Source organism: Centroberyx gerrardi, chromosome 20 (genome assembly GCF_048128805.1).
Source record: "Centroberyx gerrardi isolate f3 chromosome 20, fCenGer3.hap1.cur.20231027, whole genome shotgun sequence".
NCBI lineage: Eukaryota > Metazoa > Chordata > Actinopteri > Beryciformes > Berycidae > Centroberyx > Centroberyx gerrardi.
Genome location: NC_136016.1, coordinates 2,198,741 through 2,270,829, shown reverse-complemented (window position 1 = coordinate 2,270,829; position 72,089 = coordinate 2,198,741). Strand labels below are relative to the sequence as shown.

Genomic DNA, 72,089 nt, shown 5'->3' with positions numbered 1-72,089 from the left:
TGGCGACATGCAGGAGGTGGCCAAATCCAACCATTTAGGTTTACATTATGTGCAGGTTCAACGTCAAGACATGGTAAAAATTCATATTAAAACAGCTTTGGAAACTGTTTTGAACTGATATCAGAAAGATATAAAAACGATAAACGTAGCAGCTATGGACAACTATGGACGTTGGTGTTATACATACACAGATTTTCAAGTCGGTGGTTTGTTGGGATGTTTTGAGGCTCTTGTCATGTCATGTCCATGTAAGACCAATTGTTTTGGAGCTACTGCATTTCTAGCAGTGAAAGTTGACATGATCTCCTCTGTTTGTTTCATGACCCTAGAGTGCCCATGAGAGCCATTCAACACCCGTCGTGTAATTTGAAAAATACATGGACGTCCATCTTAAAATAGGACTTGATCCAACAGCGCTGTTACGCTCCGAGTCTCCTCGGCTGGCTCTTAGCGGCTCCTAAGCACAGAGAGGAAAGCAGGGAGATAATCTGATTAGTTTAATGTTACACTGACTTCAAACACTGGGTCATGTGCCACAGATTACTCTGTGGCTGTAAAAAACACTGCAGGTGACAACAACAACAGGATACCAGACAGGTTTAGACAGGTAGGAAAGTGTCCCAGGACAGTAGATGGGTTTAGGGAGGAGGAAAAAAACAGAAGATGCAGACGATGTGGCGGTGTGGAACTTGTTCTTATATAATACTTAATAATGTTATGGGTTTGTCTCTGACTGATGACCTTCACATGTCATCCCTTCCTCTCGCTATCCTACTGTTCCTGTTCCTATTTCCTGATTTAATAAAAATAATCGTAGGAAAAGTATTTACCACCCAGCAAACTGCAAGTCTGTGAAAAGATAATCTCTGAACAAACAAATTCCATGGTAATAGCAGTGACATCAGCTGTACTGTGCAAGTGATGCATTTGATGTAAATGATGTATGTGACAAACTGAAGTTCCGCAAGGAATTGATGCACTTTGGAGGGAACTGATGGCATCTTCAGTTTGCTCTGATCTGTATTTGCTGAGTGCGGCTAATCCTCTCTCTCATTCGCTATCGTAACTCCATCGTATCAGTCATGTGACCCAGATTAGACCATGCTGAGCTAACATGACAAAACAGCATGGCACTACAACATAATGCATGACTGTTTAGTTCCCCTTGCAGGACTTTATTGCAAAAATCAAGAGTTCCCGTGAAAAAATTGCAAGAACTTGAAAGTGAAGACAAATCATTACACTACTACAGAACAAAAGCACTACAGTCACACTCTGGAGACACACAGTATGACACACACAGACACACACACACACACACACACTACATTCTGTACACAGTTGCACACGCGTGATGTGTAGGGTTGTTGTTGATGTACACAGTTGTACATACAGTGTGCTGGTTTGTTGCTGTGTTTTCATAGCATTATAGCATTATCCTAGTCTCCAGATGGGACACTGCACTGCTGGAATGTGTGTGGGAGGGGTTAAAAAACCTGGCGGATGGATGGATGGATGGATGGATGGATGGAAGGATGGATAGATACTTGGATAGTTGGATGGATGGATGGATGGATAGGCTTTTGCGAGCGTGCTTGCCAACACGGCATCCTTACGTAACTGTGGTTATCTGGGCAGAGTGTGTGTGTTTGTGTGTGTGTGTGTGTGTGTGTAGCGGTACATCGTACCATAGGATTGGTAGGCCTTAACCATCTGTTCACATCTTAGAGGAGATACACAGCAGCCGGGTTTGGTTTCTTGGTTTCTAACACTTTCCAACATGGAACATGGTGTTAGTTCAGGCAGAACACTGCATCAGCTGATCAGTATCAGCTGACTCTTACAATCAGCAATCACATTCAATTGGGATCCCCTCAGAATCTCTCCCATGGTTCATTTGGGGAGAATTCTCAAGAGCAGAGCTTTTTCCGTCAAATACAACTGTTTAACCATTTGCTGCTATAAATGGTCCAATCTCCTTTGATGTAAGTGCTTCTGACTCAAATGATTTTATGGTGGTAGTCTGCTATGTTTGGTGTACAGTCCTAATGAAAAATGTTGAACACAAGTCTATTCTGTTCACACTAACTCCATGAATCTAAACTGTCCAAGTTATGATTTAATCAAGAGTATTTGGTTTGGTTTTGGTTTTGTGATCTCCGTATTTATTTACAAAGTCCCTCAGCACATCCAGAGTAATAAAGCGGTTAGAAATGACATATTATAAACACAGATTGAGGAGGAACACTATTGACTACAACAAAGTATCCTCTAAGTATCCGCGCTGTGGATAGTATGGGGTACCGGGGCCACTGTAGTGAGTGAGAGCTGTGTTCACATTCTTGGCATTAAGTCAAGCATGTTGAAGGTGGGCTGCACCTTGTCCCCTCGCCTATTTGTGATGTGATATTCATGGAGAGTGTCCAGTTTGGCCGTCTCTGCTGTTTATGCATGATGGCATCCCCTTAGCTTCATTGGGCTGTGATCTCTGATGTGCATTGGCGCAGTTTGGGATAAGGGTCAGCACCTCCAAGTCTGAGACCATGGTTCTCTCAGTTGGTGGCCTAACCCATTCAGGTAGGGGGAGCAGCTGCCCCAAGTCGAGGAGTTCAGGTATCTTGGAGTCTTATTCACAAGTGAGGGTAAAAGGGATTGGGAGATTGACCTCTGGTTAGGTTTATCAGCTGCAGAAATGTAATGGACCGTGGTGGTGAAGAGAGAGCTGAGCCTCAAAGCAAAGCTCTTGATTTACCGATTGATCTTTGTTCCAACCCTCACCTACGGTCATGAGCTGCGGGTAGTGACTGAAAGAATGAGATCGTGGATGCAAGTGGCTGAAATGAGGCTTCTCCGCTGGGTGGCAGGGTGAGGAGATCAGCAGTCTGGGAGAAACTCGGAGCTAAGCCACTCCTCCTCCACACTGAGAGGAGTCAGTTTAGGAGGTGTACCGGGTACGGCCGAGGCAGACCCAGGTCATGCTGGCGGAACTATATCTCCCAGCATACCTGGGAGAAGGAGGTGGAGGAAGCTGCTGGGGAAAATAACATCTGGCCTGCTTTGCTTGCCTTGTTGCTACTGTGACCCTGACCAAGATAAGATGCATGAAAATGGATGGATGGATAAATCACCAAATTTTGAAGCTAGCATTCTGCTACAGCCATTCGCCTTGATGCTAGGTGCTCTTCTTCTATGCATTTGACCTTATATGAGGACACAGCTAAAAAATGTCCATCTTAATATGTCATTTAATGTCATGTAATCACTCTAAAAGTCTTTTTCTTAAAACAAGTCCCAGACTGTTTTTTTTTTCCTCTTATTTTCCTAGGTTTTACCATCATGATGATTGATTGTGTCCAAAATGTTGTCACTTACTTCACCATAGAGCTTTATATACCTTCAGGGCCAATGCAATCTCCAATAGTCAAACAAAAACATAATTAAAATACATCCTTTCAACACAATAACACACACACTGCAGTTACATGAAGTAGCTGTGATTAAACAATTAGCGTACGATATTTCAGTTAAAATAGTCCATTTGATACATTTTAGTGTTGCTCACTTCCTTGTTTACTCTGCTGGCTACTGGTCTGATATCATATCGGAAGAAGGGGAAGAACGGGATTTCATTACTTTGCGTTTTATTTGTTGGAACACCCACATTCAAAATAATTTGTATTTATGAATTTAAAATCAACCATAAACAAACTGCAGCGGGTATTCCTTCTTTTTTTTTGTGTGGATGTTTTCGCGTAAATCTTACAATATAGTACAGTCCTTACATGGTATAAACCATCCACCATCATACAGATTTACATTACTTTTCTTAAAGAAAAACGACATAAAAACAAACCAATAAAAAACATTCATACAGCGGGTATTTCTCATTTTCTGTAAGTACGGTTGATTGTATTAGTGTGAATATAAGTGATAATTTAGATTTTTAATATCTTGGACTGTTGACATCAATGGATTCCCTGCTATATTTAACATTTGTGCGACACACTTCAGCAATTCGTGATGCCAGGTGGGAGATATTGGAACCCGTAAAAAATCCCACATACAACTACTTATAATTAACACTGGGAGGTTGACATGTACGGTTCCCAGTTGGCAGTTCGTAGTTATGGAAAATCCAATATGACGTGAATGCATTATCAGTACTTTTTATGTTTCCAATGCAGTTTGACCTGTTTCAAGAATTTTCTTGTGTGACAATAACTTGAACAAGATGCAGATCACTTACTTGTTTCAGGATATTTTTTCCTTGATTGATGAAACTTCTTAAAATTGGTTGTATTTGAATAAAGTGAAATGATCTCACCCCTTTGACAGATTTTTTTCACTTTTCGCTAAAAATACAATTTTAGATATAATACAAAGTTGAATTACTTGTTTTGATGGACAGTTTTTACAGTGCATTATCTCACTCGGATGACAGTGTCGTTTTGTCAGGTCTTATTGAATGATGTTGCCTTTGGATTGTGCTGTACTGTATATTACAGCACTAAGGCCAGATATAGTTTAAATCAATTCCACTATTGATTATTGGTCTTTCTTGAGTTACAGTAAGTGATGAAGCTATTATATCTTGTGGTGGAATCTGTCTTATAATAGATTGGTTTGAACTGTATAGTATTGAATTTATATTGATTGTTACCTGGATGTATGAGCTCATTTCTCGCTTCATGTTTTCTCAAGTAAATTTGTTGACATGATCTTCATTCTCTGTCTCATCCTAATGTAACAGAGTCTGCTTAGCCTCACGCTTTATTTGCTCTTAAAGGGATCATTTGAGTTTTATACTTTGTCTTAATTTAGATGTCAAAACATTGCCCAAAAGTGTATAGTGTTTCACACTAACTGTAGCAGACTTGTTTGGGAGACAACAGAGTGTACTGTATATAAATGGAATATATAAAATCCATTCAGAATTACCGTTTTTCATTACTGTAGGCCTTTATATATCTTAAAATAAGACTATACATGGTCAACAGACCTTACCACTAGGGTTTGATTGATATGGGTTTTTGAAAATGTATTTTTGGATTTAAAATGCCAATAGCTGGTATTTTGTGCAGATATTCAGTAACTTTAAATCTGACCATTTTAATGTCAAGAAACTCCAACAAATTACAAGTACTTCCCTCAGAAAAGTGTGGAAAAGCCTCTGAAAGCACATTTACACCATGGGAAACTAAAACTCATTGAAATACAGGATGATAATCAACATATTGATGCATACTTGTGTGGAATCTGATCAAAATGTCTCAGTAGAATCAATCTAGGTTAAAGGCGTCCCATAGACAACCAGTGGGTTATTAGAGTAACCTGTCTGGGAGCAAGATCTCTGCCATGTTGAACTGGATCTGTGTAATGGGAAGAGGATCAGATAACTAGGTATAGGTTACTATACCTGGCTAGAGGCTTGTGCACTGCGTGACTGTGCTAAGGCATCATTAGCCTTGAAAACATTGACGACAGGAGGAGAGGAGGGAGGGAGAAAAATGGAGGATGAGAGGCAGGCAAGGAGGGAGAGAATGAGGGAGAGATAGAGCAGGAAAGGAGGGCAGAAAAGAAAGAGAGCCAGAGAAAAGGAGGGTTTTCAGGAGTGAAGTAGAAGGAAAGAAGGAAGGAGAAGAAATAGGCGTGGGAGGGAAAGAAGGAGGGGAGATGACTGGGAGAGGGCGAGAGGAGGTGAAGAAGGGTAGTGGGGAAGGAGGGAAGGAGTGAGAGAGAAAAATGGAGGGTGAAAGGGAGGTAAGGAGAGGAAAAAGGTGAATGGGAGGGAAAGGAGGAGGAGAGAAGGAGGCAGTGTGGGCAAGAAAGAAGGGAGAGGGGCAGGGGGGAAGAAAGGAGGGAAGGGAGAGAGAAAAGGAGGTTGGATGGGAGAAAGGAGGGAAGGAAAGAGGCAGGCAGGAGGGAGGGAAGGAAAAAGATGGAGGCAGAGAGAAGGGAGGAAGAGAGGAAATAACCTGTTAAGGTCAGGCAGTGTCAGACAGATGACAACAGGAATTGCTGCACTCAAGTCAAATCTAGTTATAAACCATTTAGAACAAACAGATTCATCACAAACTGCTTCACAGAGCAAACAAGGACATTAAAAATCACTTTCATAACTTGTGATGGGTTAAGCCTTCAGCCTCCTTTCAGGAAATGAGTAAACAGATAGTGAGACCTCACTGTCTGGTTGTCCACAAGATAAAAACAAGAAAAATAGATATTTAGATATGCGGTGAAAAGTTAAAATATGGGTGATGATGTGATAAGTGATTTTTACCCGACAGCAGCGATAACAGCACCTATATATTGTTATTGTCTCTTACTGTCTGTAACTCCATTTTTGGTGAATTTCATGTTTTACTTCAATTGAAGGATTACATGGTCCTCTGTGGGTTGAGGAAATTCTACAATTATTGGATTTATGAAACACTTTCGTCACCTGTTGGATAAACCAAAAAATGCATTGTGGTCATGCTAAAAATAAGGGTGTTTTTCCTGAAAAATTGACATTTGGTACACTATGTTCATATTGTTAGAAACTTAGTTCATAGTTGAGCAATATGCCCCAGAGAAAGACATAGTTCTGTCATGTAGCTGCATACACCTATTGTGTTTATATAAAAGTGAGAGTAGGTGGGTTGTGTGTGTCTCTGTGTGTCTGTTTCTATGTGTTTGTGTGGCACAACTACAGCAACTACGTCCAAACTATTTAACTGTCATAGTAACTATCTCCAGTGAAAACCAAGTATATAAAATATAACTAAACCGTGTTTGTTTGGATCATTCTTCTGGTCCCAGGTAAAGAAACAAATCACGGTTCTATGAGTTTTGGAGGACCGCCAGAGGTGTTGCTTTAGCACTGGATCTTCTCCATTTCACGCATGTGCAGATCGAGTCATTATACCAACACAGTCACCTGTGACCCTAGGATGACGTAGGGCAGTCATTCCCAAAGACTGGGTCGCGAGGTCAGGAGATTTTATTTGGGTCGCCAAATAAATTTGCAGAATTTCTTCCATAGTCTTTTATTTAAGATTTATATCTGCAGTACACCTTTGAGCCACATGAGGGAGCTCGTTGGTATTTCTACCACACTCACGGTTTCCGCCAGATTCTGCAGCCAGCCACAAGAAATGGATGCTTGGCTAATAAAAAAGAAAGGCCCAGCTAAAGACCAGACTACAGCTAATGTTAGCCAAACTACCGCCCGTGAGGGAAGCCAGCATGAGGATGGACGTGAACCGACCCCTGCTACCGGTCACATTCAACCCACTGATGACAGAAATAGACTGAACGCTGCACCCGATATGCGCGTTGCACTCTCTTGTACACCGGACTGGAATGCAATACTAAAAAGCAAGCAGGCCCAGTTATCACATTAGCAAGGTAAATAGCACATAATGGGCCTAATGAGATTTGACGTGGAATAGACCTGATGTGGTTAACGAATTGATTGTTGACTGTTTGATAACAAGAGCTGCACTTAAACACAAGCCTACTTGTTCTGATAATAGGCATGAGCATTTCAAAAAACTTTCAACAAGAAGCATGTTTTTGATAGTACTGAATGTTTGTATTGTTCTGATAATTGTACTTATAACATTGAATCTAATATGAAAGGCTAGCGTACATTCTGTTTGTTTTACTGATGAGGAAAAAAACTAGAGCCTGTTAACTCCGCCTAAATGCACTTAATTTGTCTCATTTATAAAGTTAAAATGTGTATATTGTTTTACTGATGAGAGGAAAAAAAACGAGAGCCTGTTAACTCCACCTAAATGCACTTAATTTGTCTCATTTATAAAGTATTTAAAATGTGTATATTGTTTTACTGATGAGAGGAAAAAAAACGAGAGCCTGTTAACTCCGCCTAAATGCACTTATTTTGTCTCATTTATAAAGTTAAAATGTGTATATTGTTTTACTGATGAGAGGAAATAAAAACAATGAGATAGCCTGTTAACTCTGCCTAAATGCATTTATTTGATCTCATTTATGAAGTATTTAATGTGTATATGTTTTCAATAACACGTGCATAAAACAAAGTTGTGATTTATCAAACGTATATCTCTTCGAAATGGCTGGTTTACCTATTCAAGATAATATAAGGTGATGGCAGTAAAAATGGTCAGGAACGTTCATTTATGCACAAATTCGCTCTTCTCACAATTTATAGATAAGGCCTATTGTGAATTGGGTCGCGATGGTTTGTCATTTTTAAAAAGTGGGTCCCCAGAAAAAAAGTTTGGGAAACACTGACGTAGGGTACATGCCCCCACTATAAAACCGCTCGTCATCCCCTAATCTGTTCCAACAGAATCTTCTCGCCAAGATTCTGAGTGACAGAGAACTCAAGATGCAGTGTTGCAAATGAGAAATATACCCGTGTTTATAATATGTGTATGCATTGATTACCAGATGAAATGTTCTATGTCTTTCTTATGTTGTCTTCACTCTCTGGCCCAGGGACCATAGATGAAAACTCAGCTGTCACTACAGTAGCAAGCAGATTTTGCCTTAAAGGAATAGTTCACACAAAAATGAAAATTCAGTCATTAGCTACTCACCCCCATGCCAGTAGAAAATCGGGTAAAGTTTGATAGTCCATATGGAGATCCCTGAAAGAAGTACATTGCAGCTTTCTCCAAAACAACTGAAGTTGCTGGAGACCTGTCTTCAGAGTAAAAAAAAATAACGGACAATAATCAAAATTACTTTTCAAGTCACTTTGGGATCTGCTGGCTTCAAGAGACTTGGAGTATGCTGTAAGAGCTGCATGGAGCCATTTTATGGTTATTTTCCGTTATTTTTTGAAGTCTGAAGACTCGGTCTAGGTCTCCTGCAACTTCAGTTGTTTTGGAGAAAGCTGCAATGTACTTCTTTCGGGGATCTCCGGGACTGTTGTATGGACTAACAAACTTTACCCGATTTTCTACTGGGGATGAGTAGATAATGACAGAATTTTCATTAAACTATTCCTTTAAAATACTGTTGGGAATATTGTAATTATGGGTAGAGCACACCTGAACGTGGTAAATACAAATGGGTAAGTCGAATTTTACACAATACCCAAGATGCCGAGATGTGTCTCTTCTCACTCTTTGTTTAACTTAGTGCATAATAACTTTTAGCCAATAAACGTATTAAAATATCAATTACAAAAATATGCGAATAGTAACTCTGTAACACTTCTAAAATGTCACCAAAAAGCTATGTTTACCAAACCAACAAAAAACATTTTGGGCATAGTTCTGTACATCAAAATACTAATTAGGGAATTCTTTCTGGCCGGTATCATTTAAGGGAATAGAAAAAACTCCTTCTGCCATTGAAGTCAACATTGGTATTGTCATATTTAACTGAAATTGACTGATATCTGGTTTGCCATCTACTGTCCCGAACTAAGTGCAATATAACTCCACATGCTGTTCTTGTCCCTTGTGTTTCTCTCGGGTTTCCAGATTGAAGGACAATGAAAACTGCCCAGTCAGCACTCTGCATCCTGGTGAGGCTAACCTTGATCCTCTCGCTATTACATCTCACATCCTGGTAACACTTCACTTGAAATGCAGTGAAATGCATTACAAGCAGATTGTAAGAAAGGTAGAAGCAAAGATAACTTTTTCTGACAATCATCATATGACATTCAATTTCAGATAGCATTTTGCTTGAAATGGTGCGCATAAGACATTATAAAGCATCATAGGTGCATTACAAGCACATTGTGAGTGCATGATTATAATCAGAGCATGATATAATAAACACAATGTGCAAAAAATGCATACTTTGTGAGGCACCTATAGTTAATGACCATATATTAAAATGAATCATTTTCTGATATTTGATATTTCTCCTATGATTAAGCCTAATTGTAAGAAAAGCTTATCTATGCTTCTAATTAGCTTATAATCTGTTTGTAATGCATTACAGTGCACTTCATGTTAACTGTAAAAAAATTTTTTTGTTCTGGCCCACATTCAAACAGTTCTTGCAGGATTACATGCTGGTTTCTACATGCTGCTCTCCTACAAAAACAGAACCACACCTACTCATTTGTTCAATGAAAAACCAAAGGATGGTGTACCATAACCATAACCACAGATTAGATTACATTACATGAAACTTGAATGTTCCTGTAGGGACATTTAGTGGTTGCAACAGAGAATAGGATACTGATAAGAATAAGACAAATATTGAGTAAGTATAAGTAAGAACAAGTTCAAGAACCAAAGATATTGAAAAGAATACAGCGCATAAATAGGGATAAAGATACAGCATCTTTATAGACAGATTTACAGCTCTAAGTGGATGTGTTCGTACCCTCCAGTGCAATGAAAAAACCTTATTAGCAACTGCACTGGAGCACAACTTAGGAGCCACAAGAGTGGCTGTCCTGTAGGCAAAAAATGTATTCTGTTGTAGTGACATATTCACTCATCATACTGTTATGTGCACATGATGTATAAAGCATGCGATCGAGTTGCATAAAATCATGCAAATAAAACATGCAAAGCAAATAAATGAATATACAGAGACATATTCTGAACCATGATGTTGATTGATACAAATCCTTTATAAAGTCTATTACATCCCTCCAGTCTGCTCCGTAATGTATGCATGACTCTGCTATGATCAGTGAAACTTGGCCTCATTATAGAATCTAAGGTTTAACCAATACCTTTAGAATTGACCATTTTCATTCCAAAAAGTGGAATGACAAGGATTCAGTGTTTGCCCCACAATTTTATTCTTGTCAGGGTGGAAATGCCTCTGAAATGGAATACAGAGAAATTTTAAAATTTGGAATTGAAAAGACTTTTGGACCCACAGTGCAATCGTTTGGCTTCAGAACATTTGGATTATGCTGTTTGGAGTAATTTTATTGTAATTTTTTGCCCTTTTGGAACTCTAAATAACCAATTCCTGGCCACGTCAGTTGTTTTGGAGAATGCTGACATGAAGCTGCACTCTGTATGTTATGTGGACATACAAACTTCACCAGTGTTTTGACTGACGTGAGGGTGAGTAAATAATGACAATTCATTTTTGGGTGAACTATTTCTTTCAATAAAAGAAGAGAAAGAAGAGAAAATCTGTAACATTAATCTGACATAGTCAGCCTATTGTTTGCTAATTAGCATTAATGCTCTGAAATTGTACTAACCATCTTTTATCCACTAGCGGTAGTTGATAGCATAAAGATGAGTGGGAATGGTGATATTTATTTAGGCCCTCCCAAAATGAAAAGTTACAGAATGTGGCCTCAAAAGGCCAATATTGGCAAATCAATATATTGGTCTGACCCTAATAGAATCTCTTCCTGGACATTTTGACAACAGAAAAATAACAGGCTAAAGTTCAAAATGTTAAGCTAAAATAAAATGAAATTGAAATGAAATTATCCTCTGGCTTAGTCCAGGGAACATTCATATTAAGTATTCATATTAAATATTGCACACAGTATCAGCTGATGGATGTTCACAACAGGCAGATTGCTCTAAAGCAGTGGATTGTACTGCAGAGTCATTTAGCCTGAGATTTAAATCTGCTTTTGGATTGTTTTCTGATCTGATTGCATGTTCTTATGGTAGGCATCTATCATCAGGATAATCCTCTGTGTGTGTGTGTGTGTGTGTGTGCGTGCGTGCTTTTCAATAGCCACATTACACACGGTATCACGGATGTGCTTCTTCGCATATCCCTCTGAGACAAACACACACACACACACACACAAATATGCACTCACACATATAAACACATGTATTCACAGACATACATGCACACACACACACACACACACACACACATACACACTCATGGGCACTTAAAGATGAACAATGTTTTCCATGTAAACAACATGGATTTGTTCACATTCATAATTTCACTCGTACAGACAGAGTATGTTGTTAGACCCCAATGACCATGTTGAATACATTTATTATCATCAAAGACGTTCAGAAAGTCTTCATTCACAAGGCTACAATCTGGATCTCAGCGCAGTGGCTTGGACAGGAAGCTCCCGCCCATTCATTTGATTGACGGCCTAAATTGCAGGCGTTTCAGGTAACTATACCAGCTACTTCACTCATGTCATTTACTAGAATTTCCAGCTCAATATAGGCTTGTAACCAAGCGGCCAAAAGCACGGGTGAATTTTGAAGCCAATCAGGAAGTGTTGGAAGGCAACAATTCCTCTAACGTCCGCTAGAGGCCGTCTCCAGAAAGACTCCAAACCCGACCCAACTCCATGCAAGTCAATGGGACTACAACCCAACTTCTCACTCAAAATATAAAGTCAATACATTTTTTTGACATGAGGTTATGGTCTCAATAGCTAATTTCCCTTCCTCTAATGTGTGTCCATATGGCGATTTTCAAAATCATTGTGTCATTAATGGGATGTAATGGTTATAAAGCAGGCTCACTTTGGCTGCGCTGGCTCCAAAAAATGTCAACATTTTATTATTTTATTATTGTCAACAACTTTTTTTTACAGTATATGATTATAACACAGGTAACATAGCTAGACTAGCTAGCACGCTAACTTACCTGTTGAGTAAGAAGAATGCTATGTCCGCATCAGTACAAAATGCTTTCTCTAACTTCACTTTTCTCCACCGATCAAAAGCTTCTCCAGTATTAATACAGTCTCAAAGCGCACTTTCTATCTGGTGGCATAGACCCGTGGCAGGAGGAACTGCGACTGAATCTGAAGGCCCTGAAGCCTTGCCTGAGGCAGTGGCAGCTCCTGAATAAGTGTCTTTCGGTGTTCAAAAAACACAAAGTCTCCATTCTGTATCATGCCAACTGCACTCACGAAGGTCAGGACCTTCAGCTCAGCCACGGTGTCATCCTGGGTGGCAGCCTCTGTAGGATAGTCTCCAGCCAGGGCATCCCAAAGTCCCTGTACCACTGCAGGTTCCGGGAGTAGGAGAGGGAACACCGCACATATGTCCCCCGTGCTGCAACCCTAGCATGCTTGGATGGAGCTTGGCCTTTGGGAATCAGCTCAAAGAAGTCCTTGAACCCCCAAGTGAGCTTCTTCGTCTGCCAGATGTCACGGAACATCACTGCAGGGAAGAACGGAGCTTGTGAGCCTGGAACCCCACCACAAGACAATCTGCGACATCCTTCCCTGTCCGACTCACCAAAGCTCGAGCTCATCCAAACATGCAAGGCACTTGAAAGGGGTTCTGGGTGGCCAAGGATTGAGCAAAGCTCTCCTGGGTGATGGCGGACTTGAGCTGTCCTGGAGGGGCTGAACCTTGCAGCTCACTCCATGGCAGCCGATCATTCCTCTTATGTATGTCCCCTAGGAGCACCCGGATCAGCAGTTCACCTACAACTGCTGGGGCTGCTCCCAGGGACTCGAGGGAGGGAAGATCCTGCAGATCCTGAGCTCCTGGAGGGGATCACGGGTCCAGTGGCTTAGTGGTGGAGGACAGACACCAGCACTGGCAGAGTTGTAGGGTGCCAGACCCAGGAACCCACGCCTGTGAGTCAGACTGCGCTCTGACACCGAGCTAGTACCAAGACTGACACTAAGCTGGTGGTCTGACTGAGCCAGTGGATGACCATAAAACACTTCCTCCAGGGCCAGTTCAAGCTAGAAGGCTTGCCAGCTAGGCTCATAGCCACCAACACCCATGTGGCTGTTGAAGAGGGTCCTCAGTGTCCCCGTCAGGTAGCTGAGGACCTGATGCAGTGTGGAGAGCAGTCCCTCCCCTGTTACCACGTCCCGGAAGGGCAGGAGCACCGGGTGCCGGGACAAGAAGTCATGCAGGGCCGGGACATTGAAAAACTGCTCTGCACGGAGGACTGCAGGGATCCTGCGGTCCCTGTCAAAGACGGCCACAACCTCAGTCCTGCAGACGAACCGAACCACCAGCTTGTCCATAAGGTCGTCCATATGGTCCAGGTATGAAAGACCTCTGGACCAGAGGACCAGCAGTGGCCTCTGTAATGCAGGAGTCCAACAAACCAAGGATGAGAGCTTGGTCCTGCTTGAGGACATTGATCTTGGTCAGGTCCACAATGCTCATTTTCTGCAGTGTGGGCCTGGCCTTGTCCTCTGGCTGTAGGGCCTTCACCTTCAGCCTGAACAGCTCGACAGCATGGTCCTTTGCAAAGCCGACAGTGCAGAGCCTGGGGCCAGGCTTATCGAGCTGCTTGGAGAGGACCGACAGGTTCAGGAAATATCCCTCATCCACATTGGCTATGTAGTAGCCATGGGCATGTTTGAGGGCCTCCAGACCTTGACGGCCCACTTTGATGAGGTCCACGTGTTGTATGTTTGATGAACATATAGTACAGCTTAGCATTTTACACCACCCATTATTTCCATACGTAGAGCGGTGTCTGATTTCCCAGATTTAATCGAGTGTTTTAACGTTTTCATTCGATTCATGAAGACCTATACCTGCTGGTTGATTCCAAGGGGCCTTCTTCTGTGTCTGGTTTCACTACATTCACATTCTCTGTCTGCCTGTGTGCCTCCATTAATATAGATTGTATTTAGAAACTATGCTGATCATAAACCGATATTACTTAACTATTACTTAATTAACGATATTACTATCATTATTAGATATCTATATACTAAATAATACATATATATATATATATATATATATATAGGTTTATATCTATATTTAGATACATCATATTTCACCCATTTTCTGCCTGTTTCCTTTTTTTAAAGGCAAGGATCCATGAGGTGCAGGAGTCGAATCTACCTGATCCGTAAAAACACACTCCTTATACCAACATTCAAAATCTTCCCATGTTTCTGCACTAACCCCCCCCCCCCCCCCCCCACCACCACCACCTGCCCTTTCCTCCTCCCCCTCCTTCTGCTTTTATTTTATTTTCTACTATTTATCTCCTTATTTCTATCTCCCTCCCATCAGTTTGGTTTTTAGTTCACAGAAAGAAGGTGCCTATACATGACCCCGAGGTTTTTAAACTTAAATGCGTGTAGCCAGAGCACATTTCCTGTGTCCCTTGGGTCGCAGGAAGTCCTTGTCCCTCAAAACCTAACCGCACCCTATTAATTATCTAACTAGCCCCAACCCACCCTATTAATTATCTAACTAGCCCCAACCCGGGCTTAAGCCCTAAGCCTAACTAACTTCAAATTATTATCTAAATGACCCCTACCCAGGGCTAAATCCTAACCTTAACCAAACCCTAATTATTATCTAACCAAACCCAACCCGAGTCCATACCCTAACCTTAACCGACTCCCTACTTTTACAACTAGCCCCAACTAGCCGAAGACCTACTTTTAACATACTGTATAAATAATTATTTAACTAAACCTAACCGGAGACTAAACATAATTAAACACAAAACACTATCTTTGGGTCTCAAAGCGTCTCAGAAACTACACCTGAAAGAGGCTGGAGCCGGATAGAGGTGAAAATGAAACTTTGCTGTAGGACAAAATTGAAGACATATTTGGAAAGGCTGGAGATTAATTATGTCAATATGAAGAACACGGGTGGTTCCTGCACTGCAATATTGCCCTTTGAACTCTGACCCTGGGCCACATTTGAAGGCTTATTATGCAGCAACAGAACAGGCTAGAGACATGGAGTCAGCTTTTCTAGAAAGCTATTGAGCTGCACTTTCTAAGGAGTGGGGTTACTGATGGCAGGTGGCACTGAGTTGGGTTGAAATGCAATATTTTCTGAAATTCTCCTGCTTCCCGTTAAGATGGCTCAAATCTGACAAAAGATTTTTTTTTTTTCCACCCTCAAATACCCCAGTAACAACGTCAATTCCACGTTTACAATGTCCACTATGGGAGAAACAGCAACAAAACTACAAACCCCACACAACAGTGCATTTATTGTGAAGTGCTAAACAGTGCAAACTGTAGTTTTTCCGGGTACAAGGTTACGGTTGTGAAAAGGCAAACTGCTCAATATTACAAAGATGCAATACAATCTGAACCAAAAGATTGATGTTATAAGAGGATATAATCAAAGGCAGACAGAGGTATGTTCAATGAGGAAACGGATTATGTAACGTTTAGAAACAGAACTCCCGGCTGTGTTGCTCTATTTAAGTTATGCTTATTGTAAAGTAGAGGTAACAATACAGTCGTTATAAAGTGCTATCTTTTATGCAGTTTATTGAGATGCCACTGAAATAACTTGTTATATAGGTTATGAGCCAAATTAAAGCCAAATTATTTATTTAGGTGACATCAAATACTAAAATGCAAGTGATTTTTCCATTTGGCCTCGAAATTTTTCTACAACCATACTAACCAATTTAAAAAAAAATCAATATTAGCACCAAAGAGCAAAGAAATTCAGCAAACCAGAAAAATGTAGGCTAGACTATGTGTTCCGTGGTCTAGGAGAAAAAGTTGTAGGCGTCCAATACTGCCGTGAGAGGTTTTACCATGGAGTCTATGGAACACCCAGTGTGTCCTATACAGACGCGAAAGGGTACCTTTTGCATCGTTATTGTGACGCCAAGGGATTAGCCTGCATTGGCTACCTGCCAAGTAGGTAGCCGGTCATAGCTCATAGCTGCCGGGGTGCGGGCGGCCCCTTCCGTATGCAGACTACCGGCCGCTTACTGTGCATCCATGGACGCTGGGAGAAGCGTTACGGTGGGAACGAACAGAGCAGAGTCCAGGGCCGGCGCGGGTCAAGGAGTTGCTGACCAGGGGACGGTGGCTGCGGAAGTGGCTGGGAGCTGGACTGTTGCTACTGCTAAAAGACTGGCTATTGGAGTGAGTTCTTCTTTTATCTTGGACTTGGACAGATCATTATTGACCAGTCAAACAGAATGCTGCTGAAAAACGTTCTGTAATACCTAAAAGGTTTGGTTTTTGAGATTTTGATTCATTTAATTCAGTTAAATTATAGCTATAAATATTGTCCGCATTTATTGGTGTATATTTAATATTCATTCTTGTTAATATCCATGATGGCTTTGCACAACACAAGTAGACTGGTCATGATAGTAAAGACTTTCTGATTAGGAATGTGAGAGGGATGAATGTGTGTATACTATATGCATAGTGTATGCATGTGCAGGTTCACATGTACACACATACACATTTTTTTATTCTATTTAAGACTATTAATTATTTACATTTGTGTGTATTGCAATAATTAATAATTATATGTACAGTAATATAAAAATACCTATAAAATGTTGATATCATTATTATTCACCAATATTCAATGTAAAAAAAAAAGACTGATCTGTTGTATAATTAATGCTATCATCTTGTCTTACATTTGTTGTTTTGTTGTTATATGCTTTGGCAATATGTACACATATGTCATCCCAATAAAAGGTCATTGAATTGAATTGACAGAGAACGAGAGAGAGAGAGTCATTCACTCGCTCACCCTCCATCGTCCTCATCTGATCAGCCTCCTCTTTTTACTGCATCCATCTTCCTTTTATCATGAAACAAACAAAAAGACTTGTGTGTGTATGTGTGTGTGTGTGCGCACATGTGCATGCCTGTGTATTTGCATGCGTTTGTCATGCATGCTCATGCGTGTGTTTATCTGCGAATGCGACTGCGTGTGTGTCTACTGCGTCATAAATAAAACCCCATCACATGTATGATTCATGGGAGTTGGTATCTGTGAATGAGCTGTAACTCAGTCTCAAAGCGTTATCGTGTGTGTGTGTGTGTGTGTGTGTGTGTGTGTGTGTGTGTGTGTGTGTGTGTGTGAGACAGAGCGAGACAGCGAGAGAGAGGAAGAGGCCTTGAAGATCGTCCCAGGGGTTGTCTGCATCTCCGGCTTCCTTTCATTCATAATTCCAACCATGCCACTCTATTCACACACACACACTAACAAACGCAGACACATTCACACGCGTAGACGAACACATATGAGGACGTGCAGATACATAAATAGACACACTCACAAATGCAGACACACCCATTTGTCTTTCTATACTTGTGAGAACCTTCATCAACTACATTCACTGATTGCTCCAACACTACATTGATTCAACCTATATCCAGTCATGAAAGCATATAAATTTGCTGTTCTAAACACCTGCATTGGAATGATTCACTCATTCACTCACTTGTCACTTGTCATATAGTGAACTATATGGCCAACGACTAAACAAAGTTTTGGACACTACATTAAACATCATTGCTTCAAAAAAATGCACCGGATATTCGTCTGACGCACCTGGACGGGCCCAGCATCTCATAAACAAACCAGGGACTCGTGACAGCTGTATCGATTTTGCGAAGTTTTGAACATTACAAATAAATTGTTGAAATTCTAATCATGTGCAAGTGTGGTTTTGTCAACTAAGGTGCTGTCTCCTTATGGTAGCAAGCTGTTTTGTTTTTGGCAAACAATAAGCTTGTCAGCTAACGTTAGCTAGCTCACAAGCTAGCGACTAGCACGACTCTTCATCTTGGGTGAGACGCGATCGCATTGTATTGTGGTATACAGGAGAAATTGTAGGGTATATTGTATGTTCACTACAATTTGCAGTGCAGTGTGGGTATTTTATAGTGAACTATATAGTGAATCAAATTAACCGAATTCGGACACTAGTACAAACTGGCGGACACACTATATAGTGCACTATTTCTGTAATAGGGAATGGTTTCGAACTCTGGTGCTCTGGTGTCTGGTGTAGCTCTTTCCTGGGACATATCCTCTGCTGCACAGCATGTGATGCGTTTTACATTCCTGGTTTGGTTGGAACAAATAGAAGAAGAACTGGGTAGTTAGCATGAGCAGTGATAGCCACCATGGCTGAACAGACAAAGAAAAGAGCGCCACCAGAAACTCAAAATGCATCAACACAAACTCCAAGGAGAAAGACGTCACAGTGCTGGTTTGATTGACAGGTGATCTGTGGGAAATGCAGTGCAAAAACATCACAGCAATGAGCGCTCAGCACCAAAGATGGAGACAGAATTTTTTTTTAAAAAGCGGATTACCACTTTAACCTTAACCCTATAGCCCCTTGAAGAAGTGAGGATTAGCCAAAATGGCATCACTTTCCAAAAATGTCCTAAGTCCGAAGGTCTAAAACTAAGTGGTTCCCACAAGGATATAAGTGCAGGAACACACACGCACACACACACCCACACACACACATACACACCCTGACCATGTCCTCCAGCCCAGCTGTCAGTGGTTCTGAGCTTGCCGTCTCTCCCTCCTCATGCTGGCTGTCTTTGTTCTGCTGACATGCTGCTACTGACCCTGGCAGGGCTTTAAACTAACACTAGCTTGGCTGGTGTAGCATGTACATTGATAAATTCAAAGTATTATCAACTACTGAAAAACTATATGAAACATTTGAACATTTTTTTCATGTGGCCCCACCCCATGTAAATATGCGGATCCATATGGATATATAGAAATATACACATATGTGTATATCCAGTCTACACATATACAAACATCATAGTGTATGTTTATTATATACTGTGCACATTCATACACATATACATTTTTTTCTTTCTTCTCTCTCCCTGTCTTTGTCTTTCTTTCTCTCGATGCCCCCCTCTCCTTCGCTCTCTCTCTTCTTCCCCTGTGCGCCTCTACGTCTCTCTCTCCACCTTGTTTTCCTGAATGAAACCGTACGCCGCGCTATAAATAGAACGGGGTCGCTGACGTCACAATGGCCGCTGCGTTGCATCCGACGTCGTTCGCTCAGCTTGACTCTCCCTCTCTCTCTCTATGTCTCTCTACCTTGCTCTCACCCCATCTCTGTGAGTCTACGTCTCTTGACCGCACTCTCTCTCTCTCTTTCTCTCTCTCTCTCCCTGTCTGTGTCTATGTCTCTCTCTCCTGGATGGGGAAGGGCAGTCTCTCGATGCGAACAGCCAAACTACAAGCCGGCTACAGCGTTCATTACATTGTAGCAAAGGGAGAAAACGGATTAACTTTTCACAAGCCGGACACTTGGTTTATAATACCCTGATTACGAAATGATTTTGCAGCTTCTGCCCAGCTAGCGCCACGGTTCTGTTTTTTATTGTATTTTTTTGTACAGTAGCCTACTAGAAGCGGTTACTGTATCCAGGCTGCCTTTACAATTATCATCCCAGTCACTCTGAAGTGTTGGCTGCAGTTTTATTGGGGGTTAGGCGGACCTGCCCTGCTGAACGGTAGGCGCATTGTATTTCTCTGTTTATTCCAACTAGAGCACCTGAGGGGAACAAAGACACGGGCTGGGGTGGTGTCCGGTACACATGAAATTACATTAAAGCTACATAGTCTGATCATGCTGTTTTACTGAAGTTCACCCACAGTTTGCTGATTGTGTCTGAAGAGCGATTGCACATTTAATGGAAATAAATCAATTTAGGCTATTTAGCGTATATAAAGTAGGCTATATTGCAGCGGCTATTTGGTGGGTGTGATGCAGTTTGTTAAGGTACTATGGGATGTAGTGAAGGGTAAACTCACCGAAACTCAGTTTACCACCCGTTTCGGCTGACATAGTATACTGTAAGTAAACTGATGTAAGTTATACAAGGATAGGGTCTCTAGAATAAATTAGTGCTTTTCTGAAAATATAATTGATCTTCGATTCTGTTGGTGGTTGTTTGGCTTATGATGACTGGCGGTCATAGTTCACCTTTTTTATTTGCTACTACGTCCCTACATGGGTGCAATCAAAGCAAGAATTAGAGGGTGAAAGAAAAATCCAATGCAAGTCAACGCAGTGCCCTTCGTTCACATTCACATGATCCCAGATCGGGGGGGGGGTAAAAGTTTTGACTGAAGGATTATTTTACATAACTTCACTGTGGTTGCTGAAAGGTCATTTGCGGTCACAGCTTAACCAGCAGGGGAAATATTTGACATCAGTACGCATGATGAGACAACATTACATCACTATTGCATAATAATAGCTGACATTATTAAGACAGAACACAGATTTTTGGCTGTGTTATGTCATAAGGGAGGACTGGGAAGCTGGTTTCTTGTTATTCAGTGTCCAGGATATTTCTAATGCTGTTAAGGCGCATTCACATCTAGAATGATAACTATAGCGAGAACTATAACTATAAAAATATTTAAATCGTTATAAATAAATAGAATGTCTGTACAACTATAACTATAAAAACATCCAAAACGATAACTATAACTATAGTTTCATCTCAGAGCGATTTTTTGGATGTAGACAGCGATAGTCTTACATTCTGTTTCAGGATGTAATGTAAACCTGCAGCCTTCCAGTAGGTCAGTACTGGTAGGTAGGTCAATTGAATCCTTAAAGATATGCTGACTCCTTTAGAACAACTTCTCAGAGAACCACCAATTATGTATCAGCTGTTAAAAGTGCTGAAAACATTATCATTTGTCATGAAGAGAACATTAACTAACATTGTGATGCCTGCACAGACATCGCTGAACCAAATGATGCTTTGAGTAAAGGAGTGTGTGTGTGTGTGTGTGTGTGAGTTTACCTGCTTTGACGTCATCATAGCACACACTGCAAAAAATATCAAGTCCCTTATAGTCTGGAGTCTTTAAGTCTCATTTTGCTTAAAACAAGAGAAAAAAGAATCTACCAAAGAGATGAGATCATTCCTTTTGTTTACAAAGCAAATCAGCTTGTTTCAGGATTTTTCTAGAATCAAGTTGTCATTTGCCTTATTTCAAGATTTTCCCACTTGCATCAAGTAAAAATCAAAAAAGGTGACTGCATTGGAAACGTGTGGAATGATCTTGCTACATTGGGGAGGTTTTTTCACTTGTTTTAACAGCAATCAGACTAATATAGCATATGATATTATATTAGGATATTATATACAATGAAAAAGGAATATACTGACAACTACACCTACTATACTTACTTATGCTTGCTCACTGTCCCATGCCCATAACTTGAATTTTCCTTTTTCTATTAGCATGTTTTGTACTGAAGTATATGGGTTAGTGTTTTAAAACGTATTCAATTCTCAACTCAACTAATGAGTCGCTAACATACCTAAATAAATTAATTACCTCCACCAAGTTGGATGGGGTTATGGGTTTATGTTTGTCTGTCTGTCTGTTTGTCTGTTAGCAGGATAATTCCAAAAGTTATGAACGGATTTGCATGAAACTTTGTGGAACGTTTGGGGCTAATCAGTGGTAGAAGGGCAGCACTAATGGAAACTGAACAGATATAGAGCTGATTGGCCATGTGGTGTTGTGATTGGCTAAAATGCTTAAAAGTGGCTCGAATTTGAACAGGCAGATCTCATGTCCCATTTCAGGTCCAGTCATGAAAATGTGTGCACTGTTGACACTTTTAAATCTCGCCTCAAAACCCATCTCTACTCTTTAGCCTTTGATTCTATTTGAAACTTGTTGTAGGTGTTTTGATTATGTAACTTCTTATTAGGGCCCGAGCACCGACCGGTGCGAAGCCCTATTGTATTTCAAGGAATTATTATTATTCTCTCCAGTGAATCACATTTTTGAGGGGCTAAAGGTGCTCGAAAACTCACCAAACTTTGCACATGCCTCACAAGTGCTGAAAAATTTAATATTTTATGGGTCTTGCACATGGGTGTGGCAAAATGGCTCAATAGCGCCCCCTACAAAATTTCAACTAAATACCCCTCGCCGTACGTTTCACCTACATGTACCAAATATTGTAGGCACATGTATCGTGTCCAGACTTTAAAAAAAAAGTCAATGGGTGCCATGACCTAAACCCAACAGGAAGTCAGCCATTTTGCATTTATTGTGGCAATTTTGGCCATTTACAGGGGTCATACTTTAACGAACTCCTCCTAGGAGGTTAATCGGATCCACCTCAAACTTGGTCAGCGTATATAACAGACCTTGACGATTAAAAGTTAGTATAAGCTTGAGTTTTCGTCCAACGGCGTGGGCGTGGCGCGGCGTCGAATTTCCATGTTTCGCCACGAAACAGGAAGTGCTATGTAACTCGACTGTACATGGTCAAATCTGCCCCAAACTTCACATGTTTGATAAGTGTCATGGCCTCAAGACATCGACATGGCAATATTCAGTTATAGTCATAGCGCTACCTTCTGCCAACACAGGAAGTGGTTTGTAACTCGGCTGTACGTGGTCAAATCTGCCCCAAACTTCACATGTTTGACAAGTGTCCCGGCCTGAGCACATCTACAGGCCAATATTCCATTACAGTCATAGCGCCACCTACTGGCAACACAGGAAGTGGTTTGGAAATTGGCTGTACATTGTCACATCTGCCCCAAACTTCACATGTTTGATAAGTGTCCCGGCCTGAGCACATCTACAGGCCAATATTCCGTTACAGTCATAGCACCACCTACTGGCAACACAGGAAGTGGTTTGGAACTCGGCTGTACATGGTCAAATCTGCCCCAAACTTCACACGTTTGATCAGAGTCCTGGCCTGAAGACATCTACAGGCCAATTTTGAATCATAGACGTAGCGCCACCTACTGCCAAAAGCAAATGACATGTTTTATCCTGAAAATTCATAGCCGCATCGACCGGTCGGTGTCCAGTAACGCCGCGGCGGCTGCGGCACACCCTGACGTGCGCAAAGTGCGAGGGCCCGATCATCGCTGCTTGCAGCTTTAATTTTATTTTTATTTGTGTACCTGTGCTATGTTGATGTTTGTTTTTGCTGGTTTTGTTGCTCCTTTGATCTGCTGTCAAGATTTGTGCAGCACCTTGGTCAACAAGTGTTGTTTTTAAGTGTGCTATCTAAATAAATTGAACTTGAACTTGTTTCAAGAACTGTCCTGAGTCAAGTCATCTTAAGCTAAGTGAGATGCCTTACTGGGATGGCAGGGTGCTTTAGTGGCTAGAGAGGCCGTCCCATAATCAAACAACCACAGGTTTGATTCCTTGGACAGCCATGTGTCCTGCCAAAGTGCCCTTGAGCAAGACACTGAACCTTACCTGCTCTCTCTGTCATTCAGGATAAGACCGTCCACCAAATGCCTAAATTGTAAAAGACATTGTCACTTGTTTAAAGAAGATTTTCCAATGGCAGATTTGGTCACTTATATAAATTCAAAAATTAGACTTGAAGACTAAAGATTAAAAAACAAATTAAAGGGACATTCAGCAATCTATAAACGTTATCAACCTCTACTGGTGATCAGTAGGAATTGCAACACCATTGATAGAACTCATCCTCTCCTAACAGGTCTCTGGCACAGTGCCACCCGCCCCCCCAACACACACTCACACACATACACACACACACACACACACGCACACACACACACACACACACACACACACACACACACACACACACACACACACACCTGTCCATCCAGTTAAATTACATTGGCCTGTAATTGACACAATAAAGTCACATTTTGACAATGTAGAGGAATAAGCTTGGTAATTAGAGCAGATATCTTACAGATATATTATCGTCATTTTGTGCTATAGGGCAATAAAAACTTACTTATTAGTTAAATAAGTTAAATAATTATTGTCCCTTTAAATGGACATTTTAAGATGGATATTTTTTTACAGTGTGGTTGCATTGCTAAACACGTCAGTGTTACCTCATCAGAGACCGAACATACAAAAAGCAAGTGGGCTCCAGAGATTCTGCCACATTGACACAGGCTGCTTACTTTCTAATGTGTATTTTATGGTTTATATTACTGTTGGAAAATGGTTAAGTCAGTTACTCACTCAACTTAGTAAAGAATCACAGGAAATAATTAATTGTTGTAAAATTAAATTGTAAAATTAATTGTAAAAAAAGAAGATATATATAATATATTTTAACTCTCTTTAATATTTTAATAATTGACAGTATTACAATCACATGATGCTTTGGAGTGGAAGTGGAGTGTGGAACTACCTGCCTTAACATTATAATAGATTTGACAGAAACATCTAAGAAACATCTAGTGAAGGGGAAACTCTATCAACCCCAACAGATATAGGCTATTATGGCAATTTTGTGCTATGGGGCAGTAAAAATCGCACATATATCCCCTTGCATGCTTGTTAGAGATGAGTTAAATCTGTTAGAGATCATTATGTTAGTTCTGTTTATATTGCTAGATTGCTCACAGTGCTGCAGAGGCCAGCAGGAAGCATCTGCCCTCCTTATTTTCCAGCAGATTTGACAGAGTGGCGGATATTAGCCATGATAATCTGATATCTGTCCATGTAATCGGACACATGTAATAACAGAAAAGATAATAAGTTTCCATTAATAGCTTCCTGGGAAGAGGCCATTTGAGGGAAGCAGATAAATCAATAAGCAGAACAAACAGAAAAAAATTGCTTGTCATTATGTTTCAATCAGTTAAAATACACATGATGCACAAACCGGTGAGGTGATGTTATACCGCTGAAACGGTTGGTAATTATGAGAGAGTATAGGGGAAGGGAGAACACCAATCACAGAATAAGAAGAATTATTTCACATTGCTTTAACAAATCCTAGTTACATTTGTAGGGATGGGACCATATGATTATCTCACGATACGATTCTATATGCGATATGGGATTCACGATTCAATACAAACATGATGCGATGTAATAAATAAAAGTTCAATGACAACCAAGTATGACAGAATTATGTTTATATCTGAGCCACAAATCTTTCTAGCGATGGCATTGGCTTGCAAGAATTTAAACAACAATTTAAAAATGTCATTACAAAAACTTAAATTAAACTTATTATTATAAAGTTATTAAACTTATTATTAGAAAGTTATTATTATTACAAATGGAGCTAATATCGCGATTCATTTTTCTGCCCCACGATACGTATCATCACATTTTGTATTGTGATATATCGATTTTCAATATATTGTCCCCTCCTTACAGCTAGCAATTACCTTGCTAGCTGTTCAAATTATATTTCCCAATCAGTATTCAGCTGTGACAGCCATGTGGAGTAATACAAAGTACAATTGTAAATGGACTAACAAAAGTAAAACTTAAATGTAAAAAAGTCATTTTGCAAATAAATTTGTAATTTCAGTAATTTATGAAATGAAACCTCTCAATTTGAAGTGATTCAATATAGGGTAAGACAAATATATTGGCTTGCCGATAATGGTTGTCTATGGACAGCCCTTAAACGAATTTTATTTTATGAATTATTATGATTATTATTAGGGTTAGATTGTTAGTAGTAGTAGTAGTAGAAGCGGTATCCTGGGTTTCAGCTGAGTTTTAGTGTCCCATGGTCTAAGTGCTGTTTCAGAGGCTTTTCCACCCTGACAAGAATGCAATTCTGGGGGAAACACTGAATACTTGTCAATTTTTTACATTTTTGGCATGAAAATGGTAAAATTTAAAGATATTGAACATTAATATCAACTTCAATCAAACAAAATATATATCAGAATCAGTATTGGCTTTCAAAACCCACATCAGTGAAACTCTAATTCGGTACTCTGTTGTTGCTGTAAATGATGCCGTGGTGTTATTGATGTACTGAACTGCGTTGGGGAGGTCTACATTCTCATGGGAGGTAGAGTTTCATGGGACACTGGCCTACAGGATATTGTACTGACCTGTTATTGGACACCAATGAAACACAATCATTAACCTATTCAGGGAAACCATTCGGAATACATTCATCATCAATCACCAATCAATCACTCACTGAGTTTATTGCCACTAGCCAGCATGAGCCTTTTAGTTCTACAGAAGTATTACACCATTCTTAGATGATATCCTCAATACAAATGTCCATAAACTAGAAGGAAACATGAGTTCTTATTACAAGAGTCTAACACTTTAAAGCCTTTCACTACCTTTCTATACGTTTTGATTCTTTGAAATTGATATTGATACTAAAAATCAGTGCCATACCAATATGTAGTGTTTCAGTACATAACATAATGTATCTCCTCAGTGATTTAATGAGTGATTTAATGAATTAAGAAACCCAGCTTTCTTTTTTAGCATGACCACCATGCAGTTTTCAGTTTATTCAACATGGGTTTCATAAGACCAAGGGTGGTCAAATTGGTCTGTAACAGTAGTGGTTATTGTCTTGCTGTTGTGATTGACCCACAATTAATTACATTACAAAACATTAATTCTAAGCATTTGGATTCTGCAGCATGGACTACGAACGGCCCAACGTGGAAACCATTAAGTGTGTGGTGGTGGGGGACAATGCAGTGGGGAAGACCAGGCTCATCTGTGCCAGGGCCTGCAACACCACCCTCACCCAGTACCAGCTACTGGCCACACATGTTCCTACTGTCTGGGCAATAGACCAGTACAGAGTCTGCCAGGAGGTAACAGCTGATTACATATGGACAGTTTGTTATCTACCTTAATGTTCATCTCAATCAGTTCAAAAAGCTTCATGAATTGTCTCATTGTTGCTAAGTCTCACTGAACACTTCAAAAAAGCTCATTGCTATGCATGTGTGTGTGTGTGTGTGTGTGTGTACACAGGTACTGGAGCGGTCCAGAGATGTTGTCGATGAAGTGAGTGTTTCTCTGCGGCTATGGGATACGTTTGGAGACCACCATAAAGACAGACGCTTCGCCTACGGCAGGTAGGCTGCATGGTGCTGTGTGTGTGTGTGTGTGTGTGTGTGTGTTTGTGTGTGTGTATGGGTGTGTGTGTTTGGCGTTATGCAGCCAGAAGTTCATTGTTTCCAGTAGGAGAGTGATGGTAAATGGAAAGTGCGCTTACATACAATTTTCCTTTTTGCATTTTCCTGACTTTTGCCTTCTACTGCAACAGTGAAAACATTTTTTTTAAATGAAATAACATGTTGAAAATGAACAGTCACACAATGCAATGTAACAGATCTTTTTTTTTTTACTGTGTCAGTGTGCATGAATGGTCAAACCTCTTGTGGATCAAAATCACCATGGCAAAGAGTGGTTGACTGACATCTGGCAGTGCTGACTGGTACGACTTTTTATAGGCCACACTGTGAACACAGCAGGAGGCTCAGAGGTCAAAGCCTGAGCTGCAGCCAGCTTCAAGGCCCTGCTGCTCAGTGGAATATGTTTATTTAATCTTTATTTATCCACTGGAGGTTCACAAGCGCAAAGGCTCAGCTGTAATTTCACAGCTGTTGTACAGCAACAGTTTTCTACTGTCGGCCACTAAGCAGCTCAACTAGAGGAATTCGGGGTTAGGTGCCTTGCTCAGGGGAATCTCGAGAGTAGTTGTGGCGGTATTTCATTTTCCCCGACCAGATCTTCCTAGCCAGTGCAGGATTTGAACTGGTTCCAGTCACAAGCCTGCTTTTGTTACTTCTTGGCTACCAGAGGACCTTTGGAAGTGTTTTATCCTGGCGACAGAACTCTTTTGTTGCACCTTCAGACCAGTCCCTCTGCTTTGTTTGCTGAGTGGTTTCATATCACACACTCAAATACAACCTCCAGTAATGTCTCCTATGTCTGTACAGCAGGTTTGTTTGTGCTCAGCCCTCAATCCTGCCTTGTTCTGTCTCTTGTTAAGTGGCTAGTTGGCCCTGTGTTCTGTCCAACTCCGCCGCTCTCCAGCCTTTTAACGCTACCTTAGGGAATACCTGCTCCACCCAACCCTGTCAGACAGAGAGACAGGACGCACCTCGTATCAAATACTCCCAGACATGGGAAGTGGCTGAATTAATGATGAGTCCAAGGATAGCGGTGGTCTTTGTCCTTTAAGATAAAAACAGTGACGTAGGTTCAGTATGCCTATAAATTAAGAATGAACCATGGCCTTTTGGAAATCTATCAAAAACTTTGAAGTATTTCTGTCAAAAAGTTCTCAGAAGAAGTTCTAAAGCTAACTAATGGCCCTAAAGTGCTATAACATTATACAACATTAATGATTTTTTAAGCATTTTATTGCCAAAAAGGTGGGGTGGGGTGAGTATCGTCCCCTCTGGGCCAGTTCATATCAGCTGGATGCAAGAGCAGATACACAATTGAGCCACTTTGTAGTGGGGGACAGATTTTCATAGACATCCATGCAGTCACAGTACATGGAATGGTTTCCTTGGCAATTTTACCAGTCCAGTCAATAATACTTTCCTCCAAATATGTGACCTTTCAGTTATGTGACATTTCTCTAACCTCTAGTCTACCCAAAGCAGATTTAATTTGATGTGGTCGCCTGACCTGAGAATCTGTTTTGGAAACAGCACATATGGGTCGGCATGTGGGGGTTTGCATGCAAGTTTTGATTACAGCCCTTTATACGCATTGGAGTGTGTGTGTTTGTGTGTGTGTGTGTACACCTCTCATGGTTATAAGAGTCATGTTTGCGTGCACATGTGTGTGCCATGTATGCACGTTTTGAATACATCACCTAGTATCAGGTGTCTTGGTACGTGCATTTGTGTGCATGTATGTAATTGTGCATGCATTTTTTTAATACAGAGAAAAAACTGACCATTAGCCCTCTGAACTCAAGTCCAAGTTAAGGGATCAGTGACAGTAACTAATGTAATTGACTGTACTATATACGTTTGTGAGTTCCGCTAAGGTCACTCATCGCTTGACCGTGATCCAAACCCACAATCCCCTTCTCAGGCCTCCAGTACATCTTGCCTTCCAGTATCAGTGTTACATAATGCGTCTCCTAGAGTCTCTAATGCGTTTTGGCAGAGGCTAGCTCGACCGAGCCTACTCAGCTGTTTTTTTTCCCCCCACTTCCCCAAAATGTTTTGATGACCAGGGTTACGGGGGATAATTTCAAAATGTAATGTGTTACAGATTACTGTACAGTCAGGCTCAATAGTTTTGTTGCGTGACATCCAATCTTTTCTTTCCGATTGCTCAACTGCATGGTGTCAGTATCAATATCAGCATTTAAGATTTAAGTTTTTTATGTCTTTACCTAGCATTTCTCTACTTTATCTGAATATTCTAGGAACACAGGAATATTTTACCTTGTTTTGTATGGGTGTTGTTTTAGCCTTGCACTCCTTACTGGCCACTATTAATCATGTCAATCTAAGACTTAAAGCTCATCATACTGTTACAGTCACTGTAAAGCACTCTGGATGAGAGCATTAACTGAATAAATGTAAATAAAACATAGACGTAGATATTTTGCATGTGCTGGGAACAAGATGACTCACGCTTACTGGTCTGAAGAAAGAGGTTTTAACACACAAAATCCAGGCATAAAAGACTGCTTGAATCAATTAAGCATATTTCACATTTTACGCATTTAGCTGATTTTGAGCTTTGAACAACCAAACCTTGTATGTTTCTCTGCTTTGGTATTGACTTTCATAACATAGCATTAATAGAAAATAAATAGAAAACACACAAATTATTTCAGAGCTTACCATGGACCTCAACGATGGATGCAACCATTCTCCAAGCATTGTTTTTGAGATATTATGAGACATCTGAAAGACTATAGTCGCTAGGGAAACAAGGAAGAGTGGAATTCTGATTGGCTGTTGATGGCCAATGACTGTGAAAAGCTTCTCGGCCAATGAGCTTGTTGACTGTCCACACATCAGCTGAGTTTCCCTGGTCACTTGGCTCTATAGGAAATGAATGGGCTTCTGGTGACTTGTTGATTGTGTTGCTCATAGTGTGAACGCATACAGTAGTAGAATAAGCTTCATCAGTTCCTAAAATGACAACATTACAAGTAACTAATGGGAAGGAGTGCCATGGTCAAAGCCCATAATGCCTACAGAATAGATTTAAACATAAGAGATAATTGAATGTCCCTAGAACAATCTATGATAAAGAGTAAAGTTGATTTCCATACCATACCCACCTTCTTTGTGTGAGGTGGTCAAGGCCAAATGTCTTCACACAAGCTTATTACAATCCCAAGTCCATAATAAATGGACAACTTTGATATGCAATGAAGATGAGAAACAATGCCAGCAAAAGAAAATGAATAAACCCTTTCATTGTGTAAACAAATTTGACATTGAAAAAATTTGTCAATGACCGAGAATTGACAAAAAAATTGATTTATCAATGTTGTGCTGATTAACATTCAATCCAACAGCTAGACTGGGTGTTTATACAGTATCTATCTGATCTTTACAGTACAATATTACCAACAGAGCTTCAAGAAACAAAAGCATCATGGAAAAATACTGCTGGTCAACTGTTGTCAAAATGTCCCTTATACATCTCATCAGAGGGCTGCCTGTGTATTATGGTCTACAGAGCCACACTACTGTACTCCACCCTTGTGTAACATTGCATAATGGATTTTGTCAGTCCTAACTGATGCTGATGCCAACCACGTATATACAAAAACTATTTTCTTATTCATACCTTCATACAGCTTTGAAAGGCCCAGGTCGGTCATGAGACTCGCTCAGTGCATAAATGGCATTAAGTGCATTAACTTTCAGTTCAAATAAGAAAAAGAAAAAACAACAAAACTGCAGTTGCGTGTTTTGTTTCCGCGACAGCAGTGTAATGCCTTCTGACAGGCTGGAGGATGGTGCTGACTCAGCTGCTTTTGACTTACTGTAAACACTGTCTCACGCCGGATCTCCGGCTGTACCACGGGACAGGACCTTTGAATACTGGGAGTTCCAGCCAAACAGTCTGATCTGATCAAATGGGTGTGACAACTGATTAATATTTCTGGTATAACAAATCCAATAATTCAAATTATTAAAATACAAACAGCTTCTAAAGCAAATCAGTTAAATGCTATGTTTTGCAATTGCTTTTATCATAGACATGCTAGAGTGAAATTAACCAGCATAGTAAACTTCACTTGCCATATCAGTTTGGTAAAAAAGCAGTACAATTATACAACTTGAAAATCAAACCACTAATAAGATAAGTGTTTCAATAAATGTGGTCAAACTACAAACTCATAGTACAAACTTTTTGAGGATACATGGCAACCTACAAGGCAAGTGCGAGAGATGTGTGATTCAAATGTTTCTCATTTACTACCATATTTCAGAGTTAAAGGATAATTCTTGTTATTTTCATGTTATGTTCAGTTGTTTCTTACACCTGAGAATAACAATTCACGCAGATAACCCAGTGCTGTGTAGATGTAGTTTTTAACCCTGCATGTTTAAACTGTGAGTCTCTCTCTTCATTTCCAGGTCAGATGTGGTGGTGCTGTGTTTCTCCATCGCCAACCCCAACTCTCTGCACCATGTCAAGACCATGTGGTACCTAGAGATTAAGCACTTCTGTCCGCGAACCCCTGTCATCTTGGTCGGCTGCCAACTGGACCTGAGATATGCCGACCTGGAGGCTGTAAACAGGGCTAGAAGACCGCTGGCTAGGTGGGTTCGACATGCAGGCAACTGCAAAAATAAAAATCAATATCATTGTGTGTTGGTGAAATATAAATATACATAATAGGGCATTGGGCCACCTCCCTAATGTAGTTAGATTTCTTGCCATTTTTCAATTCAAAGTCTTATTGGCATTAGCTGAATACTATCAAACTACATCAGTCCCCTATAGCTGAACACTATCAAACTACATCACTACTCTATAGCTGAACACTATCAAACTACATCACTACTCTATAGCTGAACACTATCAAACTGCATCACTCCTCTATAGCTGAACACTGTCAAACTGCATCACTCCTCTATAGCTGAACACTATCAAACTGCATCACTCCTCTATAGCTGAACACTATCAAACTGCATCACTCTATAGCTGAACACTATCAAACTGCATCACTCCTCTATAGCTGAACACTATCAAACTACATCACTCCTCTATAGCTGAACACTGTCAAACTGCATCACTCCTCTATAGCTGAACACTATCAAACTACATCAGTCCTCTATAGCTGAACACTATCAAACTGCATCACTCCTCTATAGCTGAACACTATCAAACTACATCACTCCTCTATAGCTGAACACTATCAAGCTCTATATATATATATAGATAGATAGATAGATAGATAGAGAGAGAGCTGAGATCACATTCTAATAAAGTGATCATTAATTAGATCTATATTTCATTGCCACGAAGGCACCATGGGACTGTACAGAATCTGTGCATTGTCTCTCTCACTCGTTCTCCATCCCTGTGTATTTCTATAGGCCGATAAAACCAGGAGACATCTTGCCACCTGAGAGTGGCAGAGAGGTGGCAAAGGAGCTGGGCATCCCTTACTATGAGACCAGCGTCTTTGACCAGTTTGGCATCAAAGACATCTTTGACAATGCGATTCGCGCTGCGCTCATCTCACGACGACACCTTCAATTCTGGAAGTCTCATCTCCGCAAGGTAGATAAAACATTTACTACAGTTAACAGTGATGAAGCCACAACACATTGGTACAGTTTTAAGCTTGTAAGATGCAATAGCCAAGTAAATGAAGGTTTTTTAAAGCTGCTCTATAGGCGAGAGTTTTATGTAAAAAAAATACACCTGTCTTTTAAGCCTAAATCAGGAATTGGGGCTGCAACAGAGAAGAGCATCCCATCCCCCATAATTGAGATACTATAGATTGACTGTATTAACCCAAATTATTATTATTATTGTGATAATATGAAACATGATTGATTTTGTCGTAACGGTGAAGACGAGACTGCGACTTTGAAACTTTGTCTAAAACTCTGAAATTGCTTCAAATATCGTCTAGTGTAAGGTCGGCATTAGAAGACATTTAGTTTATTGATGTCACCACACAGGATTTCTGGGTATTGAAGTCCTCAAAATTCAAACAATTACCTCTCACTACCATATGGGGCCGCCAACGTACGTGATAGCAAAAAAAAAGTGCAGATTCTCGTTTTGCTACAAAGCTGCCCTATTTTTCTAAAGCCCACCTCTCATTTCTACATTGTCTTAGCTAAAGCAGCGTGGATTTTCTGGCTGTCTGTTGCTCTTTCTCTTTCTCTTTCTCTCTATGTCTATTCAAATCAAAGTGTGTTTTTGGCATCACATTTTTCAGACAGCAATATACCCAACAACAACAAAACATAAATCTCTGTCTCTCTATATGTGTCTTTTTCTTTCTCTTTTTCACTATCTAGCTGTTTATATGTTTGTGATTTCAGGTTCAGAAGCCCCTCCTCCAGGCACCATTCCTTCCTCCCAAAGCCCCGCCTCCTCTCATTAAGATCCCCGAGGTCATCTCAGGCAACCGCTCTAAGGGAGCCCGCCTCCTATTGGACAGCCCGCTCTGCGCTGACGTCCTATTTGTCCTCCAAGACCACACCCACGTTTTCGCCCACAAGATTTACCTGTCCACATCATCGTCCAAGTTTTATGATCTCTTTCAGGTGAGTGTTGGTCTACCAGTTGTGTTTGTGTGTTTTTGCGTTTTTGTGTGTGTAAAATAAAGGTAGAAACACTTTCATTATGGAGTAACTGAATCATAATTACACAGACAGATACAAAGGCCAGTCATATTAAGTTAAATGCCAATTAGCAGTGTGTGTCAGCTCTGACAATCAACACTTTTGTATGTGAGTTTTCAAAGCAACGTGAGGCAACTAACGGAGATCCAAAGAGACCAAACAGTCAGTATCACTGTGGCAAGGAGAACAGTCTGGAACCAAACACAGACAAACTTTATCAGCAAAGAGGAACATTGGTTGCAAATAGAAGCTCACCGAAAGGGACAGATGGACACTTAACAGGATAGTTGCTAGACACCACAAAATTACGGACTCAACAAAAACTGAGCAGAGCTTCACAAAGCTGGCATTTATGTCAGGGCTGCCATTTGGAAACTGCTTATATTCAAGACCAACACATAAAGATGCATAACCTGGTGTAAGCAGCACAAAACCTGGAGCCCTGAGCAATGGGCACGGGTACAGTACGGGTTCAGTTGATACATCATGGACATCCACCAGCCAAACCTAACAAATTTGGTTGGTGGCTAGAGTAAATTTCCCACCCTGGTGTCCATTCACTAAGTAATGAATGCCTTAAGAGAACGTCATCTGTTCTATTCTCTACTATTTCAGATGGATTTCTCAGATGAGTCCCAGTGTCTGGTGGTGACAGAGCGACATGCCAGGGACCATCTGATGAGGACTCTGAGTTTAGACACTGAAGAGGAAGTCGCTGTGCTGCCTAACCTGTCTCCATGTTCACTTAGAGCATCAAAGGTAATGTCAGGGTGGAAAACTGCCTTTATTGGCCACAAGTTACAGGCCACAATGGGTACACACATCTCCAAATTCACCAGCCACTTTCACTACTTTTTCAACCAACTAGATATATATGGAATAGAATAGGACCTTCACAATAAAATTATATTTGATATTCACGACCTATTGCTTAAGAAACTAGGTCTTTGGAGTGTTTTGCCAAACTGTAATTCATTCACAATTCTTAAGTTATGTAATTTTTTTCCTAATGATCAATGAACAATGTTCATTTCTTTCCCTGAACTCGACCAGCAATCAAAAAGCAACATTTTGTATAAATTCCCACAACATGGCCCTCCAAGTTTGTTGTGGAATTGAACTAAAAACTACTTAAAGAGTAACTAAACCCCAAACCCAGGTGATGTCACCACCTGTTGCACTCTATAGAAGGTAACATCACAGGGCACAAAGACCAGCCAAGAGCAGATGGCCAGTTCAGTACCCTACTTTTCACCATTAGGTGTCAGGCTTCACCACAGATTTGGGTGGGGTTTAGTTATTCTTTAAGCTACAAATACTCTTGGAAACCTTGCCAAACTTAAAGGAAATATCCACCTTGAAAGAGAATTACCATACTGTATGATATTCCAATAATCTGTTCAATTAATGTTAGCGTGAAAAACAGTTTCTGAAAGTTAGCAAACAAACAACCAAACCTCTAATTTGTGTCTAGACCTGCTCCAATGAATAGGACACTGACCTTATAGAGCATGACCAAGGCATCTGTTGAGGACTCTCAGTTTAGACACTAGGAAGGTATGTCTCTACATTGTGAGAGCATTTGAAATAAGATATATAATGATACTTCAGTGATGATACTTTGTGCCTTTGAGCAAAGCATCTGGCGAGGACTCCGAGTTGAGACAGTGAGGAGGCTAAGCTACCAAAGCCTAATCTCTCTCTCTCTCTCGTTCTCATTCTCTCTCTGTGTCTCTCTCCCCCTCTCTCAGAGTGACGGTACGCTGCGGATGATGAGTTTCAGTGGGAAACACCGTCGCACCAAGCTGTCTCTGGCCTCATGGAGCAAAGCCTTCTACAGCATCCACAAGGAGAGCGTACCAAACCCTGTCACTGGCCACCCGGCACCCATGACAGTGGTCAAGATGGACTATTCCATCCAGCTTGGTCCCTTCAGTGCTGTGCTCAGGTCTGTTGATTGGTTGATCAGCGTAATCGACAGGTTGTGTGGTTAAGTGATTGATATCATTAGTAAGATTCAACTGATATAGGATTTAGAAAGCCAATACAGATGCTGATATTGATGCAGATTTTTGGATTGTTAACCCTAAACCTAAATTGCTGAAATATTAATATCAAATATTTTTGTGTATTGTGTATCTTTAAATTTCCCCATTTCCAAAAACGTCCAAAAAATTACAAAAAAGGATTAAGGATTGACAAGGATTACCATAGGAAAACCATATCAGTCGAACCCTAACTACTTTGATGAGAGACCTGATGAAGATCTTTCACATCTAAAGTAAATGGCACAAACCCTTGAAAAGCCTCTGTATTCTGTATTTGACATTCTATGTTCGTATTCTATGTTTTCTTCTCTAGGTTCCTGTACACGGGAGAGCTGGATGAGAGGGAGAAAGACCTGATGAAGATCGCCCAGATCGCCGAGATCCTGGAGGTGTTTGACCTGAGGATGATGGTGGAGAACATCATGAACAAAGAGGGCTTCATGAACCAGGAGATCACCAAGGCCTTCCACGTCCGCAAGGCCAACCGCATCAAGGAGTGTCTGGCCAAAAACACATTCACAGGTAGTCAATTAGGTTACAGCAACTTTTTACAGTTGCAGTAAGTAAGGTTTTTCCTGCCCCATAGCACAAAATGACCATAATATATCTGTGGGGGTTGATAGGGGTGTTGATCAATACCAATGACTCAGCGATTACTTCACCAGGTGTTGAGATTTCTGGCTTTCAAAACTCACTTTGTGGCCCATTTTGGAACGAAAACTCCTCATGCATTGATGGCAAAGTTATGTCACTCTCAGCTGATGAGTTTTTTAGAGAAGATTAGAAAGAAGGCTTCATAAACTGTATCAAAGACCTTAATTCATCCAGGAAAAAATTGACCGAGCTTCACACCCAAGCATATGCTCCTCAAACCTCTAGGCCAGTGGTTCTCTACGTGGGGTCTGGTTAACACAATTAGAGAATGTTGAAGAATGAGTTTCACTGTTATCTCTCTATCTACTATACAGATAGTCATGGAATTTTGGACAAAATCATAACCAACAATAAAAACATTCTCAGATTTGGGTCAAATGGGGGGTCCATGGCTCTAATGTGTACTAAATTAGGGGTCCTTATATGAAAAAGGTTGAGAATCAGGGGCATCTTGGTACTTTACCAACAAAGACAATTAGATGTTATTTCTTAACAATTATAGTATGATATTAAATAAGAGTGTGGTGCAATGACATGAGGTGAACTATTCATGTTTCATCAAATACTCACTAAGTCTGAGGTAAGAAATGTGATTCTACCATAGGCTCTTCAATTGTAGTTTCTTTATCCAATGCCCCCTCCAGATGTTACGTTTCGATTGGATGATGGCACCATCAATGCCCACAAGCCTCTGCTGATCTCCAGCTGTGATTGGATGGCTGCTCTGTTTGGAGGATCCTTCATGGAGAGCGCCAACAATGAGGTGAGAAAATACTAAAATAAAATTAAAAAAACAAATATATATATTTTTTTTTATTGTCCTTCATTCATCCTTTCATTGTCCTTTTTTACATAAGAGATGAGAAAGGATTTTTTCCCCCCTTTTTTCCTTTTATTTCTCTTTTATCCTTTTTTGTTCAGCATAGATAGGAAAATACTCTTTTGTCATTTTTTTCCCTTCTTTGCTTACTAGAGGTGAAAAAATACTTTTTTTTTTCAGAAGAGCAAATAAAGTTCTTTTTTTCTATTTTTTAAGAGGTGAGAAAATATTCCTTCCTTCATTCGGTAATCCTGTCTTTTGAATATTTCCACACATTTCTAACACAAGGAAAAGCAGAAGCATGTGGTCGAGTGCAAAGTAATGCTTCGTAAGGCAGACCGCTTTAATACTGTAGTTGCAAGGTGAACGTGGTCTCTTTGTGATGAATGTGTTTGAGTGTGTGTGTGTGTGTGTGTGTGTGTGTGTGTGTGTGTGTTTTTGTGTGTCAGTGTGTGTCTGTTTTATCACCTCTCTGACGTATTAAATGTTGGCCTGGCAGCTCATGGCCTGCTGCCAGGCCATGAGCAGATGGCCCTAAGTCGACACACACTTGCACACACACACATACACACACACAGACACATACACACGCAATTGCAGGCATGGATATGGACACAAAAGGACAGAATGCACACACATACACACAAGTGCACTAATACATGCAAACAATACAGAGATGAAAGGCGTCACACACATGCCTTACTTTCTCTTCTTTTAAATGATGTCATATCAGCCTCGGAAGCAGGAAACGAGTGAATGAATGAATGAATGAATGAATGATGAACAAGCCAATGGATGAAGAATGAATAGGGCTGTGTGAATTGCTGTTTATGCAAAGGAGGATGTTTTTTGTGTGTACGTGCCAGCATCTGTGTGTGTGTGTGTGTGTGTGTGTGTTAGCATGTATAACTGTTTGATATGGAGGCCCAGGTAGCCATGGTGCCAAGGCAGCATGACAGCTCTATCACACTAATGAGACAGAATAGACGTCACCCGCTCTGTTTGTGTGTGTGTGTGTGTGTGTGAGTGTGAGTGAATGCGAGTGTAATAGAGAAAGAATAGTCATCATAGCCACCTATAAATAGACCAGTAAAGGGGGACAACACAGTGAAAACTCTGCGCAATACTTTGTCAGTGACTGAATAGAGCTTAAAGGGTAAATCCACCCAAAAGCAGATTCTGAAATCACCCCTAACCGCTTTGGGTGATAACAGTAACTTTATTACTTATTACTTATTATACCCATGAATAAATAGTGTAACAAATTACCGTAAATTGTTGTCATCACCCTGTCTAAATCCAGATTGATGTTGAATTATCCAAAAACTAGATCCAACCACTCTCGCCTGATTTGTTTTTCCTCATAATTTCTCCTCTCAGATGAGAAATGGTAGAAAAGTTGACTTTCTCTGGGTGGAAGTATTCACCTTTTGCGTCCCACGACCTCCTCATTCTTCTCCCAAAGTTAGATCATGTACAGCTCAGCAAAGGCATAACCTTGTAGGGTTCAACCAATATGGGTTTGTGAAGGCCTACATTTCTCTGATAATGTTAGTATTACTGTATATATTCCTTATCTTTAAAGTTCGCCATTTTCCTGGCAAAAAAAATCCCCAAAGATTACAGTTACTCAGTGTTTCCTCCAGAATTCTATTCCTGTCAGCTTGGAAAAGCCTCTGAAACAGCAGTTAGACCATCGTGGGACACTCTCCATTGAAACACAGGATCGTGACGTTCTTTTAGGTGGGTTACCTTCTTAATGCAGGGTGACCCACCCCACTTATTCAATGGTAGAAAGTTCAGTGGAGAGTTTTAGTGTCCCATGATGCTCTAAATGCTGTTTCAGAGGCTTTTCCACCCTGACAAGAATACAATTCTGGGGAAATACCTAATTTACAAAGGACAGTATATGAACAATTTAATTCCAAAATGAGATATTATCAACCATTGACCCTTACCCCTTCAAAATCACTTAAAATTAAAACAGTTACTAAGATAACTTAAGGTTGACAAGATGACAATACTTCTACAAACTGGATCCCCAGTGTTTTAGAGCTGTTGAGTGAACTTGTGAGTGATTTCTTTTCCCAAAATGGAGATGCAGTCTTCTGGAATAAAAGTCTTGATATTCTCAGTAAGAGAGTCTGAACTGAACCATCACATGTCAGACACAACTGGGTCAGATTTATTTTAATGCCCTGGCTAGTCTGTCCTAGTTTTCGAATAGAAATACACACATGCACACACACACACACACACACACACACACGGATGCACACTTGTATATAGAGAGACAAGTCTAGATACACATGTATCCATCAGTGCACATGCATACACCTGCAAGCGCACATACAGAATGCACACACACATGCACACACACACACACACACACACACACACACACACACACACACCTTCCCACGTCTATGAAACGCAATGTGTTCTTGCGCTTGAAGTCTATGTTATGGAATGGCAGTGATCTGTCTGACTGGGGTGCTGTGTGTGTGTGTGTGTGTGTGTGTGTGTGTGTGTCTTTGTGTGACAGGACTGGAATGTGCTTAGTAATGTCAAAGAGAGGTGAGGTTTTAATCAATTACCACCCAGTGAATATGTGTGTGGGGGAGGGGGGGTGGGGAGTAACAGAAAGAAAGAAAGAAAGAAAGAACTAAACAAAGAACAAAAAAAGAAAGATTTTAATTGGGCAGTTAAACTCCTTTTTGTGGGAGTCTCTGCGTTCAAATTAATTTCCTGTGTGTGTGTGTGTGTGTGTGTACATGCACACATGCATGCGTCAGGTTCAGTTCAGTTTCAATTCAGTGAATTTTCTGAAAATCATTTTAACATAAAATTATCCCACTCAACCTGTTAAGAAATAATGAATGATCTGTCATTAGTGTAGCACACTTTCTATTGATGCTTCAAATGGATTGAATTGAAAGTTAATTGACTCTATATTGACTCCTGGTGAAATTAGGGTCAGACTGATATGGGTTTTTGAAGGCTGATACTGGTATTGATATTTTGGGATTGAAGCTGCTGATATTCTATGCCGATGTGCAATAGCATTTAGACCACAGGTGATATTGGGCCATAATTATTATCATCATTGGTTTTAGTGTCCCATGGCCTAAATGCGGTTTTAGAGGCTTCTATATACAGACAAGAATAAACTACTGGGGGAAAACTGAATGCTTGTAATAACTAACCTTGGCATGAAAATGAACAAATTTAAAGGCATTGAATATCAGCAGAAATCAGATATCAGTATCTTCAGTCCAAAAAATATAGGTATCAGCATTGGCCCAATGAATCGGCAAACCCATATATCGGTCTAAACCATGGCTGAAACATTGGGCCTCATGCAAGAACCACTCGTACGCACAGATTCGTTCGTAAATCACTCGTACGAGCGATTTACGAGAACTTGCCGCATTCACCAATTTTCTTGTGTTTAGAATTTTCTCTTAGGTATGAACAAAATTTACGAGTGGTCCAGACCTGTCGTACGAGTCACGTACAATCAACCTGCCGTTCTCCAAAGCAAAAAAACCCCCTTTGTTGTTGACTAATAGATTGTATCTCTGTCACTTTGAAGAAATGTTGAGTTTGAATATATAAATGACACTGTAAAGTAATGTATAATCATGTTGAGATTAACCAGTACAGTGGTTATAGTCATAGGAAAAATAGCAAGGGAGCACTGTTGGCTTTTTCAAAAGAAGGTAGTGCGTAATTTATTTTACCAGAGCCGCATAAAATCTCATAAGTAGGCTATCCATCTGGGTTACATAGTAGCCTATAAGTGCGCTCAATACAAAGACAAAACAAAAAACACTAATTTGCCAGGTTATTTGACAAACATTCAGATGAGACAAAGGCAAGGTTAGATTGTATTGGGGGAAATACATTATAGAGGGAGATAAATCTGATTTCTAGGCTATTTTACTCCAGTTGATAACGTTAATGTGGGTGCAAGTGAATCTAAACTTTAAAAAGAGAAATGGCTTTAGGTCTTACCAGCTTGAGGTGCAAGTCGCTGTCCAGGGCGACATCGCTGAACACCTGACAGCTATATCGCCAATTATGGCAGCTATAGGCCTATTCTTTCATCTGTCTGTGTAACGGAGAATTCCTCCTGGCCCTCCTGTTATAGTCATGGATCGCCTTGCTTTTTGCATCTAATTTCATGTCAAGCCATTTCTTTTTTTTTATTTATTTCTGTGACTGTGCCCTAACGACAAATCACTATAGTCCTATAATATTCCTATAATACTCCGATATGGACTTAGAGTATCTGTGGTACTCAATAGTGAGTTTATACTGACCTTATTATGGTATTTTTGTCTTCTGTAGTATCACTATAATATTCCTATAGGGAATTAGCTTTGTTGGGATATTTATTTAGTATTCATCTAAAATGTATAGGAATACTATAGTTGATTTTCGTAAGGGAACGCACAACAGACAACACTGCATTAACAGCACAAGTTATTTTCTCCCATTCCTTGGCTTTAGCAGGACCTTTGATTCCACTATTGAATTATATTAAATATTATATGCTTTGGTTGACTTATTTCTGATAGTAGGACTTCAGTCTCAGAGCTGGTAGACTTCTCCTTAGTCTTCCGTGTCATTTTTATGAATGAAGCTTCCCGACATATGGGCCGGACGCCTAACCTTATATAGTATTATAGGGGCGTCAATTATGCTAATTGACTATTCTCGTGAACGCGCGTTCATTTAGAACAGGTGGAATTCATCATGTTTACGCAGGTCATTTACGACTGTTTTCTGAAGATACGAGCGTTTGGTGAATCTGACGTGGCACACTCGTACGAGTCCACCTCACGAAAAAAGTACGAGAAATTTACGATAAAAATACGAAAATGTTCTTGCATGAGGCCCATTGATTGTACCATGACATGGACATCTTTATCCAAAGTTAACCAGTGCTAGTGCCATACTCTACCCATTGGTTTACACAGTATGTGTGTGTGTGTGTGTGTAGGTGGCGTTCCCCAACACCAGCCGGGTGTGTATGCAGGCTGTACTGGAGTACCTGTACACCAACACACTGTCGCCAACAGCAGAGCTGGACCCCATGGAGCTGACCGCCCTGGCCAACAGATTGTGCCTTCCCCGCCTCACAGCCCTGACAGGTAGGAGGAGGAGGGATAGAGGGAGGAATGAGGGAGAATGAGAGACAGGGAGGGAGGGGGGGAGAAAGTAAACATGATGTCCTCGTTTCGAATCCCATTATTTCCTATCTCTAAAAAACTATCACTATAAAGGCAAAAAGTCCAGAAAATATTATAAAAAAAAATGGCAAAAATGGGATTCTCCACATATGGGAAAATCTTTAACCACTTGGCCACCATGCCACTACTCCAATTAATCAATCAATATCATAACATGCAGAGAAATAATTATGCTACTGATTTAAGTTAGGTATTACAAAGCAGTTGATTGCAATGATTAGTGATTAAAGCTGCACATTGGCAGCCCCTAATGGCAGCAAGAGATACTTAAAAACAGCTTGAACTTAAATATCCGTAAATCCTGTAAGGTGATGTCAGTAAACTGCACGCTCATGCTTACCATCCCAGCTGGTCTGTGATGTCTTATACCAAAGGACACCAAAGGGACAAGAGAGGCAAACGATCTAACGTTGGTGAGTCCAGAGAGAAGATTTCACACCAGTGACCATAATGCCAGACTAGAATTTAATTTGGGCAAATACACTGAATCTGCGGCATTTCAATTAGTGCGGATGGGACACTCTTCTTTGCGACAGCCTGACTTTGTGAATTAACCTTTGTGAATTAAAATCTTGAGTGCAGCTTTAAAAAAAAAAAGGATATTTGAAGATCAACTTCTTGACACTGTTCCTTAGACTATGGCATGGTGATACTGTACATACTGAGCAAAAAGGCCAGCACTTTTATTCTTGTCAAGGTGGAAAAGCCTCTGAAACAGAAGCCTCTGAAACTCCTTAGAATCAGTTCAGTTAAATGTCTTCCCATAAACACAGTGTAGTATTTATCAATTCTACAATAAATAAGTAATCAATCATTGGACGACACTGACTAGACCAGATCCCATTTTTAATAAAAGGACCCAAAATTCAGTCTAACCCCAGAAAAGACCCAGTCTTTCTATCACCGCCACCCTTATTGGCTTACTAACTGTCATCACTGTATGATTGGGTAACAGGCTTGAGCCTGGTCCCAGACCTGACTGAAAAATGTGCATGTCTGTGTGTGTGTGTATGTAGACGGGTGTGTGTGCGCGACACACACACACCTGTGCCCTCTCAGGTTATGAAACACTTGATTTATGTATGAGGGAAACCAACGTCATCTCTCTCTCCTGGTCCCTCCCACTCATACACCGCACTCTGTCTCTCTCCCTCTCTCTCTCTCCTTTCTCTCTTTGTCTCTGTCTCTTTCTCTCTTTTCTCAAGTTCAAGCTCAAAACTGCTTTATTGGCATGACAGGACAGAAATCTATGTTTCTAAAGCGATATAGGGTGTCGATTCAGGTAATATTATAGACATTAACAGATTAATAGTTATAAACAAAAACAATGAATATCAGTGTTATCAGCAATAATATAACAGATATAACTTCAATAATTCAATTCAAATCAATTAAACTGTTCCGTTCAGTTGATTATAATAGGATGAATTGGGGGCCAATATAATGTAGACTATATACTATATACTATATACTATATATACACAGTACTATATATGTTAAGGTTTATGTGGAAAAACGGTCAGTGTACACATGTACCGGTCAAATTGTACATTTACCGACAGTGTGGTACATGTACACATAGACTGCTCAGTTTGTACATTTACTGACAATGTGGTAAATGTACAAATAGCTCACCAAAAATTCCCACATATCCCAGTTTATCTGCACATGTCCTGGTTCATATGAAAACTACTACATTTACCGGTTTGTTTGTAGAGTTCTCTTTGCGCTTGTTGTTCAGCGATCTCTCGCAGCTTCACTCCAATGTAAAAAAGAAATAACCTAACCTAACCCTTGACATCATACACAGCCCAGTCTTAAAAGATTAAAGGGGCAGTCATAATGTTGTAAATTAAGTTTTAAAAATCTGATTATTGAGTTTTCTGCATCGATGCAGAATCGTTCAAGAATAAATTGTGATGCATTTAAGAACTGATTATCCCCCCAACCCCTAGAGAGGAGTAGAGGAAATACAGCTTGATTGCATTGATTGTTGGTTTTGCATTATTTATGCAGTAGTGTTAAATATTATTTACTTATCTGGTCAGCACATTTTAACTGGCCATCTGCTATTGGCTGATCTTTGGTGCCAGGTGATGTCACTACCTGTTGTACTCTATAGAAGGTGACATCACCTGGCACCAAAGACCAGCCAATAACAGATTGCCAGTTCAGTACCCTACTTTTCACCATTAGATGTCAGGCTTCACCACATATTTGGGTTTGGGGTTTAGTTACTCTTTAAATTAAATGGAGGGGGAATGTACAAATTGACCGGTATACAGTATGTGTACATTGACCGTTTTTCCACATAAACCATAACGCATGCATTCTTTCTCTGTTAGTAGCTGGTATTTTGGAATAAATCTAGTAATGCTGGAGAGGTCCAACTCTCCGGTTTCCTTGTAGTTTTTACGAGTACGAGGTGATTCTCTGTTTCTACCTTTCCTGATTGGTAGTGGGAGCACAGTCTTTCTTGTAGAAAGCAGAATGTCCTTGTAGAAATCAAGATGCAGCAGTTCCGGTGGGGTTTTATTAACTTTTGTACTTGCACTTTACTGTAACAAGGGTCTCCAGAATTCACTGCTTGATCAAAGACTGAAATATTTTCTGCCAAATTGCTATGAAGGGATAGAATTTGGAGATATTTTTTTCTAATTGTATAATAGGCCCAGTGTGCTTTTTCTGCCCGTGATGTGATTGCCATGTTAAACTTCCTTGATTAACTTATTGTCAGTCTCAAATAGGTGTAGGTGCTGTGAGATATGGGGTTTCCTCCTAAGGTGAATTGATACTTGTTTCTCTGTGATCGTCTTTTGGAAAATCATAATTTTTGTTCTTTCCATATTTACTATTTAGACCCTCCTTGCATTTGAGCTTTAGTCGCCAACTTGTTTAGGCATATATTAAAAAATGTTGGACTCAAATTGCATCCTTGCATCCTCCCCTCATTTGGTTAAAATATTCTGTTCTTTTGTTTTTTTTCTCTTTTTTTTTTTTTTTTTTACCAATTTTCTTTTTACCAATTTTCTTGTGACTAGAGATGATAAATGATTTTCTCTCTCTTGTCTCTCTGTCCCCACAGAGCAGTATGCAGTCAATGAGCTGATCAAAGCCTCTAAAGAGGGACAGGACATCGATGGAGAGGTGCTCACCTATCTAGAGCTGGCTCAGGTGAGGTTGTTCGCAAATACACAGAAACTGATGTACCTGCCCTTATTGGGGTTAGATCGATATATCAGGCTGATGTTAGTCTTTTATTAAAAATTAGATGTGGTCCAGTCAGTGTGATCCAACTCTGATATGAGAGAGGTTCCTCCCTGACCACAGCTAGTCAATATGTTTTTATTATTATCATTATATCAGATGTCTGACCAGAGAAATCATTCCAGTGTGGTGTGGAGGATTTTACTCAACAGTCTGTAAAATCTGCAGTGAAACCTGCCTCACCCTGCCTTAAGGAGCTGCTAACCCACCTAAAAGAATTTCATTAGTGTGGCTTTCAAGAGTTTTACTGTCCCATGATGCTCTAAATGCTGTTTCAGAGGCTTTTCCACCCTGACAACAATAAAGTTCTGGGGGAAACATTGAATACTTGTGTTTTTGACCGTTCGAATGGTCAGAGATATTATGCCATAAAATGCCATAAAATATGGCAGTTATGGCAGCTTCAATCCAAAAATATTTGTATTGGTATCAGCCTTCAAAAATCCATATTTGTCAAACCCTAGTTTCAACAGGGGTATGGTCAATGGTCAATTCACTTTCATTTCAATCCACCAATAGAAGTGGTACTATACTAAAGTGTGCTATACTAATGACAGGTTAACAGGTTGACTACAACAACTTCATGTTAAAAAGGTTTCTGGTATTTGAATTGTCAAGACAATTCACTTCCTGGATTGATTGAAACTGCACTGTGCCCGGCCTTGACACATGCATGTGTGTGCAAGTACATTCTCACACACACACACACACACACACACACACACACACACACACACACGCACACACACACACACACACACACACACACACACACACACACACACACACACACAAACACAATCATATGCTTTGAACAACAATGGAGCTTTGCTGTTGTCAGGGGAAAACCATATAACTGCAAAGAGTATGTTTTTAGTAATTAAGAAAATAATCTCACAGACCTATGTATTTCTGGAAACTTTCAAAGTCATGTTTTCCCACAAAAGCAGTGGTTCATTCACATGCACTAGTCCCCTGGATAACACATGGTATGCATAGCCAGAACGAAGAGCATGCTTCAACCATTTTTCTTTTGACTCTTTTCAAGTCAAGCGGTGCTCTTGTCCTGTGATATTTTCTGAAGATGTTTTTTTTCACTTTCTCTCTCTCTCCTCTCCAGTTCCACAATGCTAACCAGCTAGCGGCCTGGTGCTTACATCACATCTGTACTCATTACAACAGCGTGTGTGCCAATTACCGCAAAGAGATCAAGTCCAAGTCACCAGGTAAGCTGCCTACCCATCTTGGCTCTGGCACCACAGTATATTCATTTATTCAGATCCTCATTAGTTGCTACCAGAATAGCAGAGGCTTTTCTCCCCCGTTAAAAGTCACTTGAGCATGGTCTGATTCTTCTCAGAAGAACGCATGGCTAAAGAATTTTAAATGTTTAACAGAAAATAATTCACTATATTTCAAAATGAAATGTGCTTTCCTTTAACAAAGACAGGTATCGAAAAGGTTTTTTCTTAGAACCAATATGCTGAGCTGGTACCGCTATCAAAAAATTTCTAACAATACCCAAACCTTGCAAATGTCCAGTGTTGGGCTCATGACTCAAAAAAGTAATATATTACTAATTGCTCATTTAAAAAGTAATATTATTATTTTACTCACTACTCACTAGGGAGAATAATTCATAGCATTTCCCGAACCTTATAAAATCAGGATAACTCTGTTCTGTGACTGATCAGGAAACCAAACAGTGCTAATGTCCAATGTTCTTGTTTATGAATTTTTCCTGGATAAAATCAAAGTAGTGTGAATACTTCTACCCAGAGAAAGTCAAGTTTCAAATCTTCCTTACTGCTGAGGCAAAACATTCAATCAGTCAGATGGTGGCGCTATAACGTGTAATTTAACGTTTTGGCCAATAACTCCTAAACCGTAAGGCCTAGAATCAAATTGGTTTTCCTCAGATTCCTCGGCTTAACACAAATCCATTGCACATGTTGGTTTTCATTTCAGACTTGACAGTTTTCCACCATTTTGATTTTTTTGCAATTTTTTTTTTGGGCTATTTCTCTTGTAATTGATCAAATCTCAAAGATATTTTGCACACAGCATATGTGGATGTCCCATATTATGGCTACTACACAGAATTATGATACTCCTAACTATTTGGCTGTGGAACACAAATTAATTTTGATGGAGTAACCAAATTTCACATACATGTTTGGGATGGGCACCAAAGTGTGTCAGTCCACATTTGGTTATGCTGAATAGCGCCACCATCAGGACTTATTTTTCAGTGGCAATATATCAGGCAACATTTCATTTGCAGTTGCAGGACTTTCACCGAAGTGTTCAATCTTTGAGATGGAGAACCTTTCCAGAATGATGAATCAAGTTTATATTCTCACTGTCAAATCATTTGCCCCTTAGGCTTATTTTTATACTGAAATAGTACTTGTTACTAAAATAGTAATCAGAGGTGTGACCAAGTCAACTTTGCTCAAGTCCGAAGTCAGTCTCAAGTCTTGAGGCACAAGTCTCAAATCAAGTCCCAAGTCTAAATGTAGAACAGCAAGTCAAGTCAGAACAAATCAAGAGTCCAGTATCAATTTAATATCTTAAAGAAATCTAAATATCTAGGACTTTTCAATGCAATATGGTTTTAATAGGATAAAAACTTGGTAAGAGCATCATGAGTTTGATTTCTATAATCAGTTTCAACTTCAATAAATTCAATCATTCCATACAAACTCAGAAAATAGAATTTAAATTCAGTCATCTGCTGGAACAAATCTCATCACTTTCAATCTAAGTCATTTACACAAACACAAGATCTCAAGTCAAGACTTTAGAAACCTTTTCAAGTCATCAAAGTACAAGTCAGAGTCAAGTCCCAAGTCACCAGAACCAGAAGAAGTCAAGTCTCAAGTCTTCTCTTCATGCATCAAGCAATTAAAACTGTGACTCGAATCTGACTCGAGTCCAAGTCATGTGACTCAAGTCCCCACCTCTGATAGTAATTCATAACAGTAGTTGTTACTGGCAAAAGGAGTAACATTGACTAGCGGCTGATGTCCATGTGTTTCTGTATGATAGAGAACCAGGAGTACTTTGAGAAGCACCGCTGGCCCCCGGTGTGGTACCTGAAGGAGGAAGACCATTACCAGCGCGCCAAGAAGGAGAGGGAAAAGGAGGACATCATCATGAACAAGCACCAATCACGACGCAGATGGTGTTTCTGGAGCACCTCCCCTGCCGTGGCCTGATTGGTCAGGTCGGGGAATCAGGAGTGACGGGTCAGCGGTTATGTTCAGAGGTTCAGACATGGGCCAAAATATAGGTGCTTAGTCTGTGCCTCTTTCTCCTACCAATCTCTTCTCTTTCTCTTTTCTTTCTTTTCTCCTCCCCCATTTCACTCACCCCTGTCCTTCATTCCCATCCAAGCTCTATAGATCATCAGGCCAAAACTGTCAGGTTTCTGAGTCAATAGGATTGGACCAATATGGGTGTGTGAAGGCTGGTACTAATACCGATATTTTTGGATTGATGCTGCCAATAACAGATATTTTGTGCTGATATATGGTATGACCATAAGTTTGACCATTTTCATGCCAGAAAAAATCCCAAAATGACAAGTAATCAGTATTTCCCCCAGAATTGTATTTTTGTCAAGGTGGAAACAGCCTCTGAAACAGCATTCAGATCATGGGACACTAAAACTCTCCACTGAAACCTAAGAGAGTAATAATCATAATCACAATAAAAGCATATTCATACATCAATTCAGGTTAAGGGCTTCCCATTGACAACCAGTGTAGAATTGATTAGTTATACAATAAATATGTAGCTTAACAAACTGCATCATATTTATCATATCGGAGGTAGACAAGATATCGGCCTGACATATTGGTCTAACCCTACTTGATAACGATATGGAAATTCAGCAACAGTGGGACTAGAATTTGTTCTAAACATGCTGGGCCTGCAGAACACTCTCAACCTCATGATTTGTAGACCTTATCCTGAAACGGGAAGATCCCATCCTAACCTTGCCCTCCACTACCTTGTACCCATAAAGTAACCAATACACACTATAGGCACTTTGTCAACATTTAACAAGAGGGATGTTTCCTTTCTCTCCACTTAAGTTCCTCCTGCTGCCACCTCTTCTTCTTCTTCTTCTCTTTATTCTACACCTCCACTGTCCCACTCTCACTGACACCCCTCAATCAAACCTAGCATGCTCTCATTTCTTATTGCAATACAAGGTTTTTAAACACTCCAATCCAGCTTTTCTCCCTACCGCCACCTCTCCACTCCTACTATGTAACCCCTCGTCTCCTCTCACCCCTTCCAGGCCAACACAAGTAGCCTCAACTTCCTCCTCTGTGTGGTTTGAAGCACAATCAGTATGTGTAAAAAAAAAAATCAAATAAACGCCACTGACGTCCTATCAGCTGTACACTTCACTTAAATTTCAAATGGCTGCTTTGATAGTGAACAGTGGCTTCATTCAGATTGTATTCAGTTGTCGATTGTAAAACTTTTTTTGTTCATATCTATATGTGTCTGCCAAGCCAAAACTAGGGCTATAATGTTTTTTTGTTTTGAAAAGCCTTTTAGGAATACTACAACTGAACAGTTGTGTGTTTTGAGCGTTGGATTTGCACTGTTGGATAGTATTTCTGGCCCAGGTTTGGTTGGCTGCACTCAGAGCATAAAAGCAGCTCCTATAATGTTTTCTCTCAGCATACTAACTGTAAATATGTTAAAGTACAAGTTTTATTATGGTCAACCATACTATCATGATCAGAGTATTTTAAACCATTTAACAGTCGGTCATACTTTAGTAGAAGAATTCCCGAAGTGGAATCAATTCATTCAAAACAGTGAATGAATTCTCCATCAGTGTTAACCAAATGTGTTGATGGAAATTCATTCAGCTGTGACTTTTGTGATTTTAACTACTCACACTCTCTAAATGAAGCGCTTAATCGTGAATGCTTAATACCGCTGATACAATCAACTCTAATGGGCAACATAAGGCTGTTAATATTTGTTGTAACTATGACAAGAGAATCCAGAAACTGTTGACGGCAGTTTCTGCTTTGCTGTCACGCTGGTAAGCTATATCAATGCAGCCAGGGCTTGAAATTAACACTAACCACCAGCCAGATGCTTATATGTTTTGGCTGTCTGGAAAAAAAAACTATCCTAGCCAACCTGTTTTCATTCTGTATTTTCTATTCTAAAAAATTATTTTACCGCTAAGATATGAAAGTAACTGGTGAAATTCTGCATCCACCAGCCACTGTGGTTTTGATGACAAAATGGTTAGTTTCATGCCCTGGACATACTGTGTTAAAATCTAAAGGAGAGAGACCTGACTACTGTCAGGTCAATACTACCAGTCCATAACACCAGTCCTGGAGGTACATCAGTCTGAGGTTAGGATTCAGTTAGGTCCAACTTAGTCACATTAATTCATGCTAATGGATTATTTGGTCAAACATATATAGTTTAAGATATATATTCACAGTTACATTCACAAACCTACTATTCAGAGAACTGTAAATGTCTGTAATAGTCAGTGTACTTTAACATAATCTAAAACTATGCCTCTGATTTTGTTTTTGTGACTTTTGGAAAAAGAGACAATAGGTAACACAAACAGTGTGATAGGAGTTTGACTGAATCCTAGCCTTCAACACCAATGCAATAACTCCTAACCACACTATAAAATGCAGGAAATAACTAGCTACAGCTCAGTCATACCTAGGTAAGAATAGTACTTGAAATCCAATCAGATTCTTGTGAGCATCCACTCTTTAGCCTGCCTGTAACAGGTATTTACAGCTGCTACCCTAACTGAGCTGCCATTTCATTGCTTCAGGCAAGGATAAATCCACCAGTATTGCAGTATTTGCAAAGATTTCAACTACTATTTTTATCCAGTGCATTCTACAGGCCAAACATTAGAGTTCCAGGGATATATAACAACTATAACACCTATATACCATCTGCAGCCGCCGCTTTCACAGCCTAGAAAAACCTGCAGAAGATGACCTTATTTTTCTACAACTACAACCTCTTTGTCTCTCACTCTTTCTAGCTCTCCCTCACTTCTTCCTCCCTGTGTTGTAGCACACGATCATGGCCACCTAGGTCAACCCAGAGCTGCGTATTTATGATTAGAAGGGCTTAGCACCAATAAGGATTAGTTCTTCAGGGTTTAACTTGACATGGACCTAGCCTACATAAGCAACACACATGAATAACAACAAATAGCAGCAACCTCTCACATCGTTGCACAGATCAGATTACGGTGATATATATATGTGAGCAACTTGAGCGGTGGTTGATTTATCTTTCCCTTTGCACTTGAACAGCAAAAGTGACAAAACAACACATGGACAATAAGCTTAACCACACGCTCCTCACATGTTGTCAAACCTGCATATTTGGTAACTACTGGGTTTGACAGCTCATGCAAATATTTGACAAGCTGTAGTTTTCCCTGGTTTGTTTCACCAATTCATAGGTAATCACTGTGTAGTGTATTATGAAAATGAATATGACTATAACACCCATTGTCATTGCTAGCAGTTACATACCGTTGATTGTAATCACTTTATCACTCAGATGATTATCATGAGTGAAAATGGGGTAGTAACAGTATTTTTCAGATGGCAGATATTGTTCTGCACTGTTTTGTGGGTATTTGTTTAGTGCGGTACACATATTGATGTACTCCCTTAAAGCTGCACGAGGCAACTTTGCATGTTGATGGCCCCAAATGGCAGTGAGAGGTAGCAAAATTTTGTAGTGCTGGGTCAATTCACGTATCAATTGTTAATTTGAACGACACTTAGATGTGTGTGAGTTGAATCAGTTCACCAAAAGAACTGAAACTAAATTTCAAATCAGTTCAGTGTCCGTGGTGGGACTGCACTCTGTACGGTTCTAAGTGAGTCGACATGCTTGTAAACACAAAACAAGCATTCAGGATAAAGAGAATTGTTATTTGCCTTCCTTGGTAATGACTTCAATGCTGGCTGACTCCTCTCCCCTAATATTGGCTTAATCAACCACAGTTGCAACAAACTCACAAATTCCAAACGTCCTTGTTCATTCATTCATTGTCTTTCCATGACTCAAACAACACAGAATTGCTCAGGCAGGTAGGCAGTGACAGCTTTTGGTCAAAAGAAACAGTACAAATATGAGTGATTTGTTCGTTCAGTGGGCTAGCAGGTCACTCAATGAACCAAGTCGAAGTAAGCATAATCACAGTAACACATGTGGAGTAGGCTACTCTGATTTTTATTATTAGTAGACACCACTTAGGACATGTGTACACCTTAGTTGCATTTCTTGAACTGTGGTGAGGTCGGGCATGTGCCCATCATGTGGAGGTGGAAGGGAAGTGTAGGCTACACCAAGTCAGCACATTTGGAGTTTAGCAGTGGCGGGACAGGAAAGCCTGAAGAAGGATCAGTTTTTTTCTTATTCCCACAGATAACTGACCAAACGTAGACAACAATATTTCCAGCAGCTACAATGGAGGTTGATAGCAGAGAATGTAAACATCAGGTTTTTGTGTCAGTTCGTCACAATCCAAGCGAAGAGAGCAAAGAGTTTATTTATGCAGCCACCATTTTGGAGGCAGGTTGTAGGAAAGTGGGTACACCATTACACAAAATAACTGCTAGAATGTATTGAACACAGATTGATGATATATAACTGATAAGATGGCTGTATTTTTACATAAAAAGCTTGCCTAGTGCAGCTTTAATGTTCTTTCAAATGAGAGACAGCTAAGGGAAGAAACAGAAGTGTTGCACCTGCATTACATTTGATCAGTAAGGCTAAGCAAAGATGTACTGTATCCTAATTTAGGGAAAATACACCCTACATTACACTCTTAGGAAGATGTATCATTTTCTGCACATCTGTGTGTCTAATTTGGGACAAGACAAATTTGTGTTACTTTTCAACATAAAGGCCAAACTAACACAAATGTGTGCTGTCCCAAACTATGGATGTTTCTGAAAAAGGCAATACACTATGATTTTAGCAAGTTCAACCAATATTTGAGAACATCTCTCCCAACTCTCTCTCAAAGCTAGAAGTCAGAGAGTGAATGCTCCATGAAGTCAGTGTCTGATTCATTGGAGAAGGTCTAGAAAGTGTCTGTTCATTACCACACATTACAGTTTTGGTTGTATATTGGAACAGATTATTTGAATATCATACAGTATGGAAATTCTCTTTTAGTTAGGCTAGAGTATTTGTAGTGTAAGTATTTTTTAGTTCAGTTCCACAACTCCCACACGGTGGGAATGTATACAAAATGGTGCTTTTTGGTTGTCAGTATCACTCTTCTTGGTTTCTGAAATTATGAGTCATCACCCAAAATGAGTTAAGTTCCACCCTCTACATGACAAGAGCCAAACACTGTTAAATTTGATCTGTGGCTGGTTGGTTAGTCTACTCTACAAGAAGCCAACCATCAATGGCTGATGACTTTGAGATGTATCTGACACTTGGACCAGTGAATGAAAAAAAATAGTTGGAAACATAGCCTTGGTCAGTTTGTTTAAAGCAAGCTGTACTGAACTGTGCTCCTGTACTGTATGGTATTGTATTGCACTACAGTGGTTCTCAGCCCTGGTGTCGCTGCACATTTAGGCGAAACAGCAAAATTTAAAACCACACATTTATGAGTTTGAATTAATAACTTGATTATGTGAATTACTGATAGCTTGAAAATATCAAATGTCACAATGATCTGGTGGACCCAAATTGTATGAAGTTGGAAAGGAAAAGTTTGACAGTAATAACAAGTGTGCTACTGTAATTCCCTAAGCACTGCACATGGAAAAAAGCTCAACACCAGAATTAACAAACCAGTGAACAAACGAACAAGCAAATGAACACGCACAAAATTGAAATAAACAAAATTGAAATATGCTTTACAGACTATGAACAACAACAAATAAGATGACACTTTATTGATCCCCATGGGGAAATTGGGGAAATAAATGAGTCAAACAATAAAAAAATATCAGACATGAAATAAAAACAGGGTTATACGATTATATATTTTCAATAAAATTGTTTAGAGTGAACTCAAGTTTATTTATGTAGCCCTTGAGCCACATATATAAAAGCCTTACAGTATAAATATGTTTTAAGAAGTAGTTGTAGGATCTGTTTGGATTGAATTTCACAAAGTGTGCATAATAGTTTTGTTTGACTTTAGAGTTTCATAACATCTGAACCAAATCTCATGCTGTCCCAGTGTTTCCTCCACGGCGCACCAATTGAGAACCACTGTTGTACTGGTCTGTACTGTACCAAGGGTGCTGCTGTGTAAAACACCTGATTGGTTCCATTATGCTCATAAGCGTAAACCAACATTTGACAATATAGACAAACATTTTATGTGTTAGGCGAGAATTCAGTCTTAGCAAATTACGAGGGAGGTGTTGCACAGAAAGCGTTAGTATCACAATTTTTGCTTCAAATAAATGTTAGCTAAACTACATGAAATTATTGCGATAAAAAGAGCATTACAACATTATGGGGTCACATACACATAGTGGCATGAAATGTTGCTTTTTGAAGGATTTCAAATCCTTCAAATGTGGCTTACTGTGGTCTTAATGCTCAATAGGTAGAGAATAGCTCTCACGCTGCCAGTGTAACGGGTTTCATTCCTATTTGGAACACCCACGCTAAAAATGTATGCAGACACGATACTGTAACGCAGTACCATAGATGGGATAAAAGTGTTCACCTCACAGCACGTTGAGTAGGGCTGAACACGAAAAAAATATTGACATCACCTTATTCACTATTACCATTTTCTACAAAAAATGTGTGGGATTCTCTTGGGGGATCCAATTTCACTAAGTTCTACCATTTTTTTTCTTTTGCTATATTCACATATTGACTTACAAAATAAGGTGTAATTTTTTAGATAGACCGAACAAATATAGACAGAACTTAGATAATTGGATCCCCCAAGAGCATCCTGAAAGTTTTTTCTTTCGCCTCTTAGGGCCTGCATAATTTCCAAATTGCAACAGGTTGGAATTTTTTCTCAGAGGGAGTGGTACTCCAGACAGCCTCCTAAACAAGGTATTCTGATGTTGTGCAAAGGGTTGGCCTATAATTTAAGTCGTTGGCCCATAATTTAAGTTGCGCACCAGAGAAAATTTTTTATTTTATTCAAACTGAGCAAAATATTCTAAGCAATAGCATCTCATTTCTCCCATCTCCCACAATTTGTACAACATTTTAAGCACAGAAAAAAATAGTGTGGAAAAAGTTCATTTCAATTAATATCACAACACAATATTCAGCAAAAACAAGTCACAGTATAATTTCTTTGGTCAAGATTGTGCGGCCCTGATTTTAGGTTAGAGTTCCCCATCAAGCAGTTTTGCTGAACGCACCTCAGGTCAGCAGACCAGGATTTCTCTCTTCTGGTAAGAAGGGGAGGAAAATAAGTGGGGTATTTCTATTAGTTTTACCTAAAGTGGATGTTAGTGGACCTAGATGTTATGTAACACATAGATGGAAAACTAATGTAATTGTTGCAGGATTAGGGTCACTTGACTTTTGCTTCAATCAGTTCACCTCTTGTTTTGACTTTGAAATTCAAATGTTGAACAGCTTTTGCCATGAGGATGTTCTCATATTCAATCTGTGAAGAAAAGGATCAAACTCTATCTGGTAAATCGATTGCAATTGAAATTGTCATTTTGAAATGATTGGGTTTAAAGTGTGTTGACCCCCCCACCAACTATTTGATTGTTGTAATGTGTTAAAGCCACTGATGTGACGCCAACTGCTGAGGAACAGGGTGGGAGTCACCAAGGATATTTCAGTAATCACTTTCCAAACCCTAACCATGTGTTCACACTGTGAGCAACACCATCAGCAAGTCACCAGAGGTCCATTCATTTCCTATAGAGCTGAGCAACCAGGGAAATCCTCGATGTGTGACAAACAAGTTTGTCAGCCGAGAAAAATTTAACTTTTCATTGGCAGCCAATCAGATTTCTGCACTTCCTTGTTTCCCTACTGATGTGATTTTGTTTCATGAACAATAGCTCTGCCTGGCAAGTGCAAAATGGAAAAGAAGCTTCCCAGTTCTCTACAACTTTTATTTGAAAGACTACAGGAATAAATGTCCCAAAAACTATGCTTGGAGAATGGTTGGATCCATTGTTGGGGTCGATGCTAATCTCTGAAGTCACTGCAATGAGTTTGTTTCTGTTTATTTTCCATTAATGCTACCTAATTAGCTATGTTAACTCATCAAAATAATGGAATGTTATGAAAGTTTATACCAAAGCTGTGAAAAATACATCACTTGCCTGTCCTAAACTTTGCCTCAGAGCCTCTGGCCCCACCCAAAATCAGTTAGAATAGAGCATCATCCAGGTTGTTCACAGTATGAACGTGTGTGAACCGAGTTTCCCTGGTCACTCAGCTCTGTAGGAAATGAATGGACTTCTGGTGACTTGTTGATCATATTACTCACAGTGTAAACGCTAATACACACACAATAAGTGTATGCAAGTGGTACATGATTTTCATCTTTCTCTGGGACATATAGCTCAACTATCAGCTTAGTTTCTAATGACCTACATAGGGTTTGATAGAGTTTGATTTTGCTGCTGTTGGGTACAAATCACATGAAGAAAAAAATGCTTATTTTTGCATTGTTTCCCATTTATTTTAACTTAAATAATGAGATTTTAACAGGTGTCAGGGGCCAAAAGCGTCATAAGACTCACCAAACACATAATTGACTGGGTAAACTTTCTAAATTGCAGTTACGTGATATGTGTTTTTTTTACCCAACTGCAGCAATATGTTACCGTTGTACCACAGGACACACTTAGACTTACACACTTACATATTCACATTCACAAACTGACTGCCATAATGGTTGTCCACCTCGTCTCTGGTGAGTTTGTGTGAATATCACGAATATCATGAGTCTGTCTCTAATAAGGATTGATGTAAAGTTATAACTGCAAACCTGTCGTTAGCTGCTACTCTGACAACCAAGTGGCTGGTCTCCATTTGGTTCCTGCTGTTCAAAATGCCTTTGATCTTGCTGGTCATTATCCTTATAAATGTTGTTTATTTATGTATTTATTTATTTATCTATTTATTTTTTGAAAAAAAGGGATACTACTGTTGAATAAATTATTGATTTTACTTAAACATGCTGTGTGTGCACTTGTTTTTTTTCTTCATTTGTTCAACCAAACGCCAATACCACTCTGTGTATTATATTACTGTTTGGAGGTATGACACACATTTATTGCCTGTTTTGGTCTTGAATAGAACTTGATTTGCTCTTAGTCTCAATCCCCTTTGGACTTAGTCTAGACTCGAACTGGACTGAATCTGGTCTCGGAATTGACTTGGACTCAACTAGCAGTGGTCTGGACTATAGCCCTGACACATAATATATAAGAGACTGACTGTTCCTTTAATTCCAGGAAGAGTTGTCATTTCATATGCAAAGTTCTCTAAGAGGCAAAAAAAAGGTTTTAGTGCTGAACTAGTTTAACTAAGTCAGAAGGATTTATTCTTGTTATTTAAACAGTTTCAGAGAAGAGCAAGTCTGCTATCTAACTTTCCCGATGCCAGCCTCTGTGGATGAACTACAGATTGAAGTAGAAAACTGTGGTTGTACTGGGCAGCTCCCAGTGTGAATGTGAGCAACTGTATGAATGTGACGCAGGATGATGCTGGAAACGATTGTGGAGTTCAGCTGAGTTTCCCTGGATAAATAAAAGTTAAAAATGATCACAATGTGACCATTGGGTCTCCAGCTACAAAAAATGTGTGGTCATGTCAGGATTGAACAACAATATATTTTTCCACACTTTGCAGATTTTTTCTGTAATTCTCAAACTTTCCAAGACCTGTGAAAGTTATTAAATTCATTTTTCATCCTTTTCCAGACCTCTGTAGGAACGCTATGAAGTGGATGTTGTGGCCTCAGTAATTATGCTGCTGCTGTCTATGTGTTATTGAAGAATTCAGTTTGATCTCAGATATGCTGCTAGCAGGGATGGAGATGGATATAAATCACACCAATTGTTGTGACAAAATTGGCTAAAAACCCACCACACAAAAGTTAGATAAAAAAAAAAAAATAGACCCTATCGGCATGCTGATCATGCAGTATCTTGAGTTTCTTGATTTCTTTTTCTTAATTATTAACTTGTAGTCCTATAGTAGTGTACAAAGTTTTCAGGCATATGTGTGTGCGTGCAGTAAGAATGAATGGTTACACAGGTAACCACAGTTCAACACACCACTGTATGGGCACTGTATGTTTTGACTAAGAACCGAATCTCAACCCATGTCACATGCATTGAAGCTAGATGGAGCTGCCGATAGCTGATATGCTGTGCCAGTTTTCCCCGCAATTTGTCAGAGTGGAAAAGGCTCTGAAACAGCATTTAGACCATCGCAGGATATTAGAACTCTCCATTGAAACCAATGTAATACTGTAATAAAAAATCATAATATTACAGTTTTTCTCGATCGCTTACACACTATAACTGGGCCTATTAACTAAACATCCCAAACCATGACACCATCTACCAAAAGACAGACCCATTTCCCAAAACTATAAACACTATTCCCCTGTTTCCACACATGATTCAGATTTGTTGGACTTTTTGTGAAAAACTCTACACACAAATCCCTTCATATATCACTCGATGCACCATGTGCTCATTTAGAAAGCACTGGCATTCAATATCATTAACTCAAGTCATCACAGCTTGAACCCAATTAACACACAATTCCCCAGGTGCAAACACTAAGAGTCAAAATTGTTCACACACCAATCAGATCCTCAGGATAGATAGATAAAAGGGCCATCTTGATAGGACGGCCTGGCAGGTCACCTGTGCCAGAGGGACAGAACAACTACACAACAGCATCCAACAGAGGAGGACTGAGAGACGTGCCCAACGACACCAGCGGGCTGCTGGTATTACCCCAACATCTGGGCTCTCATGCCCCACCTGCGGTCAAGTGTGTGGCTCACGCATCGGCCTCCACAGCCACATGAAGTGGCACCAGCGCCCCTCCCATCCCCCCACCCCTCCCCTGGAGCAAGTGTCATCATCGGACACGATGGACAGCTAAGAAGAGTGTATGTGAGTGAGTGAGTGAAAACTGAAATCCCATTGCATAACTTGACTTGTGCAACAGCACCATGGTGTGTGTGAGCTGTGTGTAAGCTGAGGATTGGACTAATACCAGTCCCTGGCATGTACAGTAGGACTGGGGGGGGGGTTGGGAGAGTGCACTTCTGCCTACTGCACGTCCGTTTTCTGTTTCTGTTGTTGTCTTTCTCTCATGTCACCACTATCTAATTGCCACTCTCTTTCTATCTCAAGAGTCACCTGATTCAGTATGCTCAATCATGTAAACAATCAGTCAGTTTCATTTTGAAGGGTTATTGTTCATTATTTGTCCTCAGGAACACATGGTGGATTTTTTAGGACTCCATCTTTTCAAGAGATTCAAGAAACTTTATTGTCCATTATTACTGTATAAGCAACATGGACATTTTTCTTTGGCTTATGTTTCAAGTTTTAGAGATACAAGATTATACATTTGTGGTCGAACGTTTTACATCTCCAGTAATTTAGAAGCTCTTACTGTATTATTCTACAGCTTTAATTTACTGTAATGAAATCATGACCTCAACTTCAAATTTCCACTGAGTTTAATTGAATTTGTTTGGTATATGTTGTATATGTATATGAACCAAACTGAAATTGATTACTGTAATATATTGTACATAGTTCTTTTGTAGATAGTTCTTTTGATCATAGAATAGCCACATACTGTCCAACATGATTATACAGTGTCATCTTTTAAATCACTTTTCAAGACACACTTTTATAGAATTGCTTTTATATAATTGCTTTTCATGTTTTTACTGTAATCTTGTGTGGTTGTCCTTAACTTTCTAATACTGTTTGTTTTTTGTGCCTTGTTTCTCTTGCTCTCTGTCAAGCACTTTGTAAACTCTGTTTTTACTTGGAAAACAGTGGGGAAGGGGCTTACAAAATGGCTCAGAATGAACAAAATAAAGAGATTGGATGCCTTAGATGCAAAAGGTTAACATTTACTCCAGCTGAATAAACACAAATCAACAAAAGTGCAGGAAACTGCAAAATACAAACAAAGGAAAGGCTTATATAATACATGCAGCTATACGCAGTATAGTGCATCTATAGTGCTCTTCCTTAGGCAGCACAAAAATTACCATGTAGGAGATCCCTAGAAATAGGAAAGGGGGAAAAGATGATGTCAGAACACCTGAGAGTGACTGGAACAGCCCAGACTTCCAATATAACAACATGCAATAGAGAAGAATAGGTGACTATATATACACATATATACATATTTAATGAAAAGACATATACCAAAAAAGGCAAGCAGCACAGACAAACTATTTCAAAGGAAACATGTTAGATGAAGTTCATCATTAAGACCTATAACACCACATTATGTAATAACATGACAAAATGTAATAAATCTTCACTTCATTATGTAATAACACCCGCATTTTATAATAATCTGCCGCATTTTGTAATACAAAGCTTGAATGCAATATGTAATAAATTTCCCCGCATTTTGTAAAAAATTATTATATATTGCGGTGTGTGTGTGTGTGTGTGTGTGTGTCTCCTGACATTTGTGTGTACCAGTACTTAGATGTTTGTGTCAGTATAACACTCAGTGTCGTGCAGTTTCTATGTCTCTATGAACCCTCAAGTACAGTTTCTATTAAGCTAAGGAATACAGTGACACTTAATGTAGTTTTGACCAATGAAAGATACTACTAATCTACTGAACTAATTGTATCTTTTTAAAATGAATTTTGAGTCAGTATGATTCATGCTAGAATGCATAAAATAAACTTTTTTATAATGTTATAACGGTTTTTATGAATGAAGACATCCATTTTGGTTGGTTATTACATAATGCACCATATTATTACATTTTCATCAAAAAAAAGTGCAACTCCCGTATTTTGCAATATGTAAAAATGTATTAAAAATGCAGGGAAATTTATTACATATTGCGTTCAGGCTGTGTATTACAAAATGCGGCAGATTATTACAAAATGCAGGTGTTATTACATAATGAAGTGAAAATGTATTACATTTTGTCAAGTTATTACATAATGCGGTGTTATTACATAGTGCGGTGTTACAAGACCATTGGTGGAGATTGTGCCCACATTTAGAAATTGAAGGGCTAACTAGAACCATATAGGGTTCTTTCTCCTCATAGGAGGACAAGTCAAAGAACAGAGGGATTCATCCAGAACCCTTACTAAATGGTTCTGCATAGAACTCAGTAAGTGGTTACATGTGAAGCCCTCTAAGAAAGGATCAGCAAAGAACTCTCACATGTTCTTGAGGTTGTAACAAGAACCATCCTTTGGGGTTCATAACAGAATCCTTGCATATTATGGGGTTATACCTAGAACCCATCCTGGTAGCTCTGCACAGAACGCCTGTTTAGTCTGGAGTTCCAGTTGGAACTTTTCAGGAAGGCTTCTGCAAGATCCCTTTTCTCAAAGTTCCTCTTGGAACCCTTCCAGGGGGTATATCGTTTTATTTTTTACAGGTTCCTTTTTGAACCTTTATATGGGCTTCTATCAGGATCCCTTTCATATTTTATGGTTTTTACATAATCTATGTAACAATTACCAATAATACAGTCAAAATCAATTTTATTGAGACACCTGTCTCATTATGAACTCTGAGCAATGACAAAGAAGGTGGAGAGATTCTCTGAAGATGAACCAACTGGATCAGAGTGGCTCTGTCTTTTGGAAACTTCTGACACTCCTCACTATGTCGTAAATAAGCACAGGAGCAGCTAAAGCAGCAGTCTAACTGACCACACAAGCTCGGCACATCAGATTCTACTCATCTGGAGACTTCATATAGTTTCTTGCAGTGGCAAACAGGGAGAGAAAGTTCATACTATGTATAAACAGTATAAAGAAGTAAAAGGGACTTAATGTGGATAGTAAAAGAATGTGCACATAGTGCATAGCGACAGCAGAATAGACTCAAAAACCCTATCCTTAAACCATCGTCACAAAGAGTTTCTATTGTCACATAATAGGGTAAAAACTAGTATGTGCCACAATACTTAAACTGATTTTAATGCACGTGAGCTGCTTAGTGTGCTGTTCTTAGTCCGGCATCGGGGGCATTTATAATACATCAACACCAGGGAAGGCACCAGTATAATCATTAAAGCCTTCACTTTGAAGCCTTGGACAGACATCTCTCATTGACCAAGGGGTGTAGCTCATTTCTACCAAAAAAAATAATAATTAAAAAAAACACAAGAAACAAATAACAGTTTAAATACTTAAATAGTTCTATTTCAACACACAACACTTTTGCTACATGGTTACATGGTTGAAAACATTAGACAGGCAGGTAGTGTAGAAGTGCATGTCTTCCAAAACATCATAACCTGTGCATTGTGAGACACAGTTTTGAATCCCAAGTGAACTATAGTGTTCCTGATCTCTCTGGGATGATGTATCCTATCAGGGATTCTCTTATAGCTATCTAGAGGTGAATTATATGATATATTATACTTATATTATACTTATATAAATATTTCTTTGATACTATAAAACTCAGGTAACATGATAGGTTAGCTTGATATATGTAACAGCACATGGTAGTGCACTGTTATGTTAACTAGAATCAAAATGTTTTTGTTTTTTTTGTTCAAAAAATCTATTTATGGATAAAACTTCACTTGAAAATGAAGTGTGAGAGATGACGTGAGTGATTTTTTTGAAAGCCACTACATCACTATTACGGGTCAGAGTTCAAAACCCACAAAAAGTCAATATTTTAAATGCCCCTACAGTAAGTTAACCACATTAACTAACTGTATATGGGGCATTTAAAATACTGACACCAGGTGATTTCACTGATTAGCACAACTTCACGCATGGAGGAAGAACTAATCAGTGAAATCAGCTGGTGTAGTCTTTGGTTGGAACGAAAGCTTGCACACTCTCGGTCCTCCATTGCATGGGTTTGACACCCATGCTCTAAAAAATCCCTGAAGAACTATTTCCCAAATGGGCTCTTCAAATGAAAATGGTTCTTGATATAGCTATGTGTCTAACAAAGAACACTTAAGGAACTTTTTCAACAAACGAGGCAGATGGTAGATCCTCTGTATAGATCCTTACCCCTTCGTTAGAACTCTTTTGGAATCCTGATTTCTAAGAGTGTAGGTTAAAAATGCTTTATGACATCATCAATGTCTCCTCCTTGTTTGGGGGCCTTGACTGTATAGCCCATCATATGTATAGCCCTCACTCTCCCTGCCTCAAATTCCCGATGAAGGGCACTCTCTCTGAGAATGCGAGCATCATGGGTCGACCCAGGCCATCTTGCAACGAGGTCGACAATGGCCATGTCCGAGTTGCAGACAATTTGTACATTAATTGAATGGAAACCCTTTCGATTAACATACAAATATTCATAGTCAGAGGGGGCTTGGAGACGAACGTGAGTACCATCAATGCACCCGACAATACCAGGTAGTCCTGATTTTAAATAGAAGTCCTGCTTGGTCTTTGCTGCTTCTTCTTGGGTGGGTAGGTGAATATAATGCCTAAGGCGGCGTTGGAGAGCCAAGGACACTCTTCTAATAACCCGGCATGCTGTTGTCCGATGTACATTAATCATATCTCCCACAGTATTTTGAAAGGCCCCGTTTGCATAAAATCTGAGCGCAATCAGCACCTGCAGGGTGGGGGACAGCGCCGCGTTTCTGTCCGTTACATGCTGTAGTTGAGGGGAGAGCCCTTCGATTAGCTCAAAGAGGGCTTGCCTGCCAAAGCGAAACCTCTCAATCAGCTCACTGTCTGAATAGATGTCCAGTGGGTTTGTCCGATCACGGACGACTCTTTCTCGTCTTAATGCCCTTTCGTTATTTATCCTGTAAACAAGACGCGCTGCCATCCTTGTTTTTCTTTTCAGGTTGTGTGATCATTATTTTTCCATTACCGTTATTTTTTCATATTCCATTATTACCATGGATACTAGTCTGACTTTCCAATTTACACCTGCTCCATACTAGGCGTAAAAGTTACACCCAGGCGCAACACATACAGGGCTTAAGTCTAAATGGTGCACTAGTCATAACCTTAAGTTGGTCATAACTTTCAGTTCTAAGTCGGACGTAACGTTACACCCAGGCGTACGCCCAGCTGGTGCACTCGGCTCCAGAATCCTAGATCAGTGGTGGAGTGACCCAATTCTGTAAAGTGGGATGCCAGTGGGGAGGCAGTGTCTTTTCATTCCATAATGTGTGTCGGTGGCGTGCGGGATGTTTTACCCATATAGAGTTTAAAGCATGGACATTGTATGACATGTATGACACCATGGGGGGCATAGGCTATGGGGGAGTGTAGTTTTACAGTTTGGCCTGTCTTAGGATTCTGGATTTATTTTTACCAACCAAGCAATGTCCGCATGGTTCATGTCCTGTTGGAGGAGGTGGCCTGTCCATAGTGCCTTGTTTGTGTATGGGAGGAGTGTGTTGGGTGTGCACTAGATAGTCTCTGAGGTTAGGATTGCATTTGAGGGCAATGGTGGGTCTTTCTTTAAAGATGTCATGTAAAACGTGAACTTCAGGCTGCAAACAACCCATTCAGTGGTACGTCTGGATCTGGGTAGTAGGCGGGTCTCCCTATGTGCATACAGACTTCTCTTGTATACATTTTTAACTATCTTTTTGCTGTAGCCTCTAGAATCTTTGCCTCATTTCCTGTGCTTTGGTGATATACTCCCTTCTACTACAGCACAGGCGCCTTTTGTGTAAAAACTGCAGGAATAGGTTGATTGTCCTTCAGAGATTTGTGATGATATGAGGATGACAGAAGAAGGGTGTTGTAGCCTGTTTTTTTTAACAGAAAATAGTGGTGGTAAGCTCATTGTTCTCTTTTTTTATAATAAGAATGTCCAGAAAGATGCTTTCAAATGAGCTCTCCATCGTGGATTTGAGGATGGGGTTCCATGTGTTGAGCAGTGTAAAGTATTGTAAAAGGTCCTTCTCAAATGTCCCAACATAGATAGAGGCAGTAGAGGGTGCCAGAGCAGCACCCATGGCTACCCCCACATTATTGTGCAGCACCATAGAGGTAAGCTTGGTCAAGTCAGAAGGAATCTGTTGCGTTCTCTACTGTAAAAAATAAATGTGTTGGGCAGTGTAAAGTATTGTAAAAGGTCATCACTAGGTCCCAATCACAACATCATGACATCGTCAATCTAACAATACCACCCTTTGATGTGGTGCATAAAAGGATTCATCCTATTGTTGTGGACAAAATCCTTCTCAAACGTCCCAACATAGATGGAGGCAGTAGAGGGCGCCACAGCAGCACCCATGGCTATCCCCACATTATTGTGCAGCATCATAGAGGTAAGCTTGATCACAAAGTCAGAAGGAATCTGTTCCATTCTCTACTGTAATGTTGCTGCTATGCACAAAATCGTTTAATTCTGTGGCACATTGGTGTAAAGAGATTCAATATTATTATTATATATATCCTAGTCCCAGGGTAAATATGCAGTGTCTTTTTATAGTTTAATTCTTTATAGGAAATCATTGCTATGGCAGAAGCTGCCAGCCGCTGTCTTGCACTACACACTAGTCAGTTGTAACTGGGTTACTGCAACAACATGGTACATTGTCTTTGTACTTTATATCCCTGTGTCCCCCTTTACTCATTGCAATGTGCTTGTCTGTTTTATTCATCCATATTGTAGCCTGAGGCTGAGGCTGCACTCCAACATTTGTGTCCATCCATGAAATTACAAGCACAAACACAAGACAGAAGCATGATGTTATTAATTCAATAAGTGTAACATTGAAATCCGGTCTGAAGAATTTCAGTGTTGCACTTGTTCAAACTGAAACGTTTAATAACATAAAGAAAGCGATTCACTTTAAAAAAATTCAGCAGAATCACTATTTTTTTTTAGATAGTCAGAGTCTGCTTTATTTGGGTTCGTTTATGTGCTAGAAGCGTGATTTTGAGATGTTTCGCCATATAATGGCAGTGAATGGAGAGAGAAAAAAGCACAATTCTCTAATCCTCTCTACTAGAGCCCCAGAGCAGCAAATAACAGAGAATCGCCGGTTTTGGGGTTATATTATGACCAGGAAACTACACAACCCAAGGTACTACCACTGTGTTCAACATCACTTTAAAGGTCCCATATTCTACACTTTCCAGTGTTTCATTTTATGTCTTGAGGTCCATTCAAAGCTGTTTGTGTGGTGTCATGTACCAAAAACACTCTCAATCCATTTTTACACGTTCATTTTCCAGCATCTCTCTGAGCCTTACCAAGAACAGGCTGTTTCTGTTGCTGTGTCTTTAAGGCTAATTAATATTACAGTAACGACCCTCTGTTCTGATTGGCTAACCGTTTCAAGAGTGAAACGTGAGACACCGCGGCCCGGCAGCTACAGGTAGGGAAAACTATCCGGTAAATAAACAATGACAACCGCTCAACCGCTTTGAAAAAAACACTTAAACTATTATTTCTTACAAAAATGATAATGAGCGAACCTTTGTGACGCCACACAGTTACGGAAGTCCAAACGGCTCGTTTAGAGGTTCGCTTTTCTAATATGGGTTATGTGGATTTAGTTGGCTACCGTGCGTTTTGATACTTTCACAATGTTTAGAGACCACATCCAACTCCATTGTAATCAAAGAGGCAAGGGAAATTCTGTTTTCCACAATATGGGACCTTTAAGTTTTAATCTGAAAAGGGTACCTTGGGAAAAAATGGCAGGAGCATTCAACCCCCCCGCCCCCTATCTGTGCATGCCAATGGCATTCAACAAGGATAATTTACGTACAAAACCCGGTAACACTTTATTTGGATAGTCCGGTGTTGATACTCAAATAACAATCAGATGACAGAAAGTAGATGTTCAACAAAATCTCACTTGCTTATTTGGTGCATTTCCACAGACTATGTAACCCTAACCTGGACTTTAGCCTGACCATAACCCCCCCCCCCCCCAACCGCATTTCTAACATTAACCCCAGCTGTGACTGTCGCCTGTTCTGTGTGCAGTTTACTGATGACATGTTACAGGATTTCTGGGTAATAAAGTTGTCAAAATTCAAACAGTTACCGCTCACTTGCCCAGTGCTACTCAGCGAGTATTTAGTCAGCAATTTGGCTTATGCAATCTGGGAAACCAGTCTGTATATTTTTCAGTTATACAGTCATAACAAAATCATCCAGTCTTTATCATTTATTGTCAGCATACAATTTTGTTAGTTTGTTTACATGAAATAAAAGTATCATTTGATAATGAAACTACCCCCATAGAGTCCATGTTTTTGCTATAGAGTAATGCATGTGCACTAAATGTAATAGTGAAGAAAGTTTTTGATTAAAATAAATCTAAGGCCTTGAATTTCACTGAAACAATTGTTCAATATTTGCATGCAGATTACTCTGTGCGAGTGGACGTCAAACTACAATGGCGAATTGCAGAGATCACTGCTGCAGCAGAATTGGTCAACCATGGGAGGAAAATTAGTTTTGCTGCATTCCATTGTAGTAGCACATCGTAGCACCACCAACTTGTCTTCACCTTCTGGGAATAACAAAACACACACACACACACCCATACACAAACATAGGATCAAAGTGTATTCATTTGGTATCCAGAATAAACAAAGGACAGGGAGTAACTGGCATTAAATGTATGATACCTATTTAAGAAATATGCTTAATTTTTGCCAATACAGCTCAAATATTGTTTTCTAGAAGTACATTTCCAGTTTCTTTTTCTCATAGGGAATGTGATGCCATTACACCATTACATTTTAACACATCACATTTTAAGGTAGACTTGCCATGAGCCATCAGATACAGCTATATATGATCCTGTAGAAGCCATCAGTCATCTGATTTCAGGATACTTAAAAAGGGGCAGGGCACAATTCAGCTCTATATCAATTTGGAAGACAAAATAGATTTTTTTTTCTCCAATTTCCAGACTTGACTTTCTAGATCTGTTGCTGACAACATTAATAGGCGAGACTCTGAATAACAGTCTCCTTTGATGATGATAATACATGGCAGCAAGGCAGCGGATAGAAAACAATTTGAAATTTGAAATTGATCAAATTTATTGCCTCCCCTGTAATGTAGCTGGTTGGACAGCGACATTACAGAGATTGTTCAAATTGAAACTTTTTTTAATTTACTTATGGCTGTGGCATTTATTTATATGATTGTTGTAATGGCCTCATGTATTTATTTTTATGATTCAGTTAAGTCTAGTCTTTTCACTATATTAACAGTCACTACCATAGAAAACTGACTCCAAAACTCAACAATTATAACATGTTAAAAGATATTATGATGTCAGTACCATAACAATATGCTGTAAGGCGATGATCATTTCTCACTATTAGTATAACTCTAAACATAGGAGTTTTGATAGGAAGTATTTGCTTACCGCCCGGCCGGGTCATTACAATTCTGGTACAAATGCTGTTAAGTCCTCCACACTCCTCTTTGTCTAGTTTGTCTATGTCAGACAGCTGGCACTGCTGCGGGTTTCCATCAATGTTTGTACAGTTGTAACACATCAATGCCTGGACAGCTGAAATGTGACATTTGTTAATGATGTTGATGCATTTGCAGATGCAGATGTTTCATCTGACAAAGCTCTATTGGTAACCACTTCTATGTAAGGGTTTTGCAGAGCACATATCTAACAGGCTCATGGCTTTTTTTTTTCTCTATAATTTTTATTGACAGGGAGAGTGCATATTGATGAAACATTAAATGTAGCTAAATGTGCCAGTTAGCCACAGAGGCTAGTTTTCATCTGATGTTGAAGGCTAACAAAAAAAACAAAACAATCATCAATGTTCATAAGATTCATTACACATTTGTCACTCATATATGTATGTAACGTAAATATAAATACAAAACAGAATAGAAGTGCAACGAAAAATTCAATTTCAATCATGTCTGTCTGTGGTTTGGGTTCTTCTGTTCTGTGAGAATGCACTCCAACAAATCAAAATTATTCACAAGATCATATTCTTCTTGAGATATTTATTGTATAAAGTGCAAAAGTGCAAACGTTTTGGCCTATCCTAGGCCTTCATCAGAGAAATGCCACATGACATTATATGAAACAGTGTTTTACAAATATAAAAATCATCATAGGGTAAGGCTCAGTAGGATAGCGAGCCCTGAGTGACCCGGCGTGACGACTCTGTGTGTGTGTTTGTGTGTGTGATCAGCTTTCATAGGTACACATTTATGACAACTATTGCAGTACATTTAAAATGACCAATTACCAAAAGAATTGAAAATCTTAAACATGCAAAAAAAGATGAGATGGATATAAATGGAGTTACTTACATTTATAGCACATAACAGCTAAAAGTACAGTCAAGACAAATTTCGAGGAAGCCATTTTTTCACTGTAAAATAAAGTATATATTGTTGAGGTTTGTGGCAAGAAAACTAAAACACAATTAAACATGGAACTCCGTGGCTGAGACTGTCATAATATATGCATATTCATACAAGTGCTATTACGAAACATGCTTAATACAAAGTAGGCTATTTAATATAATTTGATAAATATAAAAGATGTACCACATCAAATCAAATTGTCAGTGATTATAATAGTCTTAAGAGGACCACACCATTTTCTTGAAAAAAATGTCTCCAGTTGTATTATAAAACAAACATATTTTGGTAGAGATCAGTACCTTACCTCTCTGGCTGCGTCAGTGTGAATTCAGAATGCTTGTTGTTTCTCTTTTATGTGACATCTGATCCTCTCACATTGTCTAAATTGAGGACAACCGGTTGTCTCACAAGTATCACATATCTGTTTTGGTCAAGTATCTAAAAACTAACCTGCTTGCTTATTCTTGTTTTGCATGTTATGTTTCCAAACTAAATTCAAAATGTAATTTTTTAAGTTTTGTATTATACAGACTGTTTAAAAGTTCACTATGATCTAAATTGTTGAAGTTAGTAGAAAGAGAACTAAAACACAATGAAAGGTAATGGAACTCTGTGGCTGAGACTGTTATGATATGTTTGTTTGTTTGTTTATTGTTATGCACAAATTGCAAACCACATGCATTTTATATAAGGGGTGTTACATTTGTCTTGATGAGGAAGGATCAAGATTGCTATTTGTTTTGACTGTACTTTTAAACATGTTTAGGTTACTCTTTTTGCATGGTTTTTATAAAGTTATAAATTCTTTTGATAAATAACTGAACTCTTTATAAAAGAGTAATAGAACCTACTTGTTTTTGTACTTTATTTTATCTGTCTATTGTTTTTTACTGGTTGTGAAGCACTTTGTAAACTTGTTTTAAGAAAGGTGCTATATAAATAAGATCATTATTATTATTATTATTAAATTATTATTTAGTAACGTCTCTAGATGTAGCTCCAAGATGCTTTTCTTCAAGGGAGCAATTCATATTTCCTGTTCTGGCAGCACATCATCATAACAAAGGCTTCCTAGATTTGTTTGACACCCATCTCATATGACCTAAGAATTCAATACTGTTTGGATGTTTTCCGTTTTCATGAGCATGAGCTGTTATATTATGGACGAGGTTTCCACATCTTCACATCTTCTCATCAAAATGTTCAAATAATGTCTGCATAATTATAGTTGATTTAGTGTTGTCAATGAAAGTT

The 72,089-nt window shown here is 39.6% G+C and overlaps 1 protein-coding gene across 2 annotated transcripts; it reads left to right on the top strand.

The window, feature by feature from the left end:
• Window positions 1-32,048: 32,048 nt before the first annotated feature.
• On the top strand, window positions 32,049-49,499 carry rhobtb1 (Rho related BTB domain containing 1). 2 transcript variants are annotated; one of them, XM_071920817.1, is made up of 11 exons: window positions 32,049-32,185; window positions 32,966-33,152; window positions 33,929-34,153; window positions 34,847-34,990; window positions 35,983-36,179; window positions 36,593-36,801; window positions 37,578-37,696; window positions 42,762-42,912; window positions 46,097-46,185; window positions 47,399-47,504; window positions 49,330-49,499. In XM_071920817.1, the coding sequence occupies exons 1-11, from the start codon at window positions 32,064-32,066 to the stop codon at window positions 49,497-49,499; spliced, it is 1,719 nt and encodes a 572-aa protein (XP_071776918.1). In that variant the 5' UTR covers window positions 32,049-32,063. The 2 variants fall into 2 exon arrangements, with proteins under 2 accessions (XP_071776918.1, XP_071750296.1); XM_071894195.1 differs by having other exon boundaries at window positions 33,929-34,163; window positions 34,860-34,990.
• Window positions 49,500-72,089: the final 22,590 nt, after the last annotated feature.

Bases quoted from the DNA above. Each gene is read 5' to 3' on its own strand.
- rhobtb1 (XM_071920817.1), top strand. From the start codon at position 32,064: ATGTGGTACCTAGAGATTAAGCACTTCTGTCCGCGAACCCCTGTCATC. The intron at 34,154-34,846 runs GTGAGTGTTGGT...CTACTATTTCAG, and splicing joins AGTTTTATGATCTCTTTCAG to ATGGATTTCTCAGATGAGTC. The intron at 42,913-46,096 runs GTAGGAGGAGGA...CTGTCCCCACAG, and splicing joins CCGCCTCACAGCCCTGACAG to AGCAGTATGCAGTCAATGAG.